Raw genomic sequence first — 71,327 nt, 5'->3', positions numbered from 1 at the left:
CGGATTTTGTAACAAACCGACAGTGATAGATATTATCACTGCCGATTGGTAATAAAAGCCGACAGATCACTGTCGGTTGCATTTCACAGACCGCCGGTGATCCATAGGCTCCGGACCCGAAATTTTTATTCATCTTGGTTAACTGGTCCGTGCACATCTTTCTTCATCTCTCTCTCCGCTGTCTCTTCTCCGCTCTCCTCCTGAAGATATTTCTCTGCTCCTCAGACCTCCTCCTCCAAACTTCCCTAAATCTCCTCCCCAAATCCACCTCGCCGCGGCCGCTGGCGAACGGTCGGGACCCCGGCGCGGCGCGGGCACGAGGCCACCGCGGGCGCCGGCGAGCGGTCAGGATCCCCGGCGCGGCTTCTTCCTCCTGGCGCTGGCGAGCAGATCCACCCGGCGACCGGCGCGAGTTTCTTCCTCCCGGCGACCGCCGCGAGCGTGGCTCTGTCGACCGGCGCAAGCATGGGCGGGCGGGCGATCGCAGGCGGCTTGCGTGGATCCACCTCGGCGGTGGGGAGGGCGAGAAGCTCTGGCGGCTTCTACCTCACGGCTCACGGTACTCTTTCTCTTTCGCGGCAATTTTTCCTTCCCGGTGCTCTTTCTCCTCTCTCACGCGCTGTATGAATCAATTTGTGGATGAGTTGATTTGTGATGTGTTGAACCCTTCTGTGTGATGTATGAATCAATTCGATTTGTGGATGAGTTAATTTGTGTTGTGTTGAATCCCTCCTCCTTTGTCTGTGATGTATGAATTGGTTTTTGGATAAACCGCTTGATGGAGCGGCGGTGGGGGGAAGCCAGCGAGCATGGCGGTGGCGGCGGTAGCTAGAGAGCATGGCGGTGGCGGCGGTAGGTAGCGAGCTTGCTTGCTGTATTTTTTTTGTTTTTTTAAAGCTTATCACTGCCGGGTGAAGTGCCGCCACTGATAGCCAAAAGGCATCACTACCGATACGCCATTGTCGGTTCAAAATCCGGCAGTGAAGGAGGGTTTTGAACCGACAGTGATGTAAAGAACTGAGGTAGTGTGAAGCGCCTGTGTAAATAATATTATCACTTGCGGTTGGCTTCGACGAACCGCCAAAGAAAATGTGTTAACATTGGCACTGTAGTATTTTCATTTTCCACTGGCCTTTCACACTGGCTCTGGAACCGCCGGTGCTGAGCTCGGCTGTACCAGTGTCAGGTACGTATATGACTTAGCACATCCTAGCTAGCGTATTTGACGGATTGATGCGTATTTGATGACTGAGAATTCTAGAATTTCAACTCACGTCATGCCAGTCACTTCTCACCTCGGCGGGCGCTGATTGACGGGTCGACTTGGCCCAGGGCTGAATCCCTGGATGCATGGAGAAGTCAAACCGGTGGTGCGGTCGTGCGCGTGCGGTGTCACCGCCGCGGTATCGCTCGCAAGAGCGCCGGCGGCCGGCCGCCCGGCCGTTCACTCGATTTGGCGCCCTGCCGCCCTCTTAGCGCCGGCGACCTGGCCGAAGGACGATGGCGCTCGGTGATGGCTGTGCATGTGCTCCAAATCGTAGATGGACGTGCACTCAACGGTCAGACGGAGGAGAAACGACTGGGCTATTGGGATGGGCCGAACCTCTAGATATAACTTGGCTCACAAAGGGTCGGCTTTCTCAAAAAAAAAAAAAACTACTTTTTTCCTTCAAGAAAAAACTACTACTAATCTGTTCAATAAAAATATACAATTTACCCTAAAACATATACAATTCTATTTTTATCATATAAATAAATCATTTTAGTTTGGCCAAACGTGTACTAATTAAAAACTTGTTAATGTCTAGATGCCAAATAATTATTATTTAGATTCATGATACAATATATTTTTATAATATACCTACTTAGTATCATAAATAATGTTGACACTTTTTTCCAGTAAATTGGTTAAATCTGAAAATTGTATGATTGAGGACTGTGGGGGTATTAACCCCTATACCCTTACGGCTAAGCTTGGGCCGGCCCGGATCGATGGGTCCGGTCCACCCGAAAGACGACGTGCGGCCCAGCCAACCTGATCGGAGTCCCGCACAAGGAGTCAAGGCGGATTTGGCGATCAAGCAGGATCCTGGTCGGTTAGAATAGGAATCCTTATCCGGCCACATATGGCAATTGTAACTGACTAGGATTGGTTTCCAGATCTGTAACCCTGCCCCCAGACTATATAAGGCGGGCAGGGGATCCCTCTAAAAAACATCTCTCATTGACATACAGCAATACAAATCAGACGCAGGACGTAGGTATTACGCCTTCTTGGCGGCCGAACCTGGATAAAACCTCGTGTCTGTCTTGCGTCACCGTCTTGTTTGTGGCTTGCGCATCTGTCTGCCGACAATCTACTACCTTGGGCATACCCCTAGGTAGACTGCCGACCATATTTCGTCGACAGTGGCGCGCCAGGTAGGGGGTGTGCGTACTGCTCTCCAAGCAAACAAGATGGTCATCGTCTCCGCCTCCATGGCTACGCCGAACGGCCTCAAGTTCACCGTCGGCCAGATCACCTGGACCACCGGCTCCGACGACTTCATCGCCATGACCACGGAGGAGGCGTGGATTCAGTCTGCGCCGACCACTGCTTCACCTACATCGGCTACGGCTCCGACCACGACGGGTACGGCTCCGACCACGATGGATCTGGCTCCGACCACGGTACATCTGGCTCCGACCACGCCTGCATCATCTTCAGCCACGCCGACAACTCGTCGTCCGCTTCCCCGCTACAAAGGGAAGCAGATCGACAACACCGACCTGCTCAACTCCATCGATCGGGTCGGCACCAAACTCGCTGAAACCCTAGCTCTGGTAAGTACGATTCAAAGTCAACCTAACGAGCAGGTAACCGCTCCCCACAACAGATCTACCCGACCTAGCTCGGACCAGTCGTCCTGCATGACTTGGTACAGATCTCGTGGTCATATCTACTCCTGAAGGGCGCTCCGCTCGTCGCCGGCCAGCCTCCGCGATGGGTCTCCGGCTCTCCGAGTACGAAGCCTCGACTGGAGAACCACCAGGTCCAGCCCTACGGCCTAGCGAAACGCTGCCTCCAGCTACGCGTATAACCTACAACGCCGCTTGGATCTGTGTTTTATGCACCGACCTCGGCCGAAGCCGCGCGACTTCGTCAACATGATCCGGACTGAAGATTATCAAGAAGGATCCGTCCACACAGTCCAAGAGGGCGACTCCAGCTCCTCGTCTGGCATCGCATCTAAAGCATCTGTACACACCGAGCTTCAGCATCACGAAGACGACGGCACCAAGTACGATCTGGATCTGCCAGACCACGCCCCGAGGTTTTCACAATTCCCGTCTTTCCCGCCAAGACGAGGGGATTTGATCCATGTTGTCAGCAATGACGAACCACCGGCGGTTGGCGAAACAGAACAAGAAAGGACCGCGCGCGAAGCACGCAATATTGACCGGTTCAATCAGCCGACAAATCGAAGCCGAAGCAGACCAGGAGGCAGCGACGCATAAGGGTCCAGCCACGCGACCTCAACGATGCTTTCGATAGGGTGGGGGACAAACAGGTCTTCAGGACTCCAAGCTGCCAACGTAGCCGTCGCCATGGCAACAATGCAACGGCTACCCAACACCCCGGAAAACCCAAGCGGTTCGCGATGAAATACAAGCCTATCTGACGGCTGCCATGGCCCAGACCGCAGAGATTGTAAATCAAGTCCGGGCTCCATCTGTCTCAGTCGAGTCAAGCCACAGCCGTCAGCTTCCAAGTCGCTCATAGCCACTCAACCCACGTGGCTCGCGCAACAACGACCCATCAGACAACCGTCAAGGCGGAAACGGTGGCCACGATGGTGGTTAGGATGACAACCGCCGTCGGGACGACAACCGTCGCGACGTCCGGGACGATAATCGGCGAGACAACTACGATAATCGTTGCGATAACCACGGTCGCAGGGCTAATCCGGATGGCAATCGAGATCGCCGCGATGGCAATAACGATCTCCGTCATTACCTCGGTGGACGCGATCTGCGCGCTCGCATCAACCAGAGAGCCGACGATCGAGCATCCTATGAAAGCTATCGCCGTATGGAGTATGACACTGCCCACGGCCCGCCGGGTTTGAAGCAGTTTACTCCACATCTTTGCCAAGTCATATGGCCCAAGAATTTCAAGCTCGAGAAACTTCAGAAGTACGACGGCAAAGAAAACCCCGAATTATGGGTCATGCTCTATGAAACCGCGTGCAGATCAGCCATGGCTGACGAGCACGTCATGTCTAACTACTTCCCAGTCGCTGTTGGCCATGCAGGTCACCAATGGCTGGTCAGCTTGCCGGCGAACTACTTTGATTCTTGGCAGGAGCTTAAGCAAGCCTTCATCGACAATTTCATCGCTACTTGTGAACAACCTGGCAACAAGTACTGATCTGCAACGGATCCGAGATCGGAAAGATGAGCCACTGCGCGAGTACGTCCGGCGTTTCTCAGAGATGCGCATCAAGGTCCCATCAATCTCCGACAACGAGGCAATCGAGGCTTTCATCACTGGCCTCCGCTTCCACGACGCCCTAAGAGACAAGCTCCTCCGGAAGAGACCTGAATCGGTCACAGCGCTCCTATCCACCGCTAAGAAATATGCGGACGCCGACGACGCTAAGAAGATAATTATTGAAGAAGCAGCAAGGGTTCCACGCTCCGACCACCCCCCACACCGCGACGACTACCACGACAACTGTGGTTGAAACAACAATTTTGACCGCCGCAACCAGCGCAACGACTCCCGCGACCACCGCAACCAACGTAATCAGCGGCGTAACCGCCGTGACGATTACAGGAGCAAGCGTGCTTGGGAAGACGACGGCGAGGTCAATACCGTTAAAAAGGGTGGCGGACATCGTAATTATGAAGATGACTACGCCAAAGCATTGAAAGGGCCCTTGCCAGCTTCCATCCTAAGTCAAACCATACATGGAGAATTGCCGCGTTCTCAAGTCTATCTATACGCGTCAACAGGCTCCGGACGCATCCGACAAGCCTAACGATGCAGGGGAATAGCGCAACAAGGATAACGACGATGACGATGCAGACCCTCGTCACAAGTATGTCAAGCCAACCGATCACGTGCACACCATCATCGGAGGCAAAGTGTCCATCGAGACCAAGCGGGAACGCAAGCTGCTCGCCCGTGCTTGCTTGAACGTGGCCAACGCCGATAACCTCCTCGCCGATCCCGGCTCCCTCCGTGGTCTCACCGCGAAATCTCTTTCAGCAGGAAGGACCAATGGGCCGCAATACCAGAGCCAGGACGTTTTCCCCTGGTCCTCGATCCTTGTATCAACAAGGTCCAGTTCGACAGAGTACTGATCGACGGCGGCAGCTCCATCGATATACTATTCAAGAACAGTCTGCCCGCCCTGAAGATAGCTCAGGCGGATCTTAAGCCATACGAGGCACAGTTCTGGGGTGTTCTCCCTCGGACAGAGCTCTACACCTCTCGGGCAGATCACGCTACCTGTGCAGTTTGGGACCCCGGACCACTTCCGCACCGACTACGTCAACTTTGTGGTCGCTGACTTCGACGGCACCTACCATGCTATTCTTGGTCGACCGTCGCTCACCAAGTTCATGGCCATACCTCATTATAGGTATCTGGTGCTCAAGATGCCTACCGAGAAAGGAGTCCTAACCCTCTGAGGTAACGTGTACGCCGCTTACACCTACGAAGACGACAGTTTCAAAATAGCAGAGGCCCACGACCTCTCTATTCGCATGGCCGAGACCATGCTCGACGCTAAGAAGACCTCAGCCGACCACCTGGAGATCCCAGACCTCGAGGCTCCACGCAAGAACATCAAGTCAAAGGAGCACAAGGTGATCCAGCTGGTCGACGGTGACTCCAGCAAAACGGCCCTTATCGGGGCCAACCTGGATCCCAAATAGGAAGACGCGCTCGTCGGGTTCTTGAGGAGCAACGTGGATGTGTTCGCATGGAAACCTGCTGACATGCCCGGTGTACCTCGGAACTTGATCGAGCACTCCTTGAATGTCAACAGCAAGGCCAAACCTATCAAGCAGAAGCTACGATGGTTCGCTCGCGACAAAAAGGAGGCGATTAGGGTAGAAGTGACACGGCTTTTGGCAGCCGGATTTATCAAAGAAGTGTATCATCCAGAGTGGTTAGCCAACCCGGTTCTTGTACGCAAAAAGAATAATGAATGGAGAATGTGCGTTGATTACACTGATCTCAACAAACACTGCCCTAAGGACCCCTTCGGCTTACCTCGCATAGACGAGGTCGTAGATTCAACCGCCTGGTTGCGAGCTCCTTTCCTTTCTTGATTGCTACTCTGGTTATCACCAGATCGCTCTCAAAAAGGATGATCAGATCAAGACGTCTTTCATCACGCCTTTCGGCGCCTACTGCTACACGACTATGTCGTTCGGGCTCAAGAACGCCGGGGCTACATACCAACGCGCCATTCAGGCCTGCCTCACAGACGAGATAAAAGACGACCTTGTAGAGGCCTATGTGGATGATGTAGTTGTCAAAACCAAGGAAGCACATACCCTTGTTGACAACCTAAAACAGCACCTTTGCAGCCCTCAATACATTCCAATGGAAGTTAAACCCAAAGAAGTGCATCTTTGGTGTTCCTTCTGGTATATTGCTAGGCAACGTCGTCAGCTACGACGGCATACGCCCTAATCCGGAGAAAGTCAAAGCTGTCTTAGACATGAAGCCCCCCAAAAAGGTGAAGGATGTCCAGAAGCTTACCGGATGCATGGCTGCTCTCAGCCAGTTTCATATCAAGATTAGGAGAAAAAGGGCTACCGTTCTTCAAACTGCTCAAAGCATCCGAGAAGTTTGAGTGGTCGGAGGAAGCAGACTGCTGCCTTCACGTAGCTAAAACAATACCTTACATCACCTCCGGTCCTCACTGCTCCCAGAGAAGACGAAACTCTCCTACTTTACATTGCGGCAACCAATCGGGTGGTCTCCACTACCATGGTGGTCGAGCGCGATGAGCCGGGCCACGCCTATAAGGTACAGTGGCCAATTTATTTCATCAGTGAGGTACTCAACGAATCCAAGACCAGGTACCCACAGATTCAGAAACTGCTCTACGCAATACTGATAACATCCCAAAAGTTGAGACATTACTTCGACGGATATCGTGTGGTGGTCATGACCGAGTACCCTTTGGGGGACATCATTCGCAATAAGGATGCGAACGGGCGCATCATCAAATGGGCAATGGAGCTATGCCCCTTCTCCTTGGAATTTGCAAGCCGTACTACAATCAAGTCTCAGGCACTCAGTCGATTTCATCATCGAGTGGACAGACTTAAGCACGCCTGCCTCTCCGGGATCTGACGAATATTGGACGATGTACTTCGACGGCTCTCTCAACATTGACGGTGCAGGAGCAGGAGTTCTTTTCATGTCACCATCCAAGGAGCAGCTCCGGTACGTCCTCAGGATTTATTTCCCGACATCTAATAACGCCGCCGAATATGAAGCATGCCTGCATGGTTTACGCATTGCGGTTGAGCTTGGTGTTAAACGTCTCTATGTCTATGGAGACTCAGCTCTGGTCATCAACCAACTCAACAAGGACTGGGACACGACCAGCGAAAAGATGGACGCATACTGCAAATCGATAAGAAAGCTAGAAGGCAGGTTCTATGGCATCGAGTACATACACGTGGTCCGGGACAAGAACCAAGCAGCGGATGCGCTGTCAAAGTTAGGATCATCCCGAGCCAAAATCCTACATGGCGTATTTCGTCCAAGACCTGCTCACACCTTCCATCGAAGAGGAAGTTTCCACGGTAGTCAAGCCTCCAGACCAAGCAATTGGTGGCTATGGTTCCGGCGTCGAGCACCATCGGGCCGCCTCCGACCACTCATGAGCCCGACTGGAGAGTACCTTTCATTAAGTACTTAACAGATGGCAGCGGTTATACTGATCGGACAGAAAATGAGCGCCTGATGCGTCGTAGTAAGCAGTATCTGCTCGTCGATGGCAAGTTATGGTGCAAAAACGCAAAGGAGGAAATCTTGATGAAGTGTATAACCCAGGAGGAAGGCGAACATCTCCTGGACCAAATCCACTCTGGCTCCTGCGGCAACCATGTGGCCTCAAGAACACTGGTCGGTAAGGCTTTCCGAGCAGGGTTCTATTGGCCGTCAGCAGTAGCCGACTGCAGAGAAGCTAGTCCGCCACTATGAGGGTTGTCAGTTCTTCGCCAAGAGAATCCACGTACCAGCACATGAGATCCAGACGATTCCAGCCTCTTGGCCCTTCGCATGCTGGGGACTGGATATGATCGGGCCTTTTCAAACTGGCTCCTGGGAAATTTACATGCGTCTTCGTGCTGATCGATAAATTTTCTAAGTGGATAGAATACATGCCTTTGGTACAAGGCATCCTCAGAGAAGGCTGTCACGTTCCTCGACCAGGTCATCCACCGTTTCGGCGTACCCAACAGCATCATCACCGATCTGGGAACTTCAGTTCACCGGGAACGCTTTTTGGGACTTCTGCGATGAAAGGAGCATAGTAGTAAAATACAGTCTCGGTGGCTCACCCTAGAGCTAATGGACAAGTCGAGCGGGCAAATGGCATGATCCTGGACGCATTGAAGAAGAGGATGTACAGAGAAAACGACAAAGCTCCTGGACGATGGCTCAAAGAGTTACCAGCCATGGTCTGGGGCCTTAGAACTCAGCCTAGTCGAAACACCGGCGTCTCACCATGTCTCACCATACTTTATGGTTTACGGCGCTAAGGTAGTCCTCCCACTAGATATAGCTTTCAGATCAGCACGGGTAGAGAACTTCGATGAAGGCAAGGTCAATGAAGTACGGGAGCTAGAAGTGAACAGTGCAGAAGAGAAAAGGCTTGATTCTTGTGTACGTACGACCAAGTACCTTGCTGTTTTGTGCAGGTATTACAACAAGAACATTAAAGAGCGTTTCTTCGTGGTCGGGGACCTGGTCCTGAAGTGGAAGATGAACCAGGCTGGCGTCCATAAACTCGCAACCCCATGGGAGGGACCCTTCATGATCAAGGAAGTCACACGACCAACGTCTTATAGGTTAGCTCACCTGGACGGTACGGACGTACCAAACTCGTGGCACATCGACAAGCTTAGACGTTTCTATGCTTAACTACTGAGATATGTACTCCTCTTGTACTTTCGATTTACTTCAATAAAGCAATTATGATTCCTTCGACCACTCTAATGTGTCACTTCGAATTTTATGGTTATTCTAACTTAGCCAGTAAAAGCCGACCACCACTCCTTCTACGGTTTTTGGAGCAGGCCCTGTCTCCGGTTCCTCCCAACACGTGCATGGGATCCGCTCTCTACGTTACGAGTGATCGGTAGGTCCCCCTTGGTTTGACTTGTCCGCGTCTACAGTGTGCACAGGTCACTGTACCTCACACTCCGACCACATGCCAAGCTAGGGCCGCACAAACTTTTTAGGATGATGTGTCGAGCAAAATGGTACAACTAAACAGAACGTTAACATGTTCTCACTTAGTTACACCAACATAAAGTTTCAAGCTTAAATACGTTTCATACAAAGCAAACAAGCTTATAATGATATACAGTTACGTTATTACAAGCTTGCCTGAAGAGGCTCAAGTTTACAATAACACAACTATGTCCTCCTTCTACAGCTCTAAGCCTATTACATTGGCTGGTCGGGGCGCGTGGCACTTACTGCTCACCGATTCTGACATCCTACTCGAGTCTCAGGGACTCTTATGCTAGTCGAGCTGAAGGGGATGGCCCCGCCAATGCCTGGCTGGTCGAGACCGTAGGCTTCGTTGGTTGGTTTGTAACTGATGGCATTTCTAGCTGACTCGTCAAGGGCGTACCCTATACAGGTGCTGTCCTACCTCCACACAGGTTAATGTCACCAATTATCTTTGACGACAAGTCCAGCTGGGCCGTCCGAAGCTCCTCCGCCTTGTATGGGTCTACCTCCTTCGGGTACCCAAGCCTCCAGGCGCTTGAGATCGATCAGAGGGTAGTGAGCACGTACCATGCTTAGTACATGGGCACTCGTGTACTCACCCACCTCCTTCACGAACTCTTGGAACCATCCCCACGCTTGTCTGCATCTCTCGACCAGTCCGAGCTGGGGCGTCTTTGGCTCTTCCTCTATGAGCGCTGGGTCGATAAGGTCAAGGACGGGGACAATGCCAGTTGCCACTTTTTGGCACCAGTTCTTCCACGTGTCCCGCTCCTCGGTGGCCTCGAGGCATCGTGCTTTCCAGCCGTCACGCTCTTTGATCACGGCCTCCAAATGCCTCTTGGCATTGACTTTTAAAACTGAACACCGTATGAGACATCAAAATGTTATGGCACGACAAGAAAAGGCGGGTAACAGAATGAGAAAGGTGGTCTGGAATACTTACTTTTCAGTTCCTCCTTCATTTTGGTGGTGTGGTCCTAGAGTTGAGACTGGCTGCGTGCCAGTTTCTCGTTGTCTTCCTTCAGACGACCACACTCTGCGGTCACGCGGCTATTCCCCTCTTGGAGGCGGGTTACTTCAGCTTCTAAGCCTGCATTACAGCTGTCACTACCAACAACACAACAATACATGTTACACACTTGCTGTGATAAAGTGACAACTTACTTATTCTTTCCCGCTCTTTGTTATTAAGCTGGCCGACCAGGTTCTGGTTTTGTGCCTCTAGCTCTACCCTCTTCTGGTCGGCGGCTTCAAGTTGGCGGCGCAAGTGTTCCACCTCGGCCACCAGTTCCTTATTATTCGCCGTGATCTTCTCAATCTGGTCGAAACACCTCTTTCGGTACTTTGCGGTCTTCATCAAGTCCTGCACATAAATAAGCTAAGTCAGACAGATCGACTACATAACAGGGTCAAGTGGTCAAGCCAAACATACCTAGACTTCTGTCACCAGGTGCTTTGCCGCCCGTTCGACTCTTAGGGTCTCTTCGACCTCTGGGATTTCTTCATGCATAACCCATTCGTCGTTCCGCCAGCGCGACACATATACATGTTGTCGCTTATCTTGGGGACAGCCTAGGACCTCTTCTACTTCGTCCTCTTCAGCCTCCTGTTTGGGGGGCGGCGCTGGTCTGGAGTCTGCAGTCTCCGTGACCACCATGGCTTTTCCACGAGCCGTTGCATCTGCAAGAGTGCTCTGTGCCACTTCCGGCTGCTACTCCTCGGCTTGATCTGGCTCCCTTGGCGCCAAGGTATCCGCCTCAGCAGGGTTTGTGCTTGGAGCACTTGTACTCTGCTTGGCTGTCTTCTCGACTAACCGCCCGGGGACTAATGTCTGGTCGTCCGCCCGCTGAGGTCCCGGCGGAGTTCCTTCTACAGGCTCCTCCATGGCTGGCTGCTGGGCAGTTTTTCCCGCCATTGCTGGCGAAGTTGTGCCGCACCCGGCTAGCTGGTCGGGGTTCTCGGTGGATGCCAACCTAATATATCAGAGAAAAGTTCAGAAGATAATAGTATTCAATATAAATTACAAGCTTACATCAAAGTTATAGATACTTACAGCTTCGAAGCACGGAATGATGTGGTGAAGGAGCGTCTCCTCGACCGCCCCTGCTCCGCGTGCTCGGTAGGTTCCACCGGAACTCTTTCCACCACCGGTACAGGCGTCGGGGTTTGATGCTCAACATTTCCTTCGCTTGTCCTCTGTGTTGCAGTGGTCGGTGATGCGATCACTGTTGGCACAGAGGAGCCACCCTACTCCGTCGACCCCATTTGTCTCCTCCTCTTTCGAGGGACGAGCCGGAAGATATCCGCATCCTCTGCTTCGTCGTCCGAAAGGGGAAAGATGGCTTGGCGTTGTTTGTTGGCAGCCGGACGCTTGCCAGCGGCTCTGGTCGATGCATCCTCCACAGCCTCGAGTGCCGCCTAGTGGACGTCGTCGGTCCTGGCGCTGGTCTGGGCAGCTGGGTTGGCAACTTGTGGCCAATCCACATCGAGGGGCGGAGACACGAACACTGATGCCCGGTCACGACCATTACTCTGAGACACATAACGGAGACAATAGTCAATTTCTTGTTACAACATGATTCTACAGTTAAAAGGAAGCATCATTTACCTTTGGGGGAGGTTGGGCCAGTTTGAAAGCGTGCTCGATGTCGTTCAACCTGACATAATTGGGATCGATCAGGTTGAATAGCTCCCCAATCCTGGCCTTGATTTCTATCTTGTCAAGCGCCTCTTTCCTAGTCCTTGTTGGATCTACACTCCCCTGGTACTCGAAGCCAGGATGTACCCTCTTCTGGCAGGGCTAGATCCTTCGGCTGATGAAGTTCCCGACCACACTTGGGCCATCTAGCCTTCCCCACGGGATCATCCCGAGCAGTTCGGCGATCTGCTCCAAGTTCTCGGGCTTCTCCGACCAGCTGTTCTTCTTCTCCGGAATCAGCCCCACGTCGCACAGGGTGATGGTGTTTGGCTCTTCATGGATGTAGAACCACTTCTTGTACCACTCGTCCAGTGAGGTGTTCTAGGGGCAGTGCAAGTATTGGGCTTTCATACCATCGCGCAGATTTAGGTAGACGCCTCCGGCTATCTTTGAGCCACTGCTCCCTTTCTTCCGAAGACAGAACAGGTGGCGAAAGAGGTCGAAACGGGGCTGGAAGCCACCATAGGCCTCACAGAGATGGATGAAGGTGGAGACAAGAAGAATCGAGTTGGGATGCAGATTGCAAATCCCAATCTCGTAATACAAGCAGAGACCCTGAAGGAAAGGGTGCACTAGAACCCCAAAACCCCGTTTGAAGAAATCCTCGAACACCACAATCTCACCTGGTTGTGGATCGGGGAAGCTTTCTCCTTCCGGCGCACGCCATCCCATGAGTGCCTTGTTGTGGAGCACTCCCATGGCGACGAGGTCTTCGATGGTCTGCTCATTGCTCCGCGATTTCCACCACTCCTTCGCCATGACTCTGCCTTTCTTCTGGGTGTCTCTCTTCGCCATTAGTCTATCCTTACTAAGGGGGTGGATGCGGTGGCGAGGGGGTTGGCGATGATTTTCAGAGGAATAGGGTTCGGCAAGAGGAAGAAGGTTGCGACGGCGAATGATAATGGGGAACGGTATGAGTAACTTACCAGATCTACATTATAAATAACAAAGAGCTCCGTCGTTTCATCCGCCCGAGATTATTGGGAGATGTGCGCATGCGCCGTAGATGGTTGTTCACACAACCTCGAGATCTACGCCAATAAACGTGCCCCTTCGTTACCAGTGTACGTGCCTCTTCGTTGATAGTATAAGAGGGCCCACACTGACGCACCTCCATACAGGGCCCGCACTGACGCACCTCCATACAGGTGCCAAGCGACTGTTTGCTAGAAAAGAGTAAGAAGACAGAATGACGTACTATACCCATCTGCTTTTTTGACCAGACGTGTCAGACTGGACTTGGCAGAGAAAGGAGATAAATAAATACACCAAATAAATACATCAATGGCGTTCGTATTTTCGATGCTTGTTTTGTGCTCAAGGATGGATCAGACTCCTACAATGCTCAGGGACCGCCCAGACCACTGGCGTGCTCGGGGACTGCCCAAACCACTACCGTGCTCGTGGACTGCCAAGACCACTACCATGCTCGGGGATTGCTCCGACCACTGACGTGCTTAGGGACTGCTCCGACCACTGCCGTGCTCGGGGACTGCCAAGACCACTACCGTGCTCGGGGATTGCTCTGACCACTAACGTGCTCGGGGACTGCTCCGACCACTGCCGTGCTCGGGGACTACTCCAACCACTGCCGTGCTCATGGACTGCCAAGACCACTACCGTGCTCGGGAATTGCTCCGACCACTGACGTGCTCGGGGACTGCTCCGACCACTGCCGTGCTCGGGGACTGTCCCGACCACTGCTCGGAGAATGGTTCTTCTTGGCTACATGTGATTTGTACTCACATACAGTTGAGAGACATTTATTTAGACCTTGCTACAAGGCTCATATTTCGCCTTTCAGCAAGCTCGGGGACTACGTCGGTACGATGCACCTGCTGGTGCATCTTGTATCGCCTATACAACGATTGGATTTTTAACTTTGGTGGAAATTCTTTTTTAGACCCTGGCACCACGTGCCTGCGTCACCTACTACCAAGCTCGGCGACTAAGTGGGCACACTTCACCTTGCGGTGAATGTGTTTTAATTGACCCCTGTGCTTTGAATGATTGTAAGGATTATCAATGTGCTCGGGGACTGTCCTGACCACTGCTCGGAGAATGGTTCTTCTCGGCTACATGTGAGTTGTACTCACATACAGTTGAGAGACATTTATTTAGACCTTGCTACAAGGTTCATACATCGCCTTCCAGAAAGCTCAAGGACTACGTCGGTACGATGCACCTGCCGGTGCATCTCGTTTTTTGTACGACAATTGGGTTCTCAACTTAACTGGGAATTCTTTTTAGACCCTGGCACCATGTGCCTACGTCACCTACTACCAGGCTCGGGGACTAAGTGGGCACACTTCACCTTACGGTGAATGTGTTGGTTTTTTTGACCCCTACACCTCTGACGATTCAAGGACGCTATGCTTCAAGACCACTTACATTTCTTTCTAGAAATACAAGTGGGCACACTTCTCAGGACGGAAATCTTTTTCTTTTTTCTTAAGAGCACCATACATTCTTCGGACAACTTACTTCTCCGGTGATGACGGTGGTCAGAAATGTCAAGAACTTGAGCCTTACTTGTCGGAGAAGGTTAAAATGGCGTGTCTCAGCATAATACATGGTGCTCGGGGACTAGCTGTGGGGGTATTAACCCCTATACCCTTATGGCTAAGCTGGGGCCAGCCCAGATCGATGGGTCCAGTCCACCTGAAAGATGACGTGCGGCCCAGCCAACCTGATCGGAGTCCCGCACGAGGAGTCAAGGCGGATTTGGCGATCAAGCAGGATCCTGGTCGGTTAGAATAGGAATCCTTATCCGGCCACATATGGCAATTATAACTGACTAGGATTGGTTTCCAGATCTGTAACCCTGCCCCCCGGACTATATAAGGTGGGCAGGGGATCCCTCTAAAAAACATCTCTCATTGACATACAGCAATACAAATCAGACACAGGACGTAGGTATTATGCCTTCTTGGCGGCCGAACCTGGATAAAACCTCATGTCTGTCTTGCGTCACCGTCTTGTTTATGGCTTGCGCATCTGTCTGCCGACAATCTACTACCTTGGGCATACCCCTAGGTAGATTGCTGACCATATTTTGTGCTGAGACTAGCGCTTCGAGCAAACTAGATTATGTTCCTTTTAGGAAAGAGGCTGTAGATTAGAACTCTCAAGCAAGACTAGCGCTTCTGGTGAGTTCTAATCCATTAAGGTAATATACATGGAATAGGATGTCGTCCGTCCCTCGACGCTCGAACTGGACTGGTCCAACAGGCAAGGCCTGCTTCCTTCTACGCGTGGCCTCCACTGCGCCATCCGCCAACTGCGACTGCCTCCACAGCCCCGGTCGTCTGGACTCACCTTACCCACCATAGCTGCCTTCATCCGCCTACCACGGCCGCCTCCACCGCGCCTCTTGCGCTGACTCGGTCGCATGCCTGTTGACAGTAGTTAACAAACATTATAAACCGTCAATATAACATGCATAAGGGCATAAATATAATCACCAATAAAGGTCTAGGGGTTTAAACTAACAAATTCCACGAGTTTTGATGAATCTGTATTTTCTACAGAGTTTATCTAGAAAACCATCAAGGTGGACCTAGATGTCAGACTTAATCGCGCTTATCCACAGCGAAAACAACCACAGAAGGTTCTAGAAGACTCGAGAGGACTCCCCACCTACAGGCCGACCGACCCCTAGGGCCCACATGTCAGTCCTCCATTGCTATGTCAGTTCTGCACCGCCTCCTAGATTGCATCCACGCCGTTTATTCAAGTCGGTTTGATCCGAGGACTTAGGATTGACGCTCCGGCCTATACATACCAGCCCTTGCCACTCCCTGAGGCAATAAGTCATTTGAAAAGATAGAAACCCTAATCATCCTCAGTGCTCCACTATATTCTAGGGCATAGGTAGTTAGGCTAGGTCTAGAGGGAGGCAAGCAGGTTTCACTTGGATTCCTGATCGTGTCAAGAGCGTGGTTTGGTATAATCTTTGTACCCCCTCTCTTTTGTATCTCTTATTACTTTTATATGTTTGCTACAATTGTTATGACAACATTATTCATATCGTTTATGTTCCTAGTTATCATGTTCATGGTCTACTTTGATTGTATACTTAGCATAGCTAGATTATCCTTATATTTATGCATAAGTTCATATAGCGCTCACTCTAGGGTTGTTTACACCAAAATTTAGGAAAAAGAACGCGGGAACTCGAAGCTTCCAGGATTGTGTCATCAAGGAATCGATTAGATGAGAATCAATATCAGCTGATTTGGATGTAATATCAGAATCGGCTATTTTATGGATGACGTCAGCAGATGGCGTCAATGGGTTATACTTAAGTGGCGCTAGGGAGATGTGTCGGACTCTACGAATAAGGAAAATTGGGGTCCAAGTTATTATTAAGTTAGGAAGTTTTTTTTATTCCAAGAATTGTAATGACTCGTATTTGAGTAGGATTTATGTTTAGGTTCTAGGTATAAATATTAGACCCTGGTTATTGTAAAGGGGATGAACATTCAATCAATATAATCTTTCTAGCTTTCGCCATCGCATTAGGAGTAGGTGTACTATAGATCTCGACGAGTTCTTCAGCAAACAGGGCTGCATCGACTGATCGACCTCTAGCTTGCTTGTGAGTACCGTCATGACTTGTATTGTGCTTGTAAAGCTGCATCAGCCGATTGATCTTTTATGAGCCATAATATAAGTTAGTTATCGATCTATATTGTAGTTTATAAGGCTGAATCAGCTGATTGATCTCTTACGAATCACAATATAGATCAAAGTTATCGATCTTGTGTTAAATAACTTGTTGTTTAATACAATATCACCGGTTATCGAATCTGCTAAGATTAGTAAGACTTTTCTTGCTGTTTTTGGTTGATTCATCGGTTATTGATCTTGCTATAATTAATGTTTTATTAATTGTAACAAAATCACCTGACTGAGATAGAGATAGATCGGCATCATATCATCTTAGTTGGTCGTTGTGGTAGAACCGCTCGAAATAGCACGCTTCCGGAGGCGCTCGTCTTCCACCAACACTAAGCACCCCGAAAGCTGGCTACATCGGACGGTTCCGTCGAGCACACCCCAAAGGAGAACTCGAATAATTCATGTTTTTTTCTCCAGGATCCAATAATGAGAACGAGTTTACAATATTTAGTCCATTTCATACAATAAGAATTCTCAGAAATACATTATTACAATACCAAGTTTAGAGTGCGGAATTTAAACAGCGGAATTATAATAAACATCTAACGATAAGATACAAGGATCCGTTTGTGCCCACCAGAAGAATCCTCCACACAACAGCTGCACCTGCAACAGGGATAAATAAACTCTGAGTACACAATGTACTCGCAAGACTTAACCGACTAGTGAGAATAATTTCCCAACTCCAAAGGATATGATAAGCTTTATGGTTTGCTGGGTTTCCTTTTTTGCGAAAAGCAATACTAGTAGTGAATCTTTATGTATGTGTTTTATTAGCAGTCATGATTAGTTCATTAGCTAACCATTTTATGTAAGCACCTATTCTACTTTCAAGCAAGAGTTGAGCAATCAGTTCTATTTCACCATCTTTCATCTTCTAGTTCTTACTACGGTGCTAGATTGTAGACAAGTCGTACCGTATTACACGGTGATTCATGAATCAATGTAGCCCAGCTGGGTACCCTGAAACACATGCCCCGCTTGTACCCCAGGCACAAGCAGGACCAACCCACCACTCTCTTGTCAAGGGGTCCAGGTCCCCATCCAAACTTGGACTCCAATCCCCCACACCTGAATCCCGGACTTAGTATGATGCTTAGACCTCCACCATCCCCGCCTTCAATCAGTCGATCCAGAAAGAGTCAGAACCCACGATAAGAGAGCAAAACAAATCGACTGTCTAATACAAATGGATCTACAAATACTCTGAATCTAATCTGTTACCATCAACAGTGAGGTTCGACCGGATCGATGACAGCTATGATGATAATAACAAACTAAAACCGAAGAATCCATAAAACTATCTATACATTGATAGGCTTTCCGAAAGACATGCTATATGTGTGAAAGCTCAAACGGATCAGCTGAAATAGGCGATTCAGGTGGAAAAGGGACTACAGCATGTGAACAATTGACTATTTAACATGGACAAACCTATGAACTCATCAGACTTAACCTGCTATCTCTAACAGTGGGGTTCGACCGGATCAATTGCAGCCATGATAAAGACAACAAATCAAACCTTTAAAGTAAATAGATCTATTGACATTTAACAGAATCATGAAGACACACTGTAGGAGTTAAAGTGTGGGCGATCGGCTATTTAGCCGATGCAGGCATAACAAACAGTCAAGGTCACGCCTGATCGAAAACAAATCTACCAACTAGCATCCTCCGATCTAAAGTGCCATCAGTGGGGATCGATCGGATCATTGCAGCCATAACAACAAACTATAGACCAGATTTAACTAGCTAGCAAACCTCCTCAAGATCAGACATGCCTTAACCGCATACTATGCACGATCAAGATCGAAGTAGAACAACCGATGAAACATAACCCGTCGCTCAAAGTAAGAAACATCGTATTGTAACAAAGCAAATGATGGACTAAAAGGATATGAGGTCGATCTAGATCGATCTCGACCGGGCAGGTTGATGTTGCTAAAACTAATAGCAAAAAGAACATAAGCAAGATCGGTAACTTAATGAATCTACCCAAAAGATGCCACTCTTAGGTAGAGCCGATAACTTGACCTTAATCTAATTCGAGCAGTGGAGGTCGAACTTAACCGATGCAGCCATACTTGAACAACATAAGAATCGATAACTAGTTTATACTAGAGCTCGCAGTGGAGGTCAAACTTAACTGATATAGCCGTACAAACAGAAGTATAAGCCATGATGGTACTTACAGATAAGCCGGAGGTCAACCGGACCGATGCAGCCCTGCTTGTTGAAGAACTCGTCGAGATCTATATTACTCCTACTCCTAAGGGTTAGAGTAAAGCAAAAAAAGTAATTTGTATTGATTAATTGAATGTCCTTTTACAATAGCTAGGGTCCAATATTTATACCCGGAGCCTAAGCATGAATCCTACTCAAGTATGACTCATTACAATCTTTGGTATAAGAGAAAATATCCCTAATTTAAGATAACTTAGACCCTAATCTTTCCCTTTTTGTAGAGTCCGACGTGTCTTTCCCGACGCCAACCGTAGCTTATTGTCGTTATCTGCTGACGTCATCTGAAGAGAGCCGATTCCAGTGCCGCTTCCGAATCAGCTGATATCGATCCTTATGCAAGCGATTCCTTGATGACACAATCTTAGAAGCTTCGAGTTCCTGCGTTCTTTCTCCCCAAATTTTGGTGTAAACAGCGATCCGTGCGGCAACGGGCCACGACAGGGAGGCTCACGCGCGCCTGTCATATTTGCAAAAATGCCCCCAATCTAACTATTATTCCCTTGACCACTATGCGGCCTATTCCTATAGTCTAGACTTAAGCAATCTAGCCCTCAGAACAATCCATCTTCACAATGGCCAGGTCCCCGGGCACCCGCGCGCGCACCGATGCGGCGGCGATGGCACTGGGCGGTCACGTTGGCCAACCGGGCCCCTCCCTACCCCCTCTAATGGGCTGACGCTCACCTAGATGCAGACACAAAGCGGTGGGCGGTGAAGAGATGAACGAGGACACGTCTAGGAGCTCCCTCTGTGGCGACGGCCAACCTGCGATGGTGGCAACCCTGTTCAGTTGAGCTCCACCATCGGAGAGGAAATACGGACAACAGAGGAGCATTAGGGTCTCACCGCGATCCTACACGAAGTGGTGGTGCGACCGGAGACTGCCCCAGTCAAGCCGGCCACGTGCGCGCGACAAGAGCGATGGTGGGCCATGGAGACACGGCCGCGTCAGCACCGCGAGGGAAGTAGTGATGGCGCGACTCAGGTGCACATGTCGAGAAGGACTGTGAGGCAGAGCTAGGGGTGCAACCAATTTGGCTCGGGATGACAAGGCGGGTAGTGCCCATGGCAGACGCGATGGCGGAGACCCGGCTCCAAATTGGAGCTTGCCAAGGCGCTATTGGACACGGTGCTGGGTCGGTCGGCTAGCAGGCTCGAAGACGGAGTTGGGGGTGCACCGAATTGAATGGACATGACCCATCCATGCCGGATTGATGGCGCGGCCTGGCTGGCCCGACAATAGAGGAGGGAGGGGAAAAGAAGGGGATGGGTCCGGCTGCTTGCCCGAGCTTTGGAGGGACGCGACGACTGCACACGTGCGCTCACTACGAGCCACCGTAGCTAGGAGAGGAACATACGCACGTGTAGGCGGTGGCACCGCGGTAGGGAGGCCATGGCGCCGTTAATGGCGAACGACAAGCGAGTGGGCTTGGCAAGCGCACATGCATGAAGTCGAGACGGCAACGACGTAGAGGCGCAGGCGGACGCGACGACAGAGTGCTGTGGCGCGGCGGTGACAGCGCGGCGCAGCATGGTGACGGGACGATGGCAAAGCGGCACAGGCGGATGGCATCCACTTGGTCAGAGAGGAACAACACATCACAACGCAACATAGACGCGACGCGACGCGACGCAAAGACAACGACAGTGACACAGCGAAGTAGGCGGCAGCGGACCGCCCAGGGCATCGGGCCCGCGATGACAGCGGCGGGCAGAGCGGCCAGGCCAACAGGCCCCCAGCGACCCGTCGAACGCGGCAGCGGCGACGCGGAGCTTGCGTGGCGGTGCACGTGTGTGCCCGCGTTGGACGAGCCGGCGCTGCGATGCCGAGTGCCGAGGCACGGTGACCGCGCCCACTCGCTGAAACCGGCCGGAAACGTGCCATGCACGCTTTTTAAAAGCGTCCTAAAAATCCAAATCGTTCATTCAATCACCAAACCACCTATGCAATTCTTAAGAGGGCATATTAGGCTACTAAAATCAGCCATAAAACCACAACACTCCTTAACCCAATTACTCCACAAAAATTGTCAAACGCAGCTTTGTCAAACCATTTTTCAGACTTACGAAATCGACTAAGTCTTGATCAGATTCTCGTCAATTTCAATTTCCAACCTATTAGACCAGTTAGCTAGTGAATTCATTATTCGACCATAGGTATTTCATCGTCATCTACAAGGTTTGTACTTCTAACTTTATTAAAGTTCTGTATATATGTTCTATAGTGTTTTCGTTCAATAAAAATTCGCGAACATCCTTACTTGATAATTTCACACGTCCCGAACAACCTTTCGTTATGCATTTCCGTTGGTCGTTTTAAGTTATGTGAATTGATCTACACCCTATATTACATACATTAACATATAAATATGATGCTCATGCAGTGTTTTAGCAAAAGGTTTACAGTGTAACACCGAGGGTGTTACACCTTGGCCCTTGCGAGGGGCTCCAACGAGGACTAGGGGAAAGCTTACATGCTTCTTGATGCCTCGGTAAAAATATCAGAGTTGTCGACGGGAGTTTGCATATCTCTACCGTACTCTTTAGCTTCCGCATTTACATTGTTTGCATAACTCCTTTTGCTGTAGAGATAGCAACACACTAGCGAAACCGTAGTTACACATCTAAATAGTTTATCTTTTGCATAGGTTTTTGCTAAGGTTAGAAAAAAGACCATAATTTAGAGTTAGACTTCTAAGTTACCTAATTCACCCCCTTCTTAGGCGTCATGGTCCCCTTTTACGACGTTTGGACACACACAAGGCCTCCCCAACTGCAACACAATCTTCGACTGGTGGACCTCCTGGAGATCAACATGGACCGTCACCAATAGGAGCGGAGCAGACTCCGTTTTTGCTCTAGTTGCCTGGGAGCTATGGAAGGAGAGAAATGCAAGATGTTTCCGGGGCACCGCCACCCAGCTACAGCAGCTACTTGCCATAATCAAGCATGAGGCCGGGCAATGGGTGCAAGCAGGCGCATGACATATGGGTTGTTTATTTTTCAGTATAGTAGCCTAAGAATTTTCGAGCACTAGGGAGGGCACGAGCTTCACTCTAATTTGTTGAGCCCCCTAGAACGCTGCCACAACATTTGTAATCCAAAACTCCTTACTACTTAATGTAAAGACGCGCAAGCCTTTTGCGTGTTCGGGAAAAAAGTGTCTCTTTGAGTTGCTCTAAGTTCTCATCTAATTACAAGAGATATCCTATGCAACAAACTAGAATACCATCTAGAGGACTTCCTATGCCGGCTAACGACCTCTAGTTGTTTGAGAAATACATGTTTATCTTTTGTCTAACAGGTCAGCCATCCGTAGACTTTAGATAAGAAATTAGACAAATAAGCTAATTAAAAAAATTAAACATGCCGTGATTGACCACGGAATGTGCGAATATATATATATATATATATATATATATATATAAGGAATCTGGAGGGCCCCCAGCCTGTACAGCTTTATTAACAATAAAAAAGGGGGTTCAAAGATACAAAGAAACATTCAAAGATAAAAAAGAGGGGTTCAAAGTCAGTAACACACATCTCCTGGAGAGGTGGCATGTGACTCCAGCATGTGTGAGTGATTTGATCTTGTATAAGTCTTTGACCAATTCAAGTTGAATGAAAGGCAAGCAAGTAAAAAAAAAGATACAAAGGAAAAAAGGAAATAAAAAACAGACGGCGGCTACAACAGACTGTGGATCCATAAATAATTCAAATAAAACAAGGCTGCTACACTAATAAGCTATAAGCGGGCACCAACGTGATCATGTATATCAGTATTGGTACCATGAATTTTCTTGAGCTGCAGCAACAAACATCCATCACTAATACTGGCGACGAGAATGACAAGACTTTTGTCGTACCTTGTCACCCTGATCTTCCCCGTGTTCTTGCTTTTGCTCAGAGCCTCGGCCGCTGGCACTGCATCTGACACACTCAGCAGCAGCAGCAACATCACCGATGGCGAGACGTTGGTCTCATCCGGCAGCACCTTCACCCTGGGCTTCTTCTCCCCTACCGGCGTGCCAGCCAAGAGATACCTTGGCATCTGGTTCACCGCGTCCCCGGATGCCGTCTGTTGGGTGGCCAACCGCGACAGCCACCTCAACAGCACCTCGGGCGTACTGGTGGTCGGCAGCACCGGGAGCCTTCGCCTTCTCGATGGCTCTGGCCACACCGCGTGGTCTTCCAACACGACGACGAGTAGTTCCGCTCCAGCCGTGGTGCAGTTGCTTGACTCCGGCAACCTTGTCGTGCGCGAGCAGAGCAGCGGTGACGTGCTCTGGCAGTCGTTCGATCACCCATCGAACACCTTGCTCGCCGGCATGAGAATCGGCAAGGACCCGCAGACTGGCGTGGATTGGTCCCTCACGTCGTGGCGTGCATCGAACGACCCGACGACCGGGGAGTGTAGGCGTGTGATGGACACCAGGGGGCTCCCGGACATCGTCTCGTGGCAAGGAAACGCCAAGAAGTTCCGAACGGGTCCCTGGAACGGCCTATGGTTCAGTGGCGTCCCGGAGATGGCGAGGGTGTCGAACACGGATCCGTACTCCAACCAGGTCGTCGTCCGCCCCAACGAGATCTCATTACATGTTCAACGCCAGGACCGACGCGCCCTTCACCCGACTCGTGTTGAATGAGGTCGGCGTGCTCAAGCAACTGGCGTGGGATCCGACCAACCTGGTGTGGAACATCTTCTCGCAGTCGCCGAAGGACATCTGTGACGACTACGTCAGGTGCGGTGCGTTCGGCCTGTGCAACGTGAACACGGCGCCCATGCTGTTCTGCAGCTGCGTCGTGGGGTTCAGCCCCGTGAACCCCTCGCAGTGGTCCTTGGGGCAATACGGAGGCGGATGCCGGAGGAACGTGCCGCTGGAATGCCACGGCAACGGGACGACGACGGACGGGTTTATGGTGGTGCGTGCAGTGAAGCTCCCTGACACGGACAACGCGACGGTGGACATGGGCGCGACGGTTGAGCAGTGCAGGGTGAGGTGCCTCGCCAACTGCTCGTGCGTGGCCTACGCCGCCGCCGACATCCGAGGAGGGGGTGATGGCAGTGGCTGCGTCATGTGGACGGACTACATTGTTGACATCCGGTACGTAGAGAAGGGGCAGGATAGTCTCTACCTGAGGTTGGCCAAGTCCGAATTAGATAAAGGTAAGCACCAATTTCGTTTGTATTAAAGAGAAATCCTATATTTTTCTAGGTAAATATATTCTTGCATATAAGAAGAATCGTCCAACATTCTAAAAGTTTCTGGCTCCGCCACTTCCTATCAGCAGTAAACCTGTTTCATCATCTGTTCTTCAACAAATTTCTGCAGCTCTAAGGAAGAGGAGGGGTGTGGCAAAGATCGTGCTTCCAGTCACAGCATCTCTGCTAGCAGCCACGGCTGCCGGCATGTACTTTGTTTGGATATGCAAGATTAGAGGTACAGACACTTTACTACTCAGGATAATCCAGAGTGCATATATTAGAGAATCTCCCTGAGAATAATTGGCTAGTGCAGTGGAGGTCTCTCTCTCTCCTAGTCAACTTTTTTTTATTAGAGATTTAGAGTGCATATGTTAACAGACTACGCTAATACGACTTTATTGCAAGGCCCACGTCAAAACAATGGTAGCGGGAAGAAAGTAACGCCAGGTAGGGAGAGCACGTCAAATGAACTTGTGGATGAAGATGATCTCGAGCTTCCATTTTTTAGCTTTAGAGATATTGTCGGTGCAACAAACAACTTTTCTGAGGGTAACATGCTTGGACGAGGAGGCTTCGGGAAGGTTTATAAGGTAACTACAATGAAATTCCTACACAAGTGTCGTACGAAACTTTCGACATTTCCTGAATGATGAAATCATGCAGGGTATGCTGCCCAATAACAGAGAAGTTGCAATCAAAAGACTTGGTAAGGGTTCTAGACAAGGGGCAGAAGAATTCAGAAATGAAGTTGTTCTAATTGCCAAACTGCAACACAGAAACCTTGTCAGACTTCTTGGTTGCTGCATTCATGGAGACGAGAGGCTGCTAATTTACGAGTATTTACCAAACAAAAGCTTGGATTGCTTCATTTTTGGTAGTTAATCTCATATTTTCGAGAAATAAATAAATGTTTGCTATAGTTACCATGTAAAATTTGTCTGCTTACTTATATAGTACTACTACTGTACATATAGATCCTGCAAGTAAAAGAGCCCTTGATTGGCCAACAAGATTCAAGATAATCAAAGGAATATCTAGAGGACTTCTTTATCTCCAACAGGATTCAAGGTTGACTATAATTCACAGAGATATCAAAACAAGCAACATCCTGTTGGACGTAGATATGAGCCCAAAGATATCGGATTTTGGTATGGCAAGAATCTTTGGCGGAAACCAACAAGAAGCAAATACTAATCGAGTTGTTGGGACATAGTGAGTAATCCATGCATCATATTCTTGATATGATTTTTTTGTGTTTTTTCCATTTTTTAATTTGTTTATACTTAGTGCTAACTTTTTATGTAGTGGTTACATGTCTCCTGAATATGCAATGGATGGCGTCTTTTCAGTCAAGTCAGATACATATAGCTTTGGTGTCATACTCTTGGAGATTATAAGTGGTTTAAAGATCACTTCGACTCAGTTCACCGGCTTCCCTAGCTTATTAGCTTATGTGAGTATTGTGCTATTCTTGGAATTTCCACAGTTCGATAAAAACGTGTTGACATCTTCTATTAAAAAAAAACATGCTGATATCCTATGAACTTGGTTGAATTGGTTCAGGCATGGAGCTTATGGAAAGATGGCAAGGCAATTGATCTCGTGGACTCATCAATTGTTGGGACTTGTTCACCAGTTGAAGCTTTGCGATGTATCCACATAGGACTCTTGTGTGTGCAAGACAATCCAAATAGTAGGCCACTTATGTCATCGGTTGTATTCATGTTGGAGAACGAAACCACGTTACATTTAGTCCCAAAGCAGCCCATGTACTTCTCCCAATGGTATTTAGAAGCCCAAGGAACAGGAGAAAATACAAATAGCTCCAAGAATGATGTTAGTTTCTCAATGTTGGAGGGACGGTAAGTGGTTAGTAGGTTACATTTGCTTATACATTGGGACAAGAGTTGGAGGACAACTCTAATAGTAGGTCATATTTTTAGAACAGTCATGACATGGTTTCTAAGATTTAGGACACCTCCTTATTGCACGGAAATGGAACTGTATACTTATATTATTTAAACAAAGCTAAGGCCAGCTTCTTCGCTGGCATAATGGTAAAGGACACGTCTTGTGCACTTGTGCCAATTTCCATTTACAAAGAAGTTTTGGTGCTGATTTCTTTCTCGTGTGAGTTCATGGGGTCATGGATTTGTCTCTTTGTTTTCTTTTTGGTGCTATTTGTTATTATTAGATGGTATATTATTATCTAAACTATTATAACTATTAGTCATTACTCCCTCCGTTCCTAAGTCTCCAGCGTATTAGCCATCGTCACAGTGACCAAGTAGCAGCAAAGGAGCGCCGATTTGCTTTTAATCGCCGCAGTCTTCTTAATGTCCCAGCGTCCGTTCGTTTGCCCAATTAATCACGCGCTGATGCCGCTGAAAACGCCGTTAACTCGCTCACGTACTCCGCGCGCTCATGTATGTAACCCTGCGCGGCAGCGCTCACGTAATTTCGCGCGCTCACGTATGTACCCCTGCACGGCCGTGCTTTTTCGTTAGATCTTCCATTAGAACAAAATTTAGCCGCCAAAGCATCAAATTTTCATTGCCCGCCACTCTAGTTCGATTTTTCCATGGCCTATATAAATCACCATGGAGGATCGCTATGCCCAGGTAATTCCAGCGAACTCTCCCCCTCGCTTCTCTGTTTCTCTGCCTCATTCATGCTGCAGTACCAAAGCAATGCCTGGATTAGGGATCGATTTGAACCTACAGCCACCCGACTCAGGCCAAATCTATCCCATAGATTGGGATGACATTGCGGAGTTTGATGGCCCTGCTCATGAACTCGATTATGACATGGTGTGGGACAATGGAATAGAAGGTGCTCCTTCGCTCATTTTTCTGTTTTACCATGTCCTCCTTCTGGTTATGGTTTCATTCTTCCTTTTTTGTTTCATGCCATAGATGACGAAGATGGAGCAGATGGAGTGCAAGGTGATGGTGCAGCCTATGGAGTTCATGTTTCTTCAGACGCAGCAACAGATGGTGTTCAGGTTCCTTCAGTGCAAGGAGATGCAGCAGCATCAGATGGTTAGTTTATGATTCTTTTCCTTTCAGTGTTTGAGTGTCCAGTTCATTTCAGTTTAGATGTTGCTTCATAGAACAGTCCCGTAGAATCTAGTTTCAGGTTAGTGTGTTGTCGGACAGCTACAGTGTACAAACCATTTTCAGTTATCTGTGATTCAATGTAGCCCGGTTAGCTTCAGGTTTCAGTTATGTGTGATTCAATTTTTTAAGCATTATGTTTGCAGGTTCTAACGACAAGAAAAGGAAGTTCTATCCTGATGATCTAAAGATCGCCATTTACCTTGACTTGTTGTCAAAAACTGATCCACCTATTCTTCGTCGTGGAGTTTCGAAATCAGTTTCTGAAAAATTTGATGTCCCTTTAAGAGTTGTACAGTCCATTTGGAAAAATGGTCAAGATGGTGGAATACAAGGAATTGTGAACAAGTATTCCAAGAACTGTGGTAGGAAGCGAGTAGAAATTGATTTGGAGGCCATAAAAAACATTCCTCTAAAACAACGCTCTACCTTTCAAGACCTCGCTAATGCTTTAGGAGTGAAGAAAAGCACTCTTTATAAGCGTTTCAAAGAAGGCTACTTTCGTCGGCACACTAATGACCTTAAGTTTAGTTTGACCGATGAGAACAAAAAAGCTCGGGTAAAATATTGTTTGTCCATGATGAATGGTTTATCTTTCAAACCATTGTACAATGTTGTGTACATTGACGAAAAATGGTTCTATAGGACACGTAAGAACCAAAAATATTATCTGGCCAATGATGAGGAAAGACCACAACGTTTTGTTAAAAGTAAGAATTTCATAGAAAAGGTAATGTTTCTAGCTGTGGTTACAAGGCCTAGATATGATGCAAATGGAAATTGCACATTTGATGGTAAAATAGGGATTTTCCCTTTTGTCAAGGTAGAACCAGCAAAAAGAAAGAGTCCAAATAGGGAGAGAGGTAAGACATTCTTCAATTTTTCGTATGCTTTACATAACTTTGTCTTGGTGCCTAACATAAGTTTCTTTGCATTTGCAGGTGACCGTGTAACAAAGCCCATGACGTCGGTAACAAAGGATGTGAGCCGAGACTTTATGGTGAACAAAGTTCTACTAGCATTGAAGGCAAAGTGGCCAGCCGGAGAAAGAGGGATGCCAATCTTCATACAACAAGACAATGCAAGGACTCACATTGCCGTAGATGATCCAGCGTTTGTGCATGCCGCCCAAGCTGATGGTTGGGACATTAGGCTAACATGCCAACCTCCTAACTCACCTGATCTGAATGTCTTGGATCTTGGATTTTTTGCAGCAATCCAAGCTTTGTTTGAGAAAGGTACACCAAACAACATTAACGGTATTGTCAAGACGGTTGATGAGGCATATCAGAACTATCCGATGGATAGATCGAACCGAATTTTCCTAACCCAGCAGGGTTGCATGATGGAGATCATGAAGCATAATGGCGGGCAGCACTACAACATCCCTCACATGAAGAAGAAGACCCTGGAGCTGCAAGGACGTCTTCCCATTACTCTGAAGTGCCCTTTGCAGCTTCATAATCAAGCCATGCAATTCGTCAGTACTTAGAATTGTTTTAGTCTAGATACAATTAGCATGCGTGGGTACTTATAAGTGTTTGTTTGTCAGATGAGGTTCAGTAAGGAGTTGCAATGATCTATTAGCCTGAATTCAAACTGCAAGCAAAATTAAAAATTCCAGATTTCATCCACAACTCGTGATAAACTTGTTTACACTGTCCAGATGACATCCAACATCAAAACAAAAATCATCGATAAAACTAAACCAAAGCATACCCGTGAACAAGGCCACGTCCAATCCAAAACAAAGTAACAGAGGCATCGTGTACATGTTCATGTTGTCCATACAAAAGAGGAAGGTAGACAGGGAGCAGCAAGCTAGTGCAATCTTCTCTTTCCTTGTCAGATTGAAACTTGGTTACCTCAGTTGATGCAAGTTGCATTAGAGCATGAAAGACGTCAGCATCATCTTCTTCGGCAGGGGCAATCTCCTGCTGACCATCTTCTTCTTCGACGCATGAATCCGGCGCCCAGTTCACACCACGATGGCGCTGAGGATCGACGATGGCTTGGGCACTCGATGGCGCGGTGTCGCGGTCACGGAAGAGGCAGTACATGGGCAAACGGAGGAAACGTCGGATACGTATAAAAGCTAACAGAGCTGGCGGCGTAGTAAAGACTGCGCAGATGAAACGAGGCGACGGAGACCGGGAAAGAAGCCTGCGCTACCGAGAAAACCGGGAAAGAAGCTAATACGACGGAGACCAGTAGAAAAACGAAAAACGCTCAGGCGACGGAGACTTAGGAACAGAGGGAGTATCTATATTATTGTTATAATAAGCCATGCGCTGCCACCAGCAGGGGTGATGCCACGTTGGCTTTTCCGGGTGCACGTGCACCACGGTAAAACCAAAATTTACTGATGTCTATCTCATCTTTTCCATGTATTTTCTTTGTAATTATATAGATTTCTTGATATTTGATAGAGAGTGCATCAGGTTAGTTTTGAGCTGGCTCCGCCACTGGCCACCAGATCGGCAAGGGATCGGTCAGAGCGAAGAGACTGACGGACCCTGCTTGCCGCTGATCTATCCGCGAGACTGTGCCCCAGGATCACGGCGGTCGCTGTCGTGAGGCGAGGTACTGCTACTCTTGGTTGCAGTATATCCTGTGAAATTCAGGTGGTTGGTCTCCACGTTAGTAGATTGTGTAGGGTTCACCGGTGCTGAAAACAACTCTGCACCTGCTACAGTTTTACGCCTCAACCTACGGGAGTCTGGGTGTTTATTTCTTTTGGTCTACTGTGAAATCAGCGATAACGAAAACAAAACAAGGTTGACTTCGTTACAACTTTGGTAATCCTAGTATATGCAAGTTTACTTGTCTTGTTCAAAAATATGCTGGCTTAGAGCAACCTTATGTTAGGGTAAAGAATACTAGCTTAATTAGTACTACTTTTATTATCTGTTTGGATTGCGGGATGAAGTGGGATATCCCGGGTTCGACCCAGATGGTGCGCTGTTTGGTTGAGGAGCTAGGTGGGATTGGGTTGGACCAGGGACCGAATATTCCCTCAGATGCGGGTTCCCTTGGTCCATTCAAATTGGGCGGACCATCTCGACCCAGATGAACGGCGTCGTTCGCCGTCTCCTTCTCCCTCCCTTCGCCGCGAGCGCCGGTGGTTCCGTTTCTCCGGATGTGGGCGAGCAGCGACGTCGGGCTCTGGAAGCCGGTGCTGTCGCTTGCGCGGGCGAGCTCGCGCGAGCTTGGGGCGCTGGCGCTAGACGAGGCAGGGCCGCCATGGCCGCTGAGGCGGGTGTCGGCGGGGCCTGCGCAGGGAGGCAGGGCCGCCAGGCCACCGGGGCGGGGCGGGGCTGTGTGGAGAGGAGGGGTCTCCATGGCTACTGGGCGCGGGGCCTCTATGGCCGCAGGGGCGGGGCGGGGTTGCGCGGGGAGACGGGGCCTCCATGGCCGCCGAGGCCTGCGCGGGGAAGGGTCGGGGCGGGGAGGCGGCGACCGAGGGGGTGAGGGCGGGGCTGGGAGGTGACGGCCATGACGATGTCGGGCTGGGAGGTGACGGGCGAGCAGAGGAAGAAGATGAGGGGAAAAAGAAAATAAGGAGGATGACAGGCGGGTCCCACTAATGGTACTGTTAACGGTATCAAAATGGCGTCCATTTCATCCCTATTGAACCTTGCAACCAAACACAGAACTGGATTCATTCCAACCCCTTAACCAAACACGAGATGGGTTCATCCCAACCTAGAAAACTAGGTTGGACCCAACCCATTCCACTTGGTCCCTAAACCAAACACACGGTTAAGTATCAACTATACTGCACTGAAGCAATCGGGAATTGGAATGCATGGTCTGAAAAGAAATACAATCTGTATCTTCTCTGCTACAATGGACCAATTGAAATTATACTACGTCTTTCAAAAAAACGTCTCCCGCTAAGAACCTCTAACCATTATGTACCTAGAAAAATACACACAAAAATTTATCTCTATTAAAATTAGGAGCTAATAAACCACGTAAACAAAATCCAATGGCCACCATTGGACGTGTGAGGCTTCTCACCCGCGCCCTCCGTCTCCAGCACCAAAGCTTCAAACGCCGCCACACCCCGCGCGCCCTCCGCCCCCGCACGCGCTAGGCGGCCAGGATCGAACCCTGTCGCCGATTGAATTTTCTCCGGAAGGAAAACGCTTAAGGATGGCAACGGATCGGGTTTGGTGCGGATATCTGCGGGTTTCGGGTTTTGCGGGTTCGGGTTTTGGGATAGTTTTTCACCCACGGTTTTCGGGTTCGGGGCCCCGAAACCAATCGGGTTCGGTTTTCCACCCGTGGATATCCAATGGATATCCGAAATAAATTATTTGGAATTAAAACTCAAGTTTTATAATATACTAATAATAATTTGTTTACTTAGATTATTAAATTTATTTAAAGTTGACTCATGAAAATATTTATTATTTGTTGCCTCTTGTTTATACATGTGAATATGTGTATATATATCCGCGGGTTTCGGGGATCCGCGGGTTTGGTTTTGGTGATGGATTTCCACCCGAATCGGTTTTCGAGGCGGGTTCGGGTTTTAATTTCGGGTTTCGATTTTGGGTGCACGAAGACTCACCCGGTCCGAACCCGATCCGTTGCCATCCTTAAAAACGCTTCCTCTCACGGTGTTACCCCGCACGTCTCCGAAAATAATAAAAAAAAAAATTTCTTTCCCTTCTCCCCGTTGATCGCCCTCCTCTATCTCTCTCCCTTCCAGATCCACGTCACCGATGTATCCGCGCCGTCGGACATGGCAACCGCATTGACGGCGGCACGGGTTGGGCCACACTGCGTCGGGCGTCTCCACCACCCAGATCCGCTCGTGCTCCACCGCGGCCGGCGCGAGGTGCACGACGCATTCACGGCGGCACCGGCCGCTGGCGATGAGGACGCGGCCACCTGGGTGTTCGACGTCCACAACGTCGTCTTCTCCTTCCTCTCGCTTAAGGCCGGAGGAGAGGAGGACGATGAGTTCCTGCCGCTTGAGATCTGAGACCACGACGAGGACGGCGACTTCCTTGTCACCGACATCCCGCCTCCGCCGGCGAGGCGCAGCTGCTATCCCACCTCACGCGCCAGGCTGCGAGACGCTCGGCGGCAGGCCACGACACGCAAACCCTAGACATCGTCGGCAGGCCTCGGCAGCTGCGACGACAACACCCGTCGGTACAGCAGGCGAACGTTTTGGATGCGCTCCTTGAAGGTGACGAATCCATCTGATTATGATGCCTCCGGTCGCAATCCCTTCTAATGAGTAATGAGCTTAGGGTCTTAATTTCTACTTTAAAAATTGCATAAATCCAAGCAGGGAGTTGAATTCGTGCGGCATTTATTCTGCTCTATATAGTTTGGATGATTCCCCATATAAGGTTTGTTTATTTCCATTTTCTAAACAATAGTTCTTTGATGTTGCCACACTACAGCCCCTTTGGCACGGCTCATCCAAAACGGCTTTACCGGTGAAGCCAAAGCCGGTGAAGCCAGAAAAACTGGCTTTTTCCGGCTTCTAGTTCATTTTAACCCCGACTTACAAAACGGCTTCACGCTACAGTGCCTCGATTTGCACAAAATAGATGAAGCCGAAGCCGGCATAAGCCGTGCCAAAGAGGCCCTACAATACTTTGCTGCCTGCTCTTTGCGGGTTCTAACTAGCATTCTGATATATGTTCATCCAGGTTTCATCTAATCTTTCTTTTGATATCTTACATATGCATGATGCAATATATTCTGCTCAAAGATGACAATATATTCTTACATATGCACGATAAGGTTTTGTGAGTACCTTAGCAATGATAACCCACAGAAATCTGACCCAGTTGCATGTATCATCATTTCACTTGATTGAGAAAAGGTTAGTTTGTTCTGCCACCATGCAGGAGTTGTGCAGACTAAAAGGTACCTTCTGTTTTTCAGAATGCGGAGTTGCGGACAGATACGAGGATACTCTGGAGCCCAAGTAGTTCCAGAGTTCAGACAATGATCTCTTGCTACAGAAAATGTTACCTAGATCTCTTGTTTACGAATCTACATCTCAGGCTGATTTATAGCAAAAGTCTCTAATCGAGGGGATATGTTGATCTTACCTTTTTTTTTGTCTTGGCAGGACTTATGAATCTACAGCGGTACTTACAGTCATTTTGCTTTGTCTTCTCACATACATATTTCATCTGGCTGGGACTTTAGGCAAGCCTGTGGGCTATTGGCAGCCGCTTCTGGTATGTGTTCCCTATGTCAATGATAATGCAACTATTTTGGCTTTCTCAGAAATTAAATCGTGTTGTTTTTTTTGAATGGGCATCTTATTGTTTTCAAGCACTGCATGGAAGAAGAAACTATTTAGCGCTTTTTCTTTGCTTGTGTCGTAGCTAAACAAATGTAGATCCTAGACATTTTGATGTATGTGTGCTATATCTCCTTGCTGCGACAAACAGAAAATCAACAAATAAAGGACGTACCCAGTGCAGAGAGCTCCCGCTCTGTGCGGGGTCTAGGGAAGGGTGTCAGTGGCAAGCCTTACCCTCGCCTGTGCAATGCGAGGAGACCGCGACTCAAACCCGGGACCTTTCGGTCACAGGCGGTAAGACTCTACCGCTTGCACCAGGCCCGCCGATCAGAAAATCAACAAATAGACCAGCTTAATATTTCAAATCCTTCCTATTTTCCTTGGAGGTATATGATTGGTCCCTATATGATTTTGTCATCTGTAGAGTTTGGTTGTTCTCATGTGCTGTTTCTGAAAAGGTATAACTTTCAAAAATGTTCTACTGCATTTTTATTCAGAGCATCCTTTTCAGATCAGGTACAGAGATTCTTCTCTTCAGTGCTAGCTGATGCAACTTGCGCTTGCCTAAATATCTTGTCTAATTTATTATCTGCATATGTTGTAGTTCTTAAGTTTAGCAGCTGTGTAACTTGTTCTGTTCAGCAGCACATTAGTCCATTTGCAGCATGTTCTGGTCATCTCGGCAGGGAGCAATGATGGGAGATAGGAGCAGCATCTCAACCATCAGGTAAGCAGGTAAGATGTACAACCTTTTCACCAAAAGTTCAGACTTTCTTGCTACTGTCGCCATTCTTACTTGCCTGCATAGTTTAATTTGCATTAGCTTATTAATTTAGTGATCCTATGCTAGACTTGAAACTTGCATTGATTAACTTTCTCTTTTGTCACCATTCAGAAGTCTGTTTATCATTACACTTTTGGCACCACACAGAAGTCAGATTCTCTTTTTTACTCTCCACACAAGATCGTTTCTGCATGAATCAATTTAAGCCCTGAAAGCAGCCTTATCTAATTTCTCATTACATTTGGACACTATCCTAAGAACTTTATTGCTTCAGGATCATGCTCAAATCGACAATGCCTTATTCCATCTTAACTAATCCGAGCTCCTGATCTTTAGATACATCAACCAGTACAAAGAATAAGAGTTTATATACTCCCATTTTTGGCTACTAAGTGACTGTCATTGCAGCACTTTGAGAAAGTTAATCCATTAATTTGTCGTCAGCTTTTGACTCTGCTCCTTTGAGATACAGTAGGAAGAGCCCTACCAAGTTGATTCTGCATTTTCAATGTGCCAATCTACGTATGGTGGGACTTAGTAGTTCACTACTGCAGTCAGTAGTTTTTTGCTTTCATTTCATTGTGAAATGAAGTTTATGAGCTGCTTGGTGGTTTAAATGCCACCATAGGTCTTTGCATTTGTGTTGAATCATATTGCTCGAGCACTTAAAACTTCGATGACAAATATTGCTTTCCACTTGCATCTCAGGTGGCTACATTGCTAGAAGTTGTACCAAATCGATTGACAGCTGATGTGCTGGAGCAGCTTCGTCTAAGTAAACAAGCATTGGTATAAAAACTACGTTCTGGAAGCAATTTCAGCGGCCACTTCTCAAACTTTATTTTGATTTATTTATGTATGTACTCATGTGTTAAGGTTGAGCTGGGTTCACGAGCAGGTGACCTCAAACAGATGCTTATTGATAGAATGAGTGATAACATGACCTGTTATGCCTTGCTATGCATGAGTGTTTTTCGGATTAAACTATAAAAAAAATATCGGTGTTTGGTTGTTTTTACGTGCATCTCTGAGATGAACCTGTGGCGTTAACACGGGCACTATACTAGTAATACTATAATTCAACTCCTACTGTATCATATTCACAAATTAATCCGTCTGGTCAAATCGGATCCACATAATAAGCACACAAACAGTACAACCACATGAGCTGAGAGAAGAAAATCACCTGTCTTTATGCAGTTATATCATGCAGACTTATTACACTGTTGCAAAATGCGAATTACTGACATTCACATTTCACATGGACTGAACGTTTAATTCTAGTTTTAGTTTTGCAATGAATGTTCCTGTGGGGTTTGTCCTCCCAATCAGTTATGAAAACCAAACATCTAACGGCCCTCTAGCACAGTGAGACTCATATCATTTGTAGACAATTCCTTGCTGTCAACTGCCTTACCAGGTTGGTAGGAGTCCCTAAGTGCAAAATATACAGGTTGATTCGGTGTCGGAAGTGGCGTCGTTTTGTTCTCCAGTATGGACATAACCACTGACATGAGTGGCTTGTAACTCGGATTGTCTTGAACACACAAGGGTCCTATATGGATACATCGTGAAACTTCATCAAGGGAGCAATTCTCCATGACTGATGAGTCCACCAAATCTTCAATTTTCCGTTCTTTCCACTTCTTCCATGCCTGAAACATGACACAATCTCATATTGAGCTCACTTTTTGTCTCATGTGGATAGTTCAGAATTATATGAATCTCCCGGTACTTACATATGCTCTAAGGTTAGGAAAATCCATGATAAGATGTGGTGAGCTGATCTTTAAACCACTTACTATCTCCAGCATTAAAACACCAAAGCTGTAGGTGTCAGACTTGACTGAAAATCCACCTTCCATCGCATATTCAGGAGACATGTAACCACTGCGCAAATTGTTTCACCAAAAATGTTTGCATATTTGTGAAACTGCAAAGCGAATTAATTCTATATGAAGAGTTGGCAATGCAGGAGTTACTTACTATCGCTCTGTTCGCTTGGGCTTATTTGACTGATAAGCCATGACTGAAAGTACCGTTGGCTGATTTGGTGTGAGAAAAATATTATTCGTTGGCTGAAAAAGTACGACTTATAAGCCAAATAAGCCCGAACGAACAGGGTGTATGTCCCTACAATCCGGTTAGTATTTGCTTGGAACTCGTCGCCACTGAATATTCTAGCCATGCCGAAATCTGATATCTTTGGGCTCATGTCCTTATCTAACAAGATGTTGCTTGCTTTAAGATCTCGATGGATGATAGTTAATCTTGAGTCCCGATGAAGATACATAATTCCTCTAGCTACCCCGTGGATTATCTTGAACCTTGTTGGCCACTGAAGCATTGATTTTCTTGCAGAGTCTACAAGAATAATATGAAACAGGGCATATTAGAAGACACATGTGCACATATATTTGTTGATTTTACTAATTGTATGAAAAAATTTAAAATTCAATGTACCAAAGAGGAAGTAATCCAAGCTTTTGTTGGGCAAATACTCATAAACTAACAGCTTCTCATCTTCATGAACACAGCAACCGAAAAGTTTAACTAGGTTCTTGTGCTGCAACTTTGCAATCAAGACTACTTCATTTCTGAACTCCTTGGTGCCTTGCCCAGAACCCTTGCTCAGTCTCTTGATGGCTACTTTCTTGGTTCCTTCCAACTTTCCCTAGACGATTTCATCATTCAGAAATCCGAATTTTTATTTCAAGTAATGTAAATTTTCAAGGTGAAACTTTTTACTAGTACCTTGTATACTTTGCCAAAACCTCTTTTCCCAAGCATATTGCAGTCAGAGAAATTGTCTGTTGCTGTGACAATGTTTTCAAAGCTAATAAATGGTAACTCTATATTGTTTCCCCCAGCTTCATCCGTAGAACTCAGGCATTCTAGCATCATTCTTGTCTGGACTTTCTTCTTGTGCCATTTGCCTGCTACATCAATGGATGACTCTATTTTCCTTGAACATTTACACATTAACACTGCATTTTTTTTAAAAAACAAGGGCTCATTTTCTCCATACCTCTGCTTTTACATGTCCAAACAAGAGCTCCGACTGTACGTAGCAGCAGACATGCTATAGTTGGGAGTAAAAATTCCAGAAAATTGCTCTTCTTCTGATCTGTACATAGAAATTTATCCTGTTAGAATTTATTGCATAAAGCATTCCTTGCAACTGTGTGAGTTTACTTTGCACAGGGTTCTCCTGACTGATCTGCGAATACTTTATCTCTAAAATATGTTCTTGTGAATATTTTTTTTTGCAGACATGCTATGCACATTTTCAATGAGAGGAAAGCAGCATTACAAATATATTTAAGTAAACATAGACTTACTGACGGTAGTTTCATTGCAGTCCTGTGAGTATTCAACAACATAATTACCACTTGAACAGTTACTTGTGGATATTACTGATTCGGCTTTAGATATCATGACGTTTGAGGTTTTGCATAATTTGTCGCTGCCAACATGAAAAGTGAAACTGGTGGTTGATAATTTTTTTCTTCTTTTTTGTCTGCTTCAGTGGTGTCAAAGACAGTATAAAGAAATATATGCTGTCATGGTTTATTTGATGCGAAATCTAATTAAGTTTTAAAGTCCATTAGTGCTTGCACAAATTGAAATAAATCCTAAGTTATTTTGGAGAAATCTCCATCTTACTACTATCTTACAGATAGGCCTCAGAAGAGCGATGATGCGGCACATCATGCACAAATGTCACTCCGGGGGAAAGAAGGAACACACGTACCAGGAGATTCGCCAAGGCGGATGTACAAGTTCTCTAAAAGACTGGCCTTCTCCATGTCAATGAGATCCCCAGTCCAAACCAAACACCTCGATGCACACTGGTCGAAGGTTCTATTCTTGATGTGCAAGAATTTGTCAGGGATCTTCATATTAGGCATGGTCATGAAATAGTTCTCCACTCCGCATTTCAGCTCTTCCTTTCTCCGGCATCCTCTAGAGAAGCTGAGGCCGTCGAGCAGCTCAAAACCATCAGGGCACTGGCATGTCGGCATTGCCTTCGTGCCATCACAATAGCCGAAAGGGCCACAAGATGCATTGAGATCACAGTCAACACTGTTGGGCCTAGGATCTCCCGCACGGGTGAGCCGACTGCTCACCGGCGTTCTCGCACACACACTACGGCTGGAGGTAGAAGAGGAAGGGAGAACATAGCGCACACACACAACACAAGCACCAGCGTTGACCGGAGCTCTGCAGATGAGATGGCAAAACTAAACTCTCTCTTTTCACTGAGTTACAGTGGAAAGCTATATATACAACTCTACCTATCTAATCCTAGTACACAGACATGTCAGACTGCTACAGTGACTAGACGTGACAGCAGGGCTGACTTTAGCGATAGACACCGCCGCCACGTACTCTGCCTCCACGTACTCTACCCATCTAATCCTAGTACACAGACACCGCCGCCACGTACTCTGCCTCACACCTGGACAACGCCACCACCTTCTGTATCAACGACAACCATGAGATTTGAGCCGACCTGAGGAAGACAAGTACGCCAGAGGTGCTCCGCCGTCCGTCGATGTCCCCCGCTATGTCTGCATCGCTGAACATAGTGAGCTGCAGCCCACTTCTGCCGGTCTTGGGGAAGACGATCACCTGATCCACCATCCCCTTGACGTAGCGCAGCAGCCGCTTTACCGTGGAACAGTGATCCTCTTGGGGATCCTCCATGAAGCGGCTGACGTAGCCCACGACGAATGCAATGTCCGGCCTCGTGTGGACTAGGTAGCGTAGACCGCCGACAATGATATGGTAGAGTGTTGTATCTACCTTCGCCGCGGTACTAGCCTTCATCAGCTTCATCCACTCCTTCATCGGAGTCACGCACGGCTTTCACTTACCCATGTCGCTCCGCTCCAACAGCTTCGAGGCATACGCACTCTAACCGAGCGTGAGCACCTCCTTCCCCTGTCTCACCTCGATGTCAAGGTAGTAGGAGAGCGTACCGAGATCACTCATTCAAAAAACGAGCCGCCAACTCGCGCTTGAAGCTGTCGATGTACTCCGCATGCGCGCCGGTGACGATCAAGTCGTCCACATACACGCCGACGACGAGCTCCTCCTTCCCTCGTCATCCCATGTAGAGCACGTGCTCGGTTGCGCACCACGTGAACCTAAGCTCGCCCAGCGTGCTCGGTTCCACGCTCGTGGGGCCTGCCGCAGCCCGTAGAGCGCCTTGCGCAGTCGGAGCACCCTGTGCTTTGCTCCCTTGACGGCGAAACCTGGAGAGCCTAGCGAAGACCGTCTCCGCCAGCTCGCCGTTGAGGAAGGACGATTTTATGTCTAGGTGATGGACGCGGCAGTCCTTCGCTGCTGCCAAAGCCAGCAGCAGTCGGATAGACTCCATGCACGCTACCGGCGCAAAGACTTCTTCAAAGTCGATGCCCTCGTGCTGGACAAAGCCTCGGGCGACGAGGCGCACCTTGTGCTTGACAATGGCACTGCGTTCATCCCGCTTGACCTTGTACACCCACTTTAGGTCGATCAGACGACATCCTGAAGGTGGATCGACAAGCACCCAAGTCTCATTTTCCTCGATCGTCTTCATCTCCTCCAGCATCGCCCGTCGCCAATTTGCATCACGCTCGGCCAGCGCGAACGTGGGTGGTTCCTCTGCACTGACGAGAAGCAGCTCTGGGTCATTCAGTAGCCGACCCACCAGGCCTGAGGACCCTGTGCCGCCGACGATGTCATCCAGCCTATGGAACCACACCTCCTCACCATCATGGAAGGCATCCACGAACTCAGTGATGTCGCTTGGAGGTGAGGCGAACTCGATCAACATCAATGGAGTCCCTTGTTCCGCCAGAGTGGTCGGCACAGCACTTGGAGTGCTCGGCACCCTGGCTATAGTGCTCGGCACCCCTCTTGAAGTGCTCGGCACCGCTCCAGGGAGTGCTCGGCACCAGTCTTGGAATGGTCGATACCACTGCAAGACCTCTCGGCTCCGCTACGGGAGCGTTCAGCATCCATCCTGGAGTGGTCGGCACCACTACAGGACCACTCGACACCACTCCTAGAGTGCTCGGCACCCCTCCTAGACTGCTCGGCACCCATCCTAGAGTGCTCGGCACCACCCTAGGAGTGCTCCGCTCTATTGCTGGAGTGGTCGGCACCTCCTCTCTAGCGTCTCTACCACCGTGGATGACCAAGTGCTCAACGGCAAAGGTGCTGGTGAAGCCGCCAGCTTCCCCTGTGCCCGGACTATCCTAGTCCTAGGCCGCCTTCTCATTGAACACGACGTCACGTGAGACAGCCACCTTGCCTCCGCATGGGTCGTAGAGCTGGTACGCCTTGGTTCCTTCCTCATAGCCCAAGAGCACCATCGGTGTGCTCCTGTCCTCTAGCTTGGTGAGGATCGACTTTGTCTTCCTGACGTAGTCGATGCAGCTGAATGTCTAGAGGAAAGACACGCTTGGCTTGTGCCCATACCAAGCTTCGAACAACGTATTGCCCTTCAGGGCCTTGGTGGGCGCGCGGTTGAGGATGAACACCGCCGTGGTCACCGCCTCTCCCCAGAACTTTGTCGGCATGCTTTTGGCCTTCATCATGGATGGAGCCATGCCTACCACCGTATGGTTCTGCCGCTCCACCATACCATTCTGCTATGGCGAGTACGGTGCGGTGTGGTGTCGCACCATACCCTGATCCGCGTAGTACGCAGTGAACTCCACTGAAGTGAATTCACCACCGTGATCACTCTGTAGCACGTGTAGCTTCTTGCCGCTCTCCACCTCGTCCTTGCTCGTCCGGAGTTGCAGTTAGCGATTGTAATCATCCACGAGTAGGAGGAAGTACCGTCGACCACCGTTTGTGGCTGGCGTTATTGGCCCGCAGAGATCGCCGTTGACGAGCTCGAAAGCATCCACCGCGTGATACTTGGTCGCCTTTGGGAATGGCAGCCTCCTCTGTTTCTTGGCCAGACAGCTATCACACAGCTCGCCTGCGTGCTTGATGTGGGGGCAGCCCTCGGACCATCTTCTCTAGCCGACCGAGCGCGACGAAGCTGAGATGGCCGAATCAGGCATGCCACAGCCATGGCTCCTCGATGTGCCGTGCTGCCAGGCACACCGGCTGCTCCACCTTCAAGTCGAGTAGGTACAATCGATTACATGAGCGTTTTACCTTCGCAAGAAGACGCCGCTCCCGATCCCGAATCTTCAGGATCTCGCTCTCGATCAGTACCTTGCATCAGTGCTCGTCCAGCTGCCCGTTGCTGACGATGCTTGAACGCAGCTGCAGGATGTAGCACACATCCATCAGCGCACGGTGCTCACCTATCTAGCACATGAAGATGATGGTGCCGCACTCTCGGATCGCCACCCTTGAACCATCACCGAACTTCACCATGCCGGTCATGTTGTCGTCGAGATTGGAGAAGGCTTCCTTGGAGCCCGTCATGTGGTTCCTGGCGTCGGAGTCCAGGTACCATCGCTGCTCCTGCTCGCCGCCCTCACGTCTGATGTGGACTTGGGCGTGCGGTTCGTCGAGGTTGACAACGTTCAGAGCCTTGCCGTGCCCTTCCACCACCATCACCTCTCCCTTCTCCTTGGCCTCAACATCGTGCGGTGCATAGAACGTTGCCATCAGGAGAGTGGCCTCATCATCCTCATCAGCCTGCGCTAAATGAGCCTCAGCCTTTTTCTTCTGCTTGCGATTTGGGCACTCCTTTGCCCGATGGCCCGTCTTCTCGCAGTGTCGGCAGGCATTGGGGTAGACCTTCTTCTTCTTATTCTCCGAAAAAAGCCTTGCCGCGGCACTTGCCATCACCACCGCGGCTGGAGGAGGCTTCCTCGGACTTCTTCTTATTCATTCGGGCAACCCACTCCTCCTCTGTCAGCAGCAGCTTGCTGCTGTCCGTCGTTGCTGTGGCCTGCTCCATGCGCTCGTCCACTACCCGCAGACGACCTGTCACATCCTCAATGGTGAGGGTGGATAAGTCTAGCATCGTCTCTATGGAGAGAGCGATCTGGATGTACTTCACCGGCACGGAGTGGAGGTACTTGGAGACCGCCTCTTCTTCGTCGATGGTGACGCCGTGGCTCCTCAGCTTGCTGATGAGCGACTGCAGACGGAGGGAGAAGTCCTCTACCGACTCACCATCCTTGAACTTGAGGTTAGAGTACTCATGCTTCAGTAATTGGGCCATCGCCTTCTTTGCGCGGTCGGAGCCGACGCGTATCGCTGCAATGGCCTTCCACGCCTCCTTAGCAGAGTTCTTCGCCACCAACGGCTCCCTGTACTCCGCTGACATAGCAGCGAGGATAGCCTCCAACGCTGACATGTCGTCTTCTTCGTTGTCAGTGCCCTTGTCAATAGCATTCCAGAGTCGTCGGGCTCTGAGCTTGACCTTCATGGTTACTGCTCACTCGTCATAGTTGGTGCGAGTTAGCGTCGGCCAACTGGTGCCGCTGACCTCCCGTACCGTGCGCACGATGACCTTCTGTCGTGGCTGGGCAGCCACAGCAGCGCCGCTGCTGTCGTCCATCTCCGAACCGTCCGTCATCGCCAGCGGTTAGTCCGGCGACGGCACTTGTACGGGTCCGATAGCACTTGTTGGGCCCGGGATCTCCCGCACGGGTGAGCCGATCATTCACCAGCGTTCTCGCACACACACTACGGCTAGAGTTAAGAGTTAGAAGAGGGAGGGAGGACAGAGTGCACACACACAACACAAGCACCAGCATTGGCCGGAGCTCTGCAGAGGAGATGGCAAAACTGAACTCTCTCTCTTCACCGAGTTGCAGTGTGAAGCTATATATACAACTCTACCTATCTAATCCTACTACACATACATATCAGACTGCCATGCTGCTACACTAACTGGATGCGACAGCAAGGCTGACTTTGGCGCCTGCCCCTGCTGTGGCTACAGTGCGGTAGGGGAGTCTTTCGACATCTGCCCCTACCGCGGCTATAGTGCAGCAACATAGGAGCCCTTTCGACGTCTGCTCCTGCCGCGCGTATAGAGGAGGAGCAAATTACTTTACAAACACTAGGGGGAACTGGCTAAGACTGTGAACATATAGTAGGTCTCATCATCCCCTGTGTCGCCCATCATCGCTTGGTACGTGACAGAGATATTATTGCTCTGGTACGTGCCGCCAGATACTGGGACATCATTAACAACAGCGTAACGCATGTACGGCAAAGTCCCATTCCAAATGAACATCTGAAGGTTTGAGGTGGGATCCATGCTGCAAGAGATGTCCCCAGTTGATGGATCGTCAGGGCCCTTCCAAGCAAAGAGGCGTGTTGCCGGTTGTGACTTGTAGCTTAGTATAACCCTCATGGTTGGAAGCATTGTATCAGTCGAGTGATCAAAGCTTTGCCATATGTCCGTGCCATTCGGCGATCGAAGGACAAAGTTTCCTGAGCTGAGTAATACTGCAAAAGCTCCAGCACCTTCACTTGTGTTGCTCGTTGCCGTCCAAAAGATGTGCCCTTGGGAGTCTGACAACACCAGTCCTGAATTGTTTGAGATAGCGAGCTTCGCTGATGTAGGGTTGGTGATTGGGCTGTCACGGTTGGCAATCCACACCACCGTGCGCTCTGGGACATTGTTGTACCAAATTCCAATGTATAACTTGTTGCTTGAATTGGTAGGAGAAAAGAAGCCAAGAGCAAAGTCTCCGCCGGCCGAGATGAGCGTGTCTTTGGGAAAGAGCGGCTTTGTATGTGTCAGCTGATCGTCGGATTGACAGAGTGAACTCAAGAATATGAGGATGAAGATGGGAAGATACATCATATCTATCAGGGCTTTTCTTGTTCTCTGGCCTATGAAGCAGTGTGAAGAAAATTTATCATGTAGTAGTGTCAGTGCAGAACTGCAGATGAAGAATGGTTGGACTGAAGTATGGAACTTTACAGTAATGAGTGGACCTCTACTTGCTGTTTTTCTGTCCGTCAAATCGAAGCGTGCAGTGGTGTTCATTTATCACATTGATAGGGGGGACAAGCGTATAGGATGATGGCAAAGTCTGCAATAATGCACAGACTAACAGATGAAGGAAGCGATGAACCAAGCACCGGTGAGCAGACCAGACAAGCAGCAGTGCAGTGGTGATTGCAATGGTCTCCGACGACTTCGCCGTCGTCGCTCTCACACCCTGGTCCCACAGGTAGATTTCGTGTTTCTGGAGTCAGCAAACGTGGTCTGGGATGTAAGAAAAGGTAGCTTCTTTTCTTAGGAAACGCTATATTCGGACGGGGCTAGGCCGAGCGCCTGCGCCGCACGCCTGCGCCTGCTTTACGTGGAGGCCCGTGCTGCTCTGTGTCCCGTGCCTACAATCGGATCCACATAATAAGCACACAAACAGTACAACCACATGAGCTGAGAGAAGAAAATCACCTGTCTTTATGCAGTTATATCATGCAGACTTATTACACTGTTGCAAAATGCGAATTACTGACATTCACATTTCACATGGACTGAACGTTTAATTCTAGTTTTAGTTTTGCAATGAATGTTCCTGTGGGGTTTGTCCTCCCAATCAGTTATGAAAACCAAACATCTAACGGCCCTCTAGCACAGTGAGACTCATATCATTTGTAGACAATTCCTTGCTGTCAACTGCCTTACCAGGTTGGTAGGAGTCCCTAAGTGCAAAATATACAGGTTGATTCGGTGTCGGAAGTGGCGTCGTTTTGTTCTCCAGTATGGACATAACCACTGACATGAGTGGCTTGTAACTCGGATTGTCTTGAACACACAAGGGTCCTATATGGATACATCGTGAAACTTCATCAAGGGAGCAATTCTCCATGACTGATGAGTCCACCAAATCTTCAATTTTCCGTTCTTTCCACTTCTTCCATGCCTGAAACATGACACAATCTCATATTGAGCTCACTTTTTGTCTCATGTGGATAGTTCAGAATTATATGAATCTCCCGGTACTTACATATGCTCTAAGGTTAGGAAAATCCATGATAAGATGTGGTGAGCTGATCTTTAAACCACTTACTATCTCCAGCATTAAAACACCAAAGCTGTAGGTGTCAGACTTGACTGAAAATCCACCTTCCATCGCATATTCAGGAGACATGTAACCACTGCGCAAATTGTTTCACCAAAAATGTTTGCATATTTGTGAAACTGCAAAGCGAATTAATTCTATATGAAGAGTTGGCAATGCAGGAGTTACTTACTATCGCTCTGTTCGCTTGGGCTTATTTGACTGATAAGCCATGACTGAAAGTACCGTTGGCTGATTTGGTGTGAGAAAAATATTATTCGTTGGCTGAAAAAGTACGACTTATAAGCCAAATAAGCCCGAACGAACAGGGTGTATGTCCCTACAATCCGGTTAGTATTTGCTTGGAACTCGTCGCCACTGAATATTCTAGCCATGCCGAAATCTGATATCTTTGGGCTCATGTCCTTATCTAACAAGATGTTGCTTGCTTTAAGATCTCGATGGATGATAGTTAATCTTGAGTCCCGATGAAGATACATAATTCCTCTAGCTACCCCGTGGATTATCTTGAACCTTGTTGGCCACTGAAGCATTGATTTTCTTGCAGAGTCTACAAGAATAATATGAAACAGGGCATATTAGAAGACACATGTGCACATATATTTGTTGATTTTACTAATTGTATGAAAAAATTTAAAATTCAATGTACCAAAGAGGAAGTAATCCAAGCTTTTGTTGGGCAAATACTCATAAACTAACAGCTTCTCATCTTCATGAACACAGCAACCGAAAAGTTTAACTAGGTTCTTGTGCTGCAACTTTGCAATCAAGACTACTTCATTTCTGAACTCCTTGGTGCCTTGCCCAGAACCCTTGCTCAGTCTCTTGATGGCTACTTTCTTGGTTCCTTCCAACTTTCCCTAGACGATTTCATCATTCAGAAATCCGAATTTTTATTTCAAGTAATGTAAATTTTCAAGGTGAAACTTTTTACTAGTACCTTGTATACTTTGCCAAAACCTCTTTTCCCAAGCATATTGCAGTCAGAGAAATTGTCTGTTGCTGTGACAATGTTTTCAAAGCTAATAAATGGTAACTCTATATTGTTTCCCCCAGCTTCATCCGTAGAACTCAGGCATTCTAGCATCATTCTTGTCTGGACTTTCTTCTTGTGCCATTTGCCTGCTACATCAATGGATGACTCTATTTTCCTTGAACATTTACACATTAACACTGCATTTTTTTTAAAAAACAAGGGCTCATTTTCTCCATACCTCTGCTTTTACATGTCCAAACAAGAGCTCCGACTGTACGTAGCAGCAGACATGCTATAGTTGGGAGTAAAAATTCCAGAAAATTGCTCTTCTTCTGATCTGTACATAGAAATTTATCCTGTTAGAATTTATTGCATAAAGCATTCCTTGCAACTGTGTGAGTTTACTTTGCACAGGGTTCTCCTGACTGATCTGCGAATACTTTATCTCTAAAATATGTTCTTGTGAATATTTTTTTTTGCAGACATGCTATGCACATTTTCAATGAGAGGAAAGCAGCATTACAAATATATTTAAGTAAACATAGACTTACTGACGGTAGTTTCATTGCAGTCCTGTGAGTATTCAACAACATAATTACCACTTGAACAGTTACTTGTGGATATTACTGATTCGGCTTTAGATATCATGACGTTTGAGGTTTTGCATAATTTGTCGCTGCCAACATGAAAAGTGAAACTGGTGGTTGATAATTTTTTTCTTCTTTTTTGTCTGCTTCAGTGGTGTCAAAGACAGTATAAAGAAATATATGCTGTCATGGTTTATTTGATGCGAAATCTAATTAAGTTTTAAAGTCCATTAGTGCTTGCACAAATTGAAATAAATCCTAAGTTATTTTGGAGAAATCTCCATCTTACTACTATCTTACAGATAGGCCTCAGAAGAGCGATGATGCGGCACATCATGCACAAATGTCACTCCGGGGGAAAGAAGGAACACACGTACCAGGAGATTCGCCAAGGCGGATGTACAAGTTCTCTAAAAGACTGGCCTTCTCCATGTCAATGAGATCCCCAGTCCAAACCAAACACCTCGATGCACACTGGTCGAAGGTTCTATTCTTGATGTGCAAGAATTTGTCAGGGATCTTCATATTAGGCATGGTCATGAAATAGTTCTCCACTCCGCATTTCAGCTCTTCCTTTCTCCGGCATCCTCTAGAGAAGCTGAGGCCGTCGAGCAGCTCAAAACCATCAGGGCACTGGCATGTCGGCATTGCCTTCGTGCCATCACAATAGCCGAAAGGGCCACAAGATGCATTGAGATCACAGTCAACACTGTTGGGCCTAGGATCTCCCGCACGGGTGAGCCGACTGCTCACCGGCGTTCTCGCACACACACTACGGCTGGAGGTAGAAGAGGAAGGGAGAACATAGCGCACACACACAACACAAGCACCAGCGTTGACCGGAGCTCTGCAGATGAGATGGCAAAACTAAACTCTCTCTTTTCACTGAGTTACAGTGGAAAGCTATATATACAACTCTACCTATCTAATCCTAGTACACAGACATGTCAGACTGCTACAGTGACTAGACGTGACAGCAGGGCTGACTTTAGCGATAGACACCGCCGCCACGTACTCTGCCTCCACGTACTCTACCCATCTAATCCTAGTACACAGACACCGCCGCCACGTACTCTGCCTCACACCTGGACAACGCCACCACCTTCTGTATCAACGACAACCATGAGATTTGAGCCGACCTGAGGAAGACAAGTACGCCAGAGGTGCTCCGCCGTCCGTCGATGTCCCCCGCTATGTCTGCATCGCTGAACATAGTGAGCTGCAGCCCACTTCTGCCGGTCTTGGGGAAGACGATCACCTGATCCACCATCCCCTTGACGTAGCGCAGCAGCCGCTTTACCGTGGAACAGTGATCCTCTTGGGGATCCTCCATGAAGCGGCTGACGTAGCCCACGACGAATGCAATGTCCGGCCTCGTGTGGACTAGGTAGCGTAGACCGCCGACAATGATATGGTAGAGTGTTGTATCTACCTTCGCCGCGGTACTAGCCTTCATCAGCTTCATCCACTCCTTCATCGGAGTCACGCACGGCTTTCACTTACCCATGTCGCTCCGCTCCAACAGCTTCGAGGCATACGCACTCTAACCGAGCGTGAGCACCTCCTTCCCCTGTCTCACCTCGATGTCAAGGTAGTAGGAGAGCGTACCGAGATCACTCATTCAAAAAACGAGCCGCCAACTCGCGCTTGAAGCTGTCGATGTACTCCGCATGCGCGCCGGTGACGATCAAGTCGTCCACATACACGCCGACGACGAGCTCCTCCTTCCCTCGTCATCCCATGTAGAGCACGTGCTCGGTTGCGCACCACGTGAACCTAAGCTCGCCCAGCGTGCTCGGTTCCACGCTCGTGGGGCCTGCCGCAGCCCGTAGAGCGCCTTGCGCAGTCGGAGCACCCTGTGCTTTGCTCCCTTGACGGCGAAACCTGGAGAGCCTAGCGAAGACCGTCTCCGCCAGCTCGCCGTTGAGGAAGGACGATTTTATGTCTAGGTGATGGACGCGGCAGTCCTTCGCTGCTGCCAAAGCCAGCAGCAGTCGGATAGACTCCATGCACGCTACCGGCGCAAAGACTTCTTCAAAGTCGATGCCCTCGTGCTGGACAAAGCCTCGGGCGACGAGGCGCACCTTGTGCTTGACAATGGCACTGCGTTCATCCCGCTTGACCTTGTACACCCACTTTAGGTCGATCAGACGACATCCTGAAGGTGGATCGACAAGCACCCAAGTCTCATTTTCCTCGATCGTCTTCATCTCCTCCAGCATCGCCCGTCGCCAATTTGCATCACGCTCGGCCAGCGCGAACGTGGGTGGTTCCTCTGCACTGACGAGAAGCAGCTCTGGGTCATTCAGTAGCCGACCCACCAGGCCTGAGGACCCTGTGCCGCCGACGATGTCATCCAGCCTATGGAACCACACCTCCTCACCATCATGGAAGGCATCCACGAACTCAGTGATGTCGCTTGGAGGTGAGGCGAACTCGATCAACATCAATGGAGTCCCTTGTTCCGCCAGAGTGGTCGGCACAGCACTTGGAGTGCTCGGCACCCTGGCTATAGTGCTCGGCACCCCTCTTGAAGTGCTCGGCACCGCTCCAGGGAGTGCTCGGCACCAGTCTTGGAATGGTCGATACCACTGCAAGACCTCTCGGCTCCGCTACGGGAGCGTTCAGCATCCATCCTGGAGTGGTCGGCACCACTACAGGACCACTCGACACCACTCCTAGAGTGCTCGGCACCCCTCCTAGACTGCTCGGCACCCATCCTAGAGTGCTCGGCACCACCCTAGGAGTGCTCCGCTCTATTGCTGGAGTGGTCGGCACCTCCTCTCTAGCGTCTCTACCACCGTGGATGACCAAGTGCTCAACGGCAAAGGTGCTGGTGAAGCCGCCAGCTTCCCCTGTGCCCGGACTATCCTAGTCCTAGGCCGCCTTCTCATTGAACACGACGTCACGTGAGACAGCCACCTTGCCTCCGCATGGGTCGTAGAGCTGGTACGCCTTGGTTCCTTCCTCATAGCCCAAGAGCACCATCGGTGTGCTCCTGTCCTCTAGCTTGGTGAGGATCGACTTTGTCTTCCTGACGTAGTCGATGCAGCTGAATGTCTAGAGGAAAGACACGCTTGGCTTGTGCCCATACCAAGCTTCGAACAACGTATTGCCCTTCAGGGCCTTGGTGGGCGCGCGGTTGAGGATGAACACCGCCGTGGTCACCGCCTCTCCCCAGAACTTTGTCGGCATGCTTTTGGCCTTCATCATGGATGGAGCCATGCCTACCACCGTATGGTTCTGCCGCTCCACCATACCATTCTGCTATGGCGAGTACGGTGCGGTGTGGTGTCGCACCATACCCTGATCCGCGTAGTACGCAGTGAACTCCACTGAAGTGAATTCACCACCGTGATCACTCTGTAGCACGTGTAGCTTCTTGCCGCTCTCCACCTCGTCCTTGCTCGTCCGGAGTTGCAGTTAGCGATTGTAATCATCCACGAGTAGGAGGAAGTACCGTCGACCACCGTTTGTGGCTGGCGTTATTGGCCCGCAGAGATCGCCGTTGACGAGCTCGAAAGCATCCACCGCGTGATACTTGGTCGCCTTTGGGAATGGCAGCCTCCTCTGTTTCTTGGCCAGACAGCTATCACACAGCTCGCCTGCGTGCTTGATGTGGGGGCAGCCCTCGGACCATCTTCTCTAGCCGACCGAGCGCGACGAAGCTGAGATGGCCGAATCAGGCATGCCACAGCCATGGCTCCTCGATGTGCCGTGCTGCCAGGCACACCGGCTGCTCCACCTTCAAGTCGAGTAGGTACAATCGATTACATGAGCGTTTTACCTTCGCAAGAAGACGCCGCTCCCGATCCCGAATCTTCAGGATCTCGCTCTCGATCAGTACCTTGCATCAGTGCTCGTCCAGCTGCCCGTTGCTGACGATGCTTGAACGCAGCTGCAGGATGTAGCACACATCCATCAGCGCACGGTGCTCACCTATCTAGCACATGAAGATGATGGTGCCGCACTCTCGGATCGCCACCCTTGAACCATCACCGAACTTCACCATGCCGGTCATGTTGTCGTCGAGATTGGAGAAGGCTTCCTTGGAGCCCGTCATGTGGTTCCTGGCGTCGGAGTCCAGGTACCATCGCTGCTCCTGCTCGCCGCCCTCACGTCTGATGTGGACTTGGGCGTGCGGTTCGTCGAGGTTGACAACGTTCAGAGCCTTGCCGTGCCCTTCCACCACCATCACCTCTCCCTTCTCCTTGGCCTCAACATCGTGCGGTGCATAGAACGTTGCCATCAGGAGAGTGGCCTCATCATCCTCATCAGCCTGCGCTAAATGAGCCTCAGCCTTTTTCTTCTGCTTGCGATTTGGGCACTCCTTTGCCCGATGGCCCGTCTTCTCGCAGTGTCGGCAGGCATTGGGGTAGACCTTCTTCTTCTTATTCTCCGAAAAAAGCCTTGCCGCGGCACTTGCCATCACCACCGCGGCTGGAGGAGGCTTCCTCGGACTTCTTCTTATTCATTCGGGCAACCCACTCCTCCTCTGTCAGCAGCAGCTTGCTGCTGTCCGTCGTTGCTGTGGCCTGCTCCATGCGCTCGTCCACTACCCGCAGACGACCTGTCACATCCTCAATGGTGAGGGTGGATAAGTCTAGCATCGTCTCTATGGAGAGAGCGATCTGGATGTACTTCACCGGCACGGAGTGGAGGTACTTGGAGACCGCCTCTTCTTCGTCGATGGTGACGCCGTGGCTCCTCAGCTTGCTGATGAGCGACTGCAGACGGAGGGAGAAGTCCTCTACCGACTCACCATCCTTGAACTTGAGGTTAGAGTACTCATGCTTCAGTAATTGGGCCATCGCCTTCTTTGCGCGGTCGGAGCCGACGCGTATCGCTGCAATGGCCTTCCACGCCTCCTTAGCAGAGTTCTTCGCCACCAACGGCTCCCTGTACTCCGCTGACATAGCAGCGAGGATAGCCTCCAACGCTGACATGTCGTCTTCTTCGTTGTCAGTGCCCTTGTCAATAGCATTCCAGAGTCGTCGGGCTCTGAGCTTGACCTTCATGGTTACTGCTCACTCGTCATAGTTGGTGCGAGTTAGCGTCGGCCAACTGGTGCCGCTGACCTCCCGTACCGTGCGCACGATGACCTTCTGTCGTGGCTGGGCAGCCACAGCAGCGCCGCTGCTGTCGTCCATCTCCGAACCGTCCGTCATCGCCAGCGGTTAGTCCGGCGACGGCACTTGTACGGGTCCGATAGCACTTGTTGGGCCCGGGATCTCCCGCACGGGTGAGCCGATCATTCACCAGCGTTCTCGCACACACACTACGGCTAGAGTTAAGAGTTAGAAGAGGGAGGGAGGACAGAGTGCACACACACAACACAAGCACCAGCATTGGCCGGAGCTCTGCAGAGGAGATGGCAAAACTGAACTCTCTCTCTTCACCGAGTTGCAGTGTGAAGCTATATATACAACTCTACCTATCTAATCCTACTACACATACATATCAGACTGCCATGCTGCTACACTAACTGGATGCGACAGCAAGGCTGACTTTGGCGCCTGCCCCTGCTGTGGCTACAGTGCGGTAGGGGAGTCTTTCGACATCTGCCCCTACCGCGGCTATAGTGCAGCAACATAGGAGCCCTTTCGACGTCTGCTCCTGCCGCGCGTATAGAGGAGGAGCAAATTACTTTACAAACACTAGGGGGAACTGGCTAAGACTGTGAACATATAGTAGGTCTCATCATCCCCTGTGTCGCCCATCATCGCTTGGTACGTGACAGAGATATTATTGCTCTGGTACGTGCCGCCAGATACTGGGACATCATTAACAACAGCGTAACGCATGTACGGCAAAGTCCCATTCCAAATGAACATCTGAAGGTTTGAGGTGGGATCCATGCTGCAAGAGATGTCCCCAGTTGATGGATCGTCAGGGCCCTTCCAAGCAAAGAGGCGTGTTGCCGGTTGTGACTTGTAGCTTAGTATAACCCTCATGGTTGGAAGCATTGTATCAGTCGAGTGATCAAAGCTTTGCCATATGTCCGTGCCATTCGGCGATCGAAGGACAAAGTTTCCTGAGCTGAGTAATACTGCAAAAGCTCCAGCACCTTCACTTGTGTTGCTCGTTGCCGTCCAAAAGATGTGCCCTTGGGAGTCTGACAACACCAGTCCTGAATTGTTTGAGATAGCGAGCTTCGCTGATGTAGGGTTGGTGATTGGGCTGTCACGGTTGGCAATCCACACCACCGTGCGCTCTGGGACATTGTTGTACCAAATTCCAATGTATAACTTGTTGCTTGAATTGGTAGGAGAAAAGAAGCCAAGAGCAAAGTCTCCGCCGGCCGAGATGAGCGTGTCTTTGGGAAAGAGCGGCTTTGTATGTGTCAGCTGATCGTCGGATTGACAGAGTGAACTCAAGAATATGAGGATGAAGATGGGAAGATACATCATATCTATCAGGGCTTTTCTTGTTCTCTGGCCTATGAAGCAGTGTGAAGAAAATTTATCATGTAGTAGTGTCAGTGCAGAACTGCAGATGAAGAATGGTTGGACTGAAGTATGGAACTTTACAGTAATGAGTGGACCTCTACTTGCTGTTTTTCTGTCCGTCAAATCGAAGCGTGCAGTGGTGTTCATTTATCACATTGATAGGGGGGACAAGCGTATAGGATGATGGCAAAGTCTGCAATAATGCACAGACTAACAGATGAAGGAAGCGATGAACCAAGCACCGGTGAGCAGACCAGACAAGCAGCAGTGCAGTGGTGATTGCAATGGTCTCCGACGACTTCGCCGTCGTCGCTCTCACACCCTGGTCCCACAGGTAGATTTCGTGTTTCTGGAGTCAGCAAACGTGGTCTGGGATGTAAGAAAAGGTAGCTTCTTTTCTTAGGAAACGCTATATTCGGACGGGGCTAGGCCGAGCGCCTGCGCCGCACGCCTGCGCCTGCTTTACGTGGAGGCCCGTGCTGCTCTGTGTCCCGTGCCTACACCGTATCCCTTGCCCGCTGCATGTTCCGCACCGCTCCGTGTACTGCGCCACTCCGTCTCCATCTGCGTCCGCACTGTTTTTCACGCCTACCACTAGTGCCCGCTCCACACCCACACGCATGCAGGCGGAACCAGCAGCTGCATCAGACGTCTGCTACAGATAGGTCCACTGCAACATATGCAACATCGTATCTATTTTTGCAACATCTAGAGAAAATATTTGCAACATACGTCCGAAATAGTTGAAACACTTGCAACATACATCTAAAACACATGTGTAACCATTACAAACATATGCAACATCTAGATGAAATACTTGCAACATATGTATGAAATATATGCAACGTCCGGATGAAACACTTGCAATATAAGTGTGAAACATATACAACACCAAGATAAAGCACATGCAACATAAGTTTGAAATAGCTGAAATATTTGGAACAGACGCTTGCAACATACGTGTGTAGCCATTGCAACATATGCAGCATCCCGATCCACTTTTGCAACATCCACATAAAACACTTGCAACATGCATATGAAACACCTGAAACACACACTTGCAACATGTCAGGCGCGACACTCTAGTGGATGGCGACCACCATGTCTGGCGAGCCTAGAGGCGGTCGCGAAGTACGGCGCGGCCACGACGCCCTTGCCGACTCTAGCCGCAGGAGGAGGTGATGAGGAGGAGGTCGGTGTCGACGCTGGCAATGAGGCGGTAGATGTGCGGGGGAAGGACCTTGTACTGGTACCCACAGCGGAAGCCATCCGAGGATACGAGCAACACCACGGGCTTGGGGGAGCTTGGAGAGCGGCCGCATGGCAGGGGGCACCGTGATCACGACGGTGAGGATCAGGAGGAGCAGGACGAAGGCCGTGGTAGCGTCGAGGGCTACGGTGAGGAGGAGCAGGAGGCGGGAGTGAATGAGGCTGGGGTGCAGCCACTGAGGAGGAGAGGAGAGCGGCGGTGGGCCGTGGCGAGTCATTGGGGTCCGGACCTCGACTAAGTGGGTGGAGACGCCATCGAGCGGGCGGTGTTTTGACTGCAGGACTTGGAGAGAGTGGAAGTGAACTGGATCTGGGAAAGCAGAACATGTTACGGCTGGTAGCTTGCGGAGTGGGATATTTTTCCGGCGTGGAGCATCTGATATTTCCGCTTGATGATCCGAAGTCCAATATCTGCATGGGAGGAGCCGACTGCCGTCTGCCCTCCGCAGCGAGGTTGGGCTTGCATGCGGGTTCGGCAGTCGGCACTTTACTCCGCCACTGCCGACGAACCAGTGAAGTTGGGTAGGAGAGCCTTGGATGCAAATCTCTGATCAAATTAAAGGGACGTGCGCTTGTTGTGTAGGTGTATATATTTTTTTTATATTTTTACCATGAAGATTTAATCATAATCACTGCTTTTTTTAGTTTTGGTATGGATGTGCCCGCACCCCCTGCATTCTCTACGTAGATCCATCCCTGGCATTTGGACGCCAATAACTCATGAAACCTACTAACCAGTGTGGCCGTCTACTAGTCCTGGAGGGGGTCCATGAAAACTTTGAATTGCACTACCCAAAACAATTTATAAGATAACTCCTTTTATTAACAGAAGTGGTCAAAAAATTCTTCCTGTCTTCGAAAAGTACCCCATGATTTTAAAAGGCAAGTGGCTTATTTATGAAGACACTTAATAAAGGGCATGTTTGTTTCCAATTAAAATTAGATTCTAGATGAAAACAATCCAAAATCCCACCCAAATGCCTGGATTCTTCTCTGATTATTTTGGCTACAGTTGTGAAAGTAAGTGAGCTTTGAACTATACACCGCAACCTTTGTACCGCGAGGGAGGCCTTCTACCGTCAGCCTATCTTTGTTTGTTACCCCTCCAGCCCTCCCCTCTGCTATCGGCCATCTCCGCCGCCCCACCGCTCCGCTGTCTCACTCCCCTGCGCAAGGAAGGAGCTCCACCGCTCGCCCCTTTCCTCCCCTGCTTGCTGCCCCCGGCCACCCCCTATGTGCATGGTGATGGCATGGCCGATAAGGAACAGGAAGGAGCTAGCTACACACCTGGTGTCCTCAACGATGGCGGCGGGACCATCGAAGGACGCGGTGGTGAGGGGAGACTCGACGAGGTAGGCGGCGGCAGTGGTTGTGGGCCAAGCGGGGGCGGATGTTGGCCACCGCAGGAGGCACCATTGGTGGTGGCAGTGGGGGGAGGCGGTGGTGGTGGATGGGTCGATGGTGGAGGCGATGGGGTGAAAAGGGCAAGGCACAGTTAAGAAAATGCTCTCACCCTAAGGGCATATAAGTCATTTTACTCAGGATTGATACAATAATCAAGATTGCCAAACAACACGATTCTTGGGGCTGTAGATTCTTTTGATGTGCAGCTTACTAAAAATCACGGTTCTAACTAAAATTAATTCTTAGAAAAGCAACGAGACAAGGCCAAAATACCACCTCTAAAAATCCATAGAGGCCAGCTTGTCTCGGCCCACTACCAACCTGCAAGAAAGTTCTTGGTCTACATTTGTCAAACAACACTTCATTTCTTGTGACCCAAATGGTCCAGCACAACGCTGCCGCTGCAGTTAATAAAGGTAGATTACCCCCAATTTACGCCATCGATTGAATAAGTCATGTATGTTAATTGGTCTTGGAATACCAAGACATTACTTAGCTGTCCTAAAAAGTAGCCCTTTCTACGTCTTCTGCAATTCTTAGGGATGCAAGCGGTTAGCCTAGCTGCCCGTTGGTGCTTTGTTAGTCTATATGTCCTTTGTTCCTTGATGTGTTAGTTTTTTTTTGAGGGAACTCCTTGATGTGTTAGTCGTATGTGTATTGATTATTGCGGACTCTACCATCACCGTACGCTCCCAACAATCAACGCATGATGAAAGATCTATACCTTTCAATTTGACGGATAGTATCACCCATTCATTGCCTTAAAGCTTCTTTCTTGGAATACCAAGACATTACTTAGTTGTCCTGAAAAGTAGCCCTTTCTACGTCTTCTGCAATTCTTAGGGATGCAAGCGGTTAGCCTAGCTGCCCGTTGGTGCTTTGTTAGTCTATATGTCCTTTGTTCCTTGATGTGTTAGTTTTTTTGAGGGAACTCCTTGATGTGTTAGTCGTATGTGTATTGATTATTGTGGACTCTACCATCACCGTACGCTCCCAACAATCAACGCATGATGAAAGATCTATACCTTTCAATTTGACGGATAGTATCACCCATTCATTGCCTTAAAGCTTCTTTCTTGGAATACCAAGACATTACTTAGCTGTCCCGAAAAGTAGCCCTTTCTACGTCTTCAGCAATTCTTAGGGATGCAAGCGGTTAGCCTAGCTGCCCATTGGTGCTTTGTTAGTCTATATGTCCTTTGTTCCTTGATGTGTTAGTTTTTTTTTGAGGGAACTCCTTGATGTGTTAGTCGTATGTGTATTGATTATTGCGGACTCTACCATCACCGTATGCTCCCAACAATCAACGCATGATGAAAGATCTATACCTTTCAATTTGACGGATAGTATCACCCATTCATTGCCTTAAAGCTTCTTTCTTAGAGAAATACTGTAAAGATCTATACGTTTAGTGCAACTGTGCATGTTCTTCATCTACACCACACGCCATCTTCTTCACACGGCTTCCAAGGGCAACGAACAAGAAAGGCCTGATGGATATGGTGTATACTGCCGCCTTCATCCTCATATTCCTAAGCTCACTCTGTCGATCCGACAACCAGCTGACACAAACAAAGCCACTCTCGCTCAAAGACAAGCTCATCTCGGAGGGCGGGGACTTTGCTCTTGGCTTCTTTTCCCCTACCAATTCCAACAAGAAGCTATACATAGGAATCTGGTATCACCGCATTGCAGAACGAACTGTGGTATGGGTCGGCAACCGTGACAACCCGATCACCACACCGGCGCAGCTCGTCATCACCAACAACTCAGAGCTGGTGTTGTCGGACTCCGAAGGGCACACTCTTTGGACGGCAACAAGAAACACAGGCGGCGGAGGTGGCGCCGGAGCTTCCGCGGTGCTACTTAGCTCTGGGAACTTTGTCCTTCAGTCGCCGAATGGCGCGGAGGTATGGCAAAGCTTCGATCACCCGACCGATAACATTCTTCCAACCATGAGGGTGCTGCTAAGCTACAAGGCACAACCGGCGACACGCTTATTTGCTTGGAAGGGCCCTGACGATCCATCAACTGGGGATTTCTCTCTTGGTATGGATCCCACCTCGAACCTTTAGCTATTCATTTGGAAGGGGGAGGTTCCATACTTCCGTTTCCCTGTCGTTAGTGGCAACCCGGTATCCGGTGGCATGCAACAAATCAATGGTATCGACGTGATCTTGTACCAAACAACTATCAACACAGGGGACGAGTCGTACTACATGTACACAGTCTCGCCCGGATCACCCTACATTCGCCTTTCGTTGGACTATACAGGCAAAGGGAGGCTCCTCACTTGGAAAAGCACCACTTCGTCATGGGAAGTCATCATTGAGGTTCCTAATAGCTGTGATCTCTATGCCTCTTGTGGCCCATTCGGCTACTGTGACCGCACGGAGGCAATCCCGACATGCCGGTGCGCGCCCTAATGGGTTTGAGCTCCTTGACAGTCTCAACTTCTCTAGAGGATGCCAGAGAAGGGAAGCACTGAAATGCGGAAAGGAAGACTATTTCATGGCCATGCCTAATATGAAGCTTCCTTACAAGTTCTTCCACATTAGGAATAGAAGCTTCGAGCAGTGTGCAGCTGAGTGCACTAGAAACTGCTCGTGTATGGCATACGCCTACTCCAACCTAAGCAATGGTGGTACTATGGGCGACACATCGAGGTGTTTGGTTTGGGCTGGGGATCTCATCGACATGGAGAAGCAAATCTTTGAGGAGGTCCTGTACATTCGACCACTGGTAGAGAACCGAGCTTTACTCCCGGTGGGGAACCCCCTCTAGTCCCGGTTCCCCACCCGGGAGCAAGCATCCGGGACTAAAGGGGGGGTCCTTTAGTCCCGGGTCAGGAACCGGGACTAAAGGAGGACATTTAGTCCCGGTGGGTAACACCAACCGGGACTAAAGGTGCCTCCTGACATGCCACGATGGCCGGCACCTTTAGTCCCGGTTGGTAATACGAACCGGGACTAAAGGTTTTTTTCTTTTTTCTTTTCTTTTCATTTTTTTGTTTTCTTTTCAAAATAGGTTTTCGAAGTCGTATTGTACGCTGCTAATTATACATTTATATGCGCATATAGTATGTTTCGGTTCAAGCACAATGAACGTATTAAATCACACAATTCAAGCATAGAAATATATATATATATATATATATATATATATATATATATATATATATATATATGCATGCATCATATATATATTTACATGCATGCATGCATATGTGTATTTTACATTATATTATTTCATGTGCATATATTACAAAAGATTGCATTATAGTTGTTGTGACATAACAAGTTTCTTCTCATCCTCTAGCTTGGCTTCAATGGCAGTGTTGGGTCGAAGTAGAACTCGCCCTTGGAATCGATGACCTGCTCATTAAAAAATCCGGCTATAGACTCTTGAATTGCTTTGATTTGGTCTTGCCGTATGACCTTTTCCTCCAACCATCGAGTCTACAGGTTTGAATTAAAGGAAAATAAATTAATATATGTACATATATATATATATATAAAGACATAGTAACACAATCAATAATAATAATTAAATGAATATATAGTGTATTTTTAACGTACTTTGAGTCTCTCTGTAGGAGTTCTTTGGGAGAGCACCTTGATAAACTTGCAAACATAGTAACCACAGTAGTTGTTCCCCTGTTCCTGCCTCAGACACCACTTTACGAGAAAAAGATTTGTCATCCAATCTGGTGATCCGGTGAAAGCTATATGTTTAATTAATAAAGATGATGCGATTCAGGGGACTTACTTTCAATGGGATTACATTCAGTGGCGCTTTGCATTTTTCCATGTGTTGCTTCTCAATAAAGGTTTTCCAAACACTGCCCAATAAAAAATTTGCCACGTCATCAGATATAGTTAATCATCATGTTTGTGTGTATATATAGTTGCTAGAGATCCCGAAATTACCTCTGGATAATATCTATCATATCTTGGTAGTCTTGTTGTGGTTTTCTCATCGAGTCATAGATTATCAAGTGACTTTTCACCAGATCGATGTCCATCAATATCCAGTGATTGCTGCATGTGTTTATAGGATATAACGCATAACACTCATTAATTAACTAGAATCAACATATGAGCCATTAAGGCTATGATCGACATGATTAACACTCACTTGAAGTTATAGGGAAAGAGTATATCCTTCTTGTGGCGTTGGTTCACTAAGAAGTTCATGATGTTACTCTCTGACTCAGACTTCCAATTAGTCATTGGAGTAATTGGGTCTTTGAATACTATATGCGGATCAACAAAACCAATTTCATTGCAGCCTTCCTTTCTGAGCTCTGTCATTGTAAATCTGCATATATATAGTACTTGTTAGGATAATTTATATGCATATGCACACATATGATGAGTTTAATAATAGATCGAAAGAATTATTACTTATAGGCAATAGCAGCTAATGATAACTTTGTCCAGAGAGGTAAGGTGGCATAGTTGATGAAATTCTGCAAAGTCAACATACATAACATCATCGCCACGGAACCAATGTTCGTCTCTAATTCTGACACCAACGCAGAAGTCTCCACTGGTAGACGCCTGCATGTACCACTTGTTTAGCAGGTACATTTGCGTCCCCAGATCAGATAAGGCTTGAGGGTTGTATAGACTCTGGCCTAGTACAAATTTTTTCTTCCAAATATCAACCTCCGCCGCACTCTCAATTTTTCCATCACCAAACATCTGGTAAAGGTCGAGACCAGTCTCATCAAGAAATTCACCAAGGTGATCCAAATCGACATCCGGAGGTATGTTTGCCTGATGCATTAATCCTAAATTCGAACCATATTCATTACCAACAACTAGCGGGGGGATTGATTGGTGCGCTTGTTGTCCGAGTTGGGCAACTCCTTTCCCTGCCCGCTTCTTTTTCTGTGCTGCCTCAATTGACTTGGTGAGAGTGCGGTCATAGTCTGATAACGTTGATTTGGACGGCTTACGAGATTCCCGCTGTTGATGCTGGTAAGAAGTCACCTTTTTTCTTAAAATATCCGGAGCTACGAAGAAGTACGGTTTCTCTGGGTTTCTCCTTGCTTCTTGATTCATTTTAAGTTTGTCATAGAATCTAGACATGTCTTTTTTATATGCATCAGTTCCTTCTTCCTTCTCTTCAGATATTATTTTGGGAATAGCCCTTGGTTTCACGGTGGCTTTCTTTGCAGGCGGGGACTGATTCTTCGTTTGAGGGGCTGGCCTCTTGCTAGGCTTCTTGGTAGGCGGGGGCGGGGGAGGCGTTGGAGACCTCCTTGGAGGTGTTGGCAGCGGCGTTGGAGACCTCCTTGGAGGTGGCGGCTGTGGCGTTGGAGACCTCCTTGGAGAGGGTGTGGATGCAGCCTCGTCTTCCAACACAATGTCATCATACAGAGCACTATGATGATCTGGCGATTGAACAATTGGATTTAGGTTGGGGGAGGATCTGCTACAAAAAAAGGAATGACATATTATTATGAGCAGATTGTTAATTATTTAAGCCAATACAAATTAATGATGTAGTGTTTTCATCCGCACGTACCTATGGTGAGGTAGTTCAGAAGGAGGTGGAGCCGACATCCCTGGAATGATGATGTAGCGCTTGCGCCATAGAATGAATGTCTTCTCCGCTTCTCCTAGAGTCTTCTCGCCATCACCTCCAGGAATGTCAAGAGGCAAATCACTAAAACCTTTTTCAGCTTTATCTACCGAGATGGTGGCATATCCTTCTTGGATTATATTCCCATGAATCCTTGGTGTCTTGGTTCGGTCGATAGGATTAACAAGACCGATAGCCACCTTGATTGTGGAATTCTCCTTCGGAATGTGTAGCTCACACGTTGTACAAGGTTCAGTGACGTCATCCACAGGGAAGCGCAGTCCTGTGTCCCCTTGATTTGGTATCTCCGTGGAAGCGCAGCTGCTTTTCAACTGAACAGATTGGCTAATGTTGATTCCTGGCTCTGATGCCTGCTTGCTTGCACTCACTGCTATTTGCACTTGCCTTTTGATTTCCTCCTGCATTCTCACTTCAAGGTTTTTTTCCCGCTCCTGTGCTTCACGCACCGCTTCCTCCAACCTCTGGAGCCGGTGTGCCTCTTCTTCCTTCTTTCTCTGGCGACTTCTGTAGGAAGGTCTGTCCTGAGGGAATCCATGCTCCCACGAGACACTTCCTTTGCCTCTAGTTCGGCCACCATGTTCAATAGTCCCGATGGCGTATGTCAGCTCATCCTTCTCTCTGTTGGGCCTGAACTCACCACTAGCAGCAGCTCTCTGAGCATAAAACAATCTTTCTGCTGCTTCTTGCAGTCTTGCGCCATAAACGCACTTCCCTGTCTCCTGGTCTAGTGTTCCCCCATGAGCGAAAAACCAATTCTTTGCACGTTCTCCCCACTCGAGTGATTCTGGTCTGATACCCTTGGCAAGAAGGTCTGCTTCCATTTTATTCCACTTCTTAATGGCAGTCGGGTAGCCACCTGATCCCAAGGTATGGTGGTATGTCTTCTGTTGGGCATTACGTTGGTTCTTTATCACCCGACTCACACCCTCTTCTGAAGTCTTGTACTGTACAAACTCATCCCAATAGGGCCTCTGCTTTGAGATCGGGCCTGGGACAGTAAAATCTGGTGCTATGTTCTTCTTGACATACGTCGTGTATAGGTGTTTCTTCCAAGTCTGAAACTGGGTGGCCATCTTCTTCATTGCCCAATCCCTAACTCGCTCCTTCAATTCATCACCATCTATTATATCATCATAATCATCTGTTTGGAGCGTGAAATGTACCAAGACATCATTCCAAATTAACGCCTTGTCACGATCGGAGACAAAACTGATATGAGGAGCATTGGTCTTCTTCTTCCATTCACGGGTACTAATCGGGAGCCGGTCCCGTACAAGGTAACCACAGTGGTGCACAAATTTCATTTTATTCGGCCCCCCCGGTTCTCCTGTATCCACATTGAACTCCGAGATGATGAAGCGACCCTCCAATGGCTTTTTGGGACCTCGAACATTTTTACTCTTCGTTGTAGTTGTTGATGTCGATCCAGAGGGCTACAAAACATAAACAATATTTTTAATGTCATGAGCACACATAAGACATATGATAATATATATATATAGCTAATAATAAAAAATATATACTTGGCCAATATGTTGTTGCTCATTTTGTTCAAGAGCTAAGTACTGACTCCCGTCATCTACATCCTCTTGCACGTTATTTTTAGCACCATCATCGCCGGCAACTTGAGTGCCAGTGTTGATCAAATTCATCATCAACTCCTCCTCATCCATATTTCTCGGGTCGGCCATCTAGCTTCAAAAAACAAAACCAATATATAGTACGTCAAATCTTTGCTTATTACATGCGTAAAATCTACAAACAATATGCATTATTAAATCTTGCCCCTCGATCACGGACGCAATTCGCCACACTAGGACGAACTACGTCGGTACTAGGGCGAATTAGGGCACGAGAAAGGGCGGTGTGACAAGAGTGGCGGTGCTCCACTCCGCCGTATATATGTCTGTACACATGGGTGAACGAGGGCGGCGGTGCTCCGCCGTATACATAGAAACGCATGGACGAAATGCATATGAATACAAATGACGTATATATACGTGTCGGCGCGGTGGCCGGTGTGCTGACGACGATGATGTGAGGCGGGCCGGCGTGCTGACGACGACGACGACGTGAGGCGGGCCGGGGCGGTGTCGGTGCGTGATGTTGTGATCCTATGTACCATGTGATCAACCATGTAGTCATTCATCATATGAGAAAATTCTATGTTAATAATATAAGTATAAGCCATTATGAAATGTAAGTATACGTGTCTTATTGCTCATATAACCATTACTATTTCTGAAATGATAAGAATTTATTTTCTTCTTCTACAGGCGATCTCTGATGCTATGATATAAAGTTTGAAGATAGTCTTCCCGGAAAAAAATATGTAATGCTCATATTACTTTAGCAACATTAATATTTATTATATCTGTATATTCAAAGTTCACAAATGAAGAAACATGTGATATTTTTGATAAACTAAAAAACGCTTAGTTTATAAACTGGGTATCAAAATTGAGTTCCTATTTGACCATTATATATCCTACAACAAATCCTTCAAAAAAAAAGACCCTACATGAATATATTTGGATAAAATTTCGTTAACAAACATTGATCTATGAAGATAGAAAAAATTCTTCTATTGAAACTGCATCTTGAAATAATGGCATATCATATAGTGATGAATATATGGCGGTTGATGGGCTGGATCATTAGCGGATGGTTCGTAGCGTTGTTTCCAAATAATATATAGCGTGTTTATTATACAAGCCATGGATTTACATCGATCTAATTAATTTCTAAAATAATTTCATTGGTGATCCTTAATTATACTTGTCATTTAGAGTTCCAAATATTCAAAACTTGCCTTAAGATATGTTTTTATTTAAAATCATTTAGAGTTCCAAATATTCATTTTTAGTTTCTATAGATTTTGTGATTCAAAATTTGGAATTTTCAATCGACCTCGACCGTTGACATGGCTTACACCAAAGTTGTAGTTTTCGATGTGATCTATAACTCGGCAGTGGAGGGCTCGGACGAATGTACAAAGAGATCGACGAATATATCACCTCGAAGCTCGGCAGTGTACGTACTGGAGGGCCTCGGGCCGGCGCGGTGGGGCAACGCGCGGTGGAGGAGGGCCTCGGGCGCGGAGGAGGGCGCGGTGGAGGGCCACGGGCAAGCGCGGAGGAGGGGCACGGGCGCGCGCGGTGGAGGCCGCACGAGGAAGAAGACGGCGGCGCCGGTGTCACGGAAGGCGAACCGACGCGGCGCGAGGTCGAAGAAGAGGCCGGGCGGCGGTGTTCGACGAGGAAGAAGACGAGCAGATCGATCTGCCAGGCGCTGGAGGTTATATAGCAGAGGAGAATTACTCCCGGTGCCAGCCACCAACCGGGAGTAAAAACCCTTTACTCCCGGTGCGTGTTACCAACCGGGAGTAAAGGTTCCTTTACTCCCGGTGCGTGTTACCAACCGGGAGTAAAGGTATACCTTTACTCCCGGTTGGTAACACGCACCGGGAGTAAAGGCTTTTTTTGGCGGGCCACGAAACTGCAGCCCACCTTTACTCCCGGGTGGGCTTCCCACCCGGGAGTAAAGGTGGCCTGCAGTTTCGTTTCCCGCCTGTTTTAAGCAATAGTCTTGTTAAATACAATAGAAATGCAATAGTTTTTATTAAATACATAGTAAATTAAATAAAAGGCATAAAATTATTTTGTTAAAAATATGAATTTTATTTTTGTTTATTGCACATAGGAAAAATCGATAACCTAACTTTTTTTATTTTTTGTTAGAATTATAAAACATAATGTAACTAATATTTATTATTTCGTTAATGCAAAAATGTAGTGTTTAATTAAAATTATTAAAATTATTGGTTTTGGACAGGAAATTTGTTTTCACATCATTTTAACGTTAATATTTTAATTTTTCATCACTCAGTATCCTAATTTACCTTTTTGAGAGAGAAATCCCACCAAATCAAACATTGATTTAATTTGAAATATGACATAATAAACATCTGAATTCACAATTATTACATAATATCTCAAACACACACTATATTAAATCACTATATCATCAAGTGGGCACAGCAGTGAACTTCTTCTTTACGTATGTCCCTTGGTTATGATCGCTTCGTAACCATGGAGTGTCCTCATCATTTACCAAGATGCTAGGGTCTTTGTTCACTTTGAAGGGCGGAATTCGGTCATCCTTTTCATATTCTTCTGACATGTCCGACTTGTCCTCAATTCCCACGATGACTCTTTTCCCTGAAAGAACTATGTGGCGCTTTGGCTCTTTGGTTGAGTCATTATCGTTTTTCCCTCTTTTTGGTTTGGTAGACATATCATTGACATAGAACACCTGATTCACATCCTTGGCAAGGACGAATGGTTCGTCTTTGTACCCAATATTACTAAGGTCTACTGTTGTCATTCCATACTCGTTGTCTACTGTTACTCCGCCTCCGGTCACCTTGACCCATTGGCACTTGAACAATGGGATCTTCAAAGTAGGTGCATATTCTAGTTCCCATATTTCATCTATGCGTCCATAATATGTCTGCTTATTCCCATTCGGGTCTGTGGCATCTATGCGGACACCACTGTTTTGGTTGGTACTCCTTTTATCTTGGGCTACTGTGTAGAATATGTTCCCATTTATCTCGTACCCTTTGTATGTGACGATATGCCATGATGGTTGCATAGCCAATAAATACAGTTGCTCATGGATGCTCTCATCACCTTGACATTTTTTTCGCAACCAACCGCCGAAAGTTTCCATGTGCTTATGCGTAATCCAAGCTTCAGTCTTGCCTGGAAACTCGGATCGTAAGAGATCCTTGTGTGTCTCAATATACGGATCTACCAAAGAGGAGTTCTGTAGAACTGTGTAGTGCGCTTTATTGAAATAATCATCATCCGTACCAATATATGTTTTCCTCCCTAGTGTCCCCTTTCCGCTTAGTCTCCCTCATGTCTCGATTCAGGAACACCAATCGAGTCAAGGTCGGGAATAAAGTCAACACAGAACTCAATGACCTCTTCTGTTCCATAGCCCTTGGCGATGCTTCCTTCTGGGCGAGCACGGTTGTGAACATATTTCTTTAGGACTCCCATGAATCTCTCTAAGGGGAACATGTTGTGTAGGAACACAGGACCGAGAGTGAAAATCTCCTTGACTAGGTGAACTAGGAGGTGTGTCATAATATCAAAGAAGGAAGGAGGGAACACTAACTCAAAGCTGACGAGACATTGAACCACATCATTCTGTAGTTTAGCTAGATCAGTTGGATCAATTGCCTTCTGAGAAATTGCATTGAGGAATGCACATAGCTTTACGGTGGCTAGACGTACATTTGGAGGTAGAATTCCTCTTAATGCAACTGGAAGTAATTGCGTCATGAGAACGTGACAGTCATGGGACTTTAAGTTACAGAATTTCTTCTCTGTCACATTTATAATACCCTTTATATTCGAGGAGAATCCAGATGGTACCTTGATGTTGTTTAAGCATTCAAACATGATTTCCTTCTCCTCTTTGCTTAGAGTGTAGCTAGCAGGACGTAAGTAATGGCGTCCATCATCTGTCTTCTCTGGATGCAGGTTGTCTCTTTCTCTCAAACAACGCAGGTCCTGTCGTGCTTCAAATGTGTCCTTAGGCTTTCCATACACACCCATAAAGCCTAGCAGGTTCACACAAAGATTCTTCGTCAGGTGCATCACGTCGATCGAGCTACGGACCTCCAGGACTTGCCAATAGGGTAGGTCCCAAAATATGGACTTTTTCTTCCACATGGGTGCGTGACCGTTAGCGTCTTTCGGAATAGGTTGGCTTCCATGTCCTTTTCCAAAGACGACTTTCACATCATTGACCATATCGAGTACATCCTCACCGGTTCGGTTGCGAGGCTTGGTCAGGTGGTCTGCTTTCCCTTTAAAATGCTTACCTTTCTTTCTTACGGGGTGATTTGCAGGAAGAAATCGACGATGGCCAAGGTACACGACCTTTCAACATTTTTTCAAGAATACACCTCTAATATCACCGAAGCAGTGTGTGCATGCATTATATCCCTTGTTTGACTGTCCTGAAAGATTACTTAGAGCAGGCCAATCATTGATTGTTACGAACAACAATGCTCGCAGATCAAAGTGTTCCTGTTTGTACTCATCCCACACACGTACACCTTCTTTATTCCACAAAATGAGAAGTTCATCAATAAGTGGTCTCAGGTACACATCGATGTCATTGCCAGGTTGCTTCGGGCCTTGGATGAGCACAGGCATCATAATGAACTTCCGCTTCATGCATAACCAAGGAGGAATGTTGTAGATACTTAGAGTAACAGGCCAAGTGCTATGACTACTGTTCTGCTCTCCAAAAGGATTGATACCATCTGTACTTAAAGCAAACCTTAAGTTTCTTGCGTCATTTGCAAACTCCGGGAATTCTCTATCGATTGCTCTCCACTGGGACCCATCAGCAGGGTGTCTCAACATATTGTCTACCTTACGGTCTTCTTTGTGCCATCGTAACAATTTTGCATGTTCTTTGTTTCTGAACAGACGTTTCAAGCGTGGTATTATAGGAGCATACCACATAACCTTGGCAGGGATTTTCTTACGTGGACGTTCGCCCTCAACATCACCAGGGTCATCTCGCCTGATCTTATACCGCGACGCATGGCATACCGGGCATGCATCCAATTTCTCGTACTCTTTGCCACGGTATAGGATGCAGTCATTAGGACATGCATGTATCTTCTCTATTTCTAGCCCCATAGGACAGACAACTTGTTTTGCTTCGTAGGTAGTGGCGGGCAATTCATTGTACTTCGGAAGCATCTTCTTTTGGATTTTTAGTAACTCTCCAAATCCCTTGTCAGATACACCATTCTTTGCCTTCCATTGCAGCAATTCTAGTGTGGTTCCCAACTTTTTCTGCCCTGCATCACAAGTTGGGTACAACAATTTATTGTGATCTTCTAGCATCCGCTCGAACTTGATCTTCTCCTTTTCACTTTCACATTCTCTTTGTGCATCACGAATGACCTGACAAAGATCATCAGCCGGCTCATCTTCTGCGGCTACCTCTTCTTCAGCTTCTCCCATTGCAGTATCATTGAAGCACGCACCATCAGGAATAATATCATTGTCGTCCCATTGTTCTTCTTCATCTTCTTCCATTACAACACCGGTTTCTCCGTGCTTTGTCCAACAAATATAGTTTGGCATGAAACCCGACTTGAACAAGTGTGAATGAAGAGTCCTTGAGCAAGGATATTCCACCGTATTCTTACATATGGCACATGGGCAGCACATGAAACCGTCACGTTTGTTTGTCTCGGCCGCACGTAATAAAGAATGCACGCCGTCAATGAACTCTTGTGAGCGGCGATCAGCATTATACATCCAATGACGGCTCATCTGCATTACATGACATAAATATCATATTAAAACCTAGATCATAATTAATTATTTATACAACATGCGTGCCACCACAAAAGATACAAATTTATGAAAGCATCGCTACAATGTAGACAATCCCAACTACCACTAAAAGAACTAAAGCTAAAATACATTTCAGGAGCACAAGGATTTCGCGACCAATCTCAACTAAAACAGACAGATCCCCCGATTGTGCAACATCTTTGGGCTTCTTCGACTGGATCACTGCCTCATTAGCCGCCGTATCTGCCTGTTGTGCAAGATATTTTTGCACGAGTTCAACATACTCTTCCTCCCAGTAGAAGCCTGAACATCGTCCACTGCCATCCCACTGAAATTAAAACAAAAAACTAGAACTTTAATCACAACCATCATGAAAATAGGTATAAACTAACCATAATCATTAAATACGATAAAATAACTCACATTGCGATCCGGACACTTGTAGAAGATACGATCCTTGTTGGGACCCTCCTTCTTCACTCGGTACTCCATCACAATCTTCATCTCATCACGACACTTGCCGCATGGAATGAGAGGAAGGCCCGGCCTAAGTCGCTTTGGAAACCCATGAGAGGCCGAGGACCCGGAAGCAGTTGCCATCTACTCTCTATACTCATTTTTTAATACACTATAAATTTCTTCTTTTATAAACAAATAAAATTAACAAACTATAAAATTATCTAGATCTCTAAACAATGATATTTTTAATGGTCATTGTGTTCTCGTCTTTTACTGCGGCAGGTAAGTAATTCATATGATATTTCCGCAAATTAACAGAAGAATGGGAATGTACACACATAACAGACTACTACGACGATATCGGGACGTGTGAATAAATAACCATCCGTACTAGTTGACCTTGCTTACGTGATCATCTCGGCGAGCATTTCTCCACCGGACAGCACCGTACTTGGTCAAGGAAGAGCTCCGATTCTATGAGGAAGGGAACACGGTCTCCCACGACCGTTGTCGCTCTCCCTCGTATAATCAAAGCTCCTCCTTGATGTCCGTTACCGCTCGACAGAGAACATGCTTGCCGAGCTGAACACGGTCCGCAAGTTCAACTAGTACGGATTTTCTATAATTTTCTAACTATTTTCTAAGTTTTTATTTATATATACTACGTTTAGGTACGGTGATTGACAGACTACTACGACGATATCGGGACATGTGAATAAATAACCATCCGTACTAGTTGACCTTGCTTACGTGATCAGCTCGGCGAGGATTTCTCCACCGGACGGCACCGTACTTGGTCAAGGAAGAGCTCCGATTCTACGAGGAAGGGAACACGGTCTTCCACGACCGTTATCGCTCTCCCTCGTAGAATCAAAGCTCCTCCTTGACGTCCGTTACCGCTCGGCAGAGAACATCCTCGCCGACCTGAACACGGTCCGCAAGTTCAACTAGTAAGGATTTGCTATAATTTTCTAACTATTTTCTAACTTTATATTTATATATACTTTAACCTTCTTTCATGTAAATATGCAAGCTTAAAGTGATTTTGAGCTCAAATTGCTTACAAATGAAAAAAAACCACAATAAAGAACCATAAATATATATAGTGAATAAAATGGTATAAGAAAATGGTAAAAAATGAGAGTATGAGATTGGTAACCTTTACAACTGAAGAATCGACGGAGGAATCGAAGAATGGATGGAGGAACAATGGAGGGAGGGAGGAAGCAAGAACACTACTGCAGTGAGCTTCAAAATGTGCTGAGCTCGGGCTCGGGGAGGAAGGAGGAGACGGCCGATTTATAAAGGGAGAACATTTAGTCCCGGTTGATAGATCCAATCGGGACTAAAGGTAACTTTCCAACCCCGGGCGCAGCCACGGCCCGGGAGTAGACCTTTACTCCCGGTTGGAGCCACCAACCGGGAGTAAAAGTATACCTTTAGTCCCGGTTGGTGGCTCCAACCGGGACTAAAGGTCCCTGCCACCTCTGTCTGGCGCAGTAGCCGTTGGGCAGGAACCTTTAGTCCCGGTTGGAGCCACCAACCGGGACTAAAGGTATTTCTAGTCCCGGGGGCAAAAAATTCCGGGACTAGAGCCCATTTTGGCCGAGGATCAAAGGTCTGTTCTCTACTAGTGGACTTGGCAAATCTCCTGGTA

At 48.0% G+C, this 71,327-nt stretch overlaps 3 protein-coding genes, 1 long non-coding RNA gene and 2 pseudogenes across 5 annotated transcripts; 4 read left to right on the top strand and 2 right to left on the bottom strand.

Annotated features, from left to right (window-relative positions):
• Positions 1-22,948: 22,948 nt before the first annotated feature.
• On the top strand, positions 22,949-26,175 carry LOC136491538 (G-type lectin S-receptor-like serine/threonine-protein kinase At4g27290; annotated as a pseudogene).
• A 734-nt stretch (positions 26,176-26,909) lies between these two features.
• Positions 26,910-28,917, top strand: LOC136492400 (uncharacterized). The gene is made up of 5 exons (XM_066488428.1): positions 26,910-26,930; positions 27,225-27,350; positions 27,512-27,515; positions 27,572-28,288; positions 28,367-28,917. Exons 1-5 carry the CDS (start codon positions 26,910-26,912, stop codon positions 28,915-28,917), a joined length of 1,419 nt encoding a protein of 472 aa, XP_066344525.1.
• A 3,171-nt stretch (positions 28,918-32,088) lies between these two features.
• On the top strand, positions 32,089-35,478 carry LOC136493783 (uncharacterized). Of its 2 annotated transcripts, none has more exons than XR_010768441.1 (3): positions 32,089-32,631; positions 33,342-34,446; positions 35,204-35,478. It is a non-coding gene; the product is annotated as an uncharacterized lncRNA (long non-coding RNA). The 2 variants fall into 2 exon arrangements; XR_010768442.1 differs by having other exon boundaries at positions 32,089-33,643; positions 33,860-34,446.
• Positions 35,479-35,670: 192 nt separating this feature from the next.
• On the bottom strand, positions 35,671-44,282 carry LOC136492399 (uncharacterized). Its single transcript, XM_066488427.1, has 11 exons — positions 43,531-44,282; positions 41,823-42,332; positions 39,957-40,290; positions 38,958-39,343; positions 38,250-38,650; positions 37,524-37,622; positions 37,250-37,431; positions 36,959-37,169; positions 36,616-36,859; positions 36,235-36,385; positions 35,671-36,150 (listed from the first exon to the last, which is right to left on the bottom strand). Exons 1-11 carry the CDS (start codon positions 44,280-44,282, stop codon positions 35,845-35,847), a joined length of 3,576 nt encoding a protein of 1,191 aa, XP_066344524.1. The 3' UTR covers positions 35,671-35,844.
• A 598-nt stretch (positions 44,283-44,880) lies between these two features.
• Positions 44,881-53,486, bottom strand: LOC136492397 (uncharacterized). Its single transcript, XM_066488426.1, has 11 exons — positions 52,735-53,486; positions 51,027-51,536; positions 49,161-49,494; positions 48,162-48,547; positions 47,454-47,854; positions 46,728-46,826; positions 46,454-46,635; positions 46,163-46,373; positions 45,820-46,063; positions 45,439-45,589; positions 44,881-45,354 (listed from the first exon to the last, which is right to left on the bottom strand). Exons 1-11 carry the CDS (start codon positions 53,484-53,486, stop codon positions 45,049-45,051), a joined length of 3,576 nt encoding a protein of 1,191 aa, XP_066344523.1. The 3' UTR covers positions 44,881-45,048.
• Positions 53,487-57,691: 4,205 nt separating this feature from the next.
• Positions 57,692-71,327, top strand: part of LOC136492396 (G-type lectin S-receptor-like serine/threonine-protein kinase B120) — an 18,589-nt pseudogene continuing 4,953 nt past the window's right edge.

The sequence above is a fragment of the Miscanthus floridulus genome, chromosome 11 (assembly GCF_019320115.1).
Source record: "Miscanthus floridulus cultivar M001 chromosome 11, ASM1932011v1, whole genome shotgun sequence".
In the NCBI taxonomy this organism is placed as follows: domain Eukaryota; kingdom Viridiplantae; phylum Streptophyta; class Magnoliopsida; order Poales; family Poaceae; genus Miscanthus; species Miscanthus floridulus.
The sequence above is the reverse complement of the archived record's forward strand: the minus strand, read 5'-3'. Positions and strand labels throughout refer to the sequence as shown.

What these genes read in the sequence shown, in the direction of transcription:
- LOC136492399 (XM_066488427.1), bottom strand. Translation starts at nt 44,282, where the DNA reads ATGATGTATCTTCCCATCTTCATCCTCATATTCTTGAGTTCACTCTGT. An exon ending in GTCTTAGCCAGTTCCCCCTA is followed by an intron (nt 42,333 to 43,530) that starts GTGTTTGTAAAG and finishes AATAAGAAGAAG; the next exon opens with TCCGAGGAAGCCTCCTCCAG. An exon ending in TGCGGCACCATCATCTTCAT is followed by an intron (nt 40,291 to 41,822) that starts GTGCTAGATAGG and finishes CTCACCTCCAAG; the next exon opens with CGACATCACTGAGTTCGTGG.
- LOC136492397 (XM_066488426.1), bottom strand. Translation starts at nt 53,486, where the DNA reads ATGATGTATCTTCCCATCTTCATCCTCATATTCTTGAGTTCACTCTGT. An exon ending in GTCTTAGCCAGTTCCCCCTA is followed by an intron (nt 51,537 to 52,734) that starts GTGTTTGTAAAG and finishes AATAAGAAGAAG; the next exon opens with TCCGAGGAAGCCTCCTCCAG. An exon ending in TTCCTAACCTTAGAGCATAT is followed by an intron (nt 45,355 to 45,438) that starts GTAAGTACCGGG and finishes GTCATGTTTCAG; the next exon opens with GCATGGAAGAAGTGGAAAGA.
- LOC136492400 (XM_066488428.1), top strand. Translation starts at nt 26,910, where the DNA reads ATGGAGGATCGCTATGCCCAG. An exon ending in TGGAGGATCGCTATGCCCAG is followed by an intron (nt 26,931 to 27,224) that starts GTAATTCCAGCG and finishes TTCATGCCATAG; the next exon opens with ATGACGAAGATGGAGCAGAT. An exon ending in GAGTCCAAATAGGGAGAGAG is followed by an intron (nt 28,289 to 28,366) that starts GTAAGACATTCT and finishes TTGCATTTGCAG; the next exon opens with GTGACCGTGTAACAAAGCCC.